The 66778-nt window shown below is 41.7% G+C and overlaps 1 long non-coding RNA gene across 1 annotated transcript; it reads left to right on the top strand.

Moving 5' to 3' along the window:
* The first annotated feature begins 6454 nt into the window (after positions 1 to 6454).
* On the top strand, positions 6455 to 39218 carry LOC132542533 (uncharacterized). The gene is made up of 3 exons (XR_009553533.1): positions 6455 to 6517; positions 27765 to 27851; positions 38196 to 39218. It is a non-coding gene; the product is annotated as an uncharacterized LOC132542533 (long non-coding RNA).
* The last annotated feature ends 27560 nt before the right edge of the window (positions 39219 to 66778 follow it).

Raw genomic sequence — 66778 nt, 5'->3', positions numbered from 1 at the left:
ATCTAGACCCAAGTTCAATTCCCAGAATCACACATGCCGGAGCAATGATTTGAATTTATCCTCTCTATTGATAAATAAATCTTTTTTGTTGCTAGAAATCCAATGCGCCACAGAGCCAACTAAATAAATCTTTTTTATAATGAAATTATACTCACATGTCAATGACTGCACTGTAAAGCATTAACCCCCTCAATTAAAAAAAGGAAAGAAGGGAGTTAGGCGGTAGCACAATGGGTTAAACACACATGGCACAAAGCGCAAGGACCGGAGTAAGGATTCTTTGAGCCCCCCCCCCCCCCCCCCGGCTCCCCACCTGCAGGGAAGTTGCTTCACAGGTAGTGAAGTAGGTCTGCAGGTGTCTATCTTTCTCTCCCCCTCTCTTTCTTCCCCTCCTCTCTCCATTTCTCTTTGTCCTATCTAACAAGGACGACATTAATAGCAACAATAATAACTACAACAACAATAAAACTACAAGGGCAACAAAAGGGAAAATAAATAAATATTAAAAAAAAGAAAAGAGAAATTATCCTTGGGAGACTTAAATAAACCTGCAAGTGCAGATTTTTCTGGCACAGGAATTGTTAAATAATAATGACTCGGCAAATTGACAGGTGTTATGATATGGGAGGGAGGGGTTAGTGACTCAGGAAAGAGACAAGAATTCTATTTGGCTGGGTGGGAAGAAAGTGTGGAAGGCTTCCTGGGAGAAGTGGCATTTTAATTGGGACTCTGAGGACCTGTAGAAGTCTCCTGGGCAGAGGAGGAAGGCAAAGAGGAGTTGTGTGAAGTCTCGGCAGTGTGTGCCTTGGTGTGTCTGGGGAGCATGGTTTGTGAGTTTGTTTAGGGTGAGGGGCAAGGCCTCAGATTGCACAGGGGCACTGGATGCAGATGGGACAGGGCTCAGAATGCCTTGTCCAGAGGGTTTAAACTGTTTCTAGGCGGTGGCAAGCACTTGTCTACATATTAAATCACATAAGGCATTTTAAAAAACACAGGTCTTGGTTACCACCCAGAGATATTCTGAGTTAGTGGGTCTCAAGTGAGACCTGGTAATCTGTACTCTTTAAATTTCCCAAGAGCTCAGGTGGTAGCCAACTAGTTGAGGGAGCATACACAGTACCATGTGAAGGACTCCGGTTTAAGCCCCTGTCTCTACCTGTAGGAGAGGGGGGAGCTTCAGGAGCAGTGAAGCAATGCTGCAGGTGTGTGTGTGTCTCTCTCTCTCTCTTCATCTCCATCTCCTTCTTAATTTCATTTCTCCCTGTGCAATCTAATTAAAAAAAGAATAAATAAATAATTTTTCCTTTTTGTTGCCCTGGCTGTTTTATTGTTGTGGTTATTATTATTGTTGTTATTGACATCATTATTGTTGGATAGGACAGAGAGAAATGGAGAGAGGAGGGGAAGATAGAGAGGAGGAGAGAAAGATAAACACCTGCAGACCTGCTTCACCAATCATGAAGTGACCCCCTTGCAGGTGGGGAGCTGGGGGCTCGAACCGGGATCCTTACTCTGGTTCTTGCACTTTGCACCATGTGCACTTAACTCGCTGTGCTACCACCTGACCCCCACTATATAAATATTTTAAAAAATCCCCAGGAAGTTCTGCTACTCAGCCAGGTAAGGGAAGCCCTGGCATGGAGAGGGTCTCTCTAAATAGGAGTCAGTCCCTTGAGATAGTAAGCCCAGACCTTCAGGATCTGAACTGAGAGCCTGAGAAGATGGGAAGAGGGGTGTAAGAGACTCCTGGTTCTAGCTGCCATTTTCCCACCCCTCATCAAATGAGTCCCACAGTCTGATGACCATATTTGTCACCAGTATTGGCCCCTGGAGATGTTACTCTGACATCACAAAGGACAATCTTCTTTCTGACCATCTACGCATTTATCCAGCCAACAAATAATTTTTGAGTCTCCACTATGTGCTCTGTATGATGTCACGCCCTGAAGGGACAGTGGGGAAATGAAGCAGACATATCTAGCCCCTTACAAATCTCTGTTTCCCTTAGTTGGCTGAGCGTGGAGTGCTCTGTCATCAGGAATGTGGTGAACTACAAAGAGATAGGACAGGACACACACCCAGGAAGCTTAAGCAGCAACAACAGCTAGACTTATCATTCAACCTCTGCACCCCGTGACTTCCTGGTTCCCCTTCCCCACAAGCCCAATTTCTTTGCCTGTCCAACTCCTTGGTTCTCCCTGGGGTGTGTCCCCCTGTTAGAAGGAGACTGGTACCCCAGGTTGGTGTGAGCAGAGCAGCCCCCTCCCTCAAGAACCCCAGCCCACAGATGGGAGCATCTGTGGGTAAGGCCTGAGCAGCACTTCCTAAGGGCAGGGTAAATATCATTTCCTCACAGGAGGAGCAGGAATAACAAACATGAGGAAATGACAGGGATTCCATGGATTTCTGAGCACAGGGCTCTGTACAGGATGGCCTCATGCAGAGAGATGGAGTTAGGATGTTGTTCTGGCGACTTCCTTGTCTCCTTGTACCTTCATACTCTTGTTCTGCTCTTTTGTTTCATCCTGAGCCTTTGTTGGATGAAAACTCACCCACACCCACACCCTCACGAATGTGGGTGCTGCAGATGTCACCGTCTCTCTCACCAACTCACTGCCACTCATTTCTTGAACATATATAGAGACTGTCTGCCAGCTCCTGAGGATGAAGCTATAGGCAGAATGTGGCCTCATGTGGTGCTCCCAGCTGTGTGGGGAAACAAACACAGTCAGACAGCTTTAATACAGTGTGATTATTGCTTTTGTAGAGTTGTGCACAGGGTGTTATAAACCCAGAGGGGAACCAAAGGAAGGCTGGTCCTTGGCAAATGGTTAAGAACTGAGGGGAAATGTGCCAAGTAATAAGGTCAGCAAATGTAAAGGAAGAGTGAGAAAATATGATCTGCCATGGCTAGAACCCAGGGCAAGTTCAAGGGACAGAGGGAGTGGAGGCTGGAGAGGTCAGAGGAGCAATCTATGAAGGACCTTCAATACTGAATTAAGGAACTAGAACAATCTGCTAGAGGCAGTGGGATGTCATTGCAGGACTGAAAGCAGAAGAGAATCAGACTGGTACGTTAGAACATAAAGAAGCTGTTTGGGAGAAAAGACTCTCTCCTAACAGAGAGACCAAGAAGGAGCATCAAAGATGGCCTAGGAAAGAGAAGTTAAAGCTGACCTGGGGCTGGGGCAGGTGGTTCAGCAGGTGTGAACACAACTGAGGTCTAAGAAGCAATTACAGAAGCCAAACCTTCCACCTTCTGCACCCCATAATGATCCTGGGTCCATAATTCCAGAGGGATAAAGAATGGGAAAGCTTTCTGAGCATACATGTTACAGTGCGCAAGGACCCAGGTTAGAGTCCCCAATCCCCACCTGCAGGGGGAAAGCTTCACAATTGGTGAAGCAGTGCTGCAGGTGTCTCTCTGTCTCTCTCCCTCTCTATCACCCCCTTTCCTCTTGATTTATGGCTGTCTCTATCCAATAAATTAATAAAGATTTTTTTTTAAAAAAAAAAGAATGTGATAGCTTTCAAGGAAGGGGATTGGATATGGAGTTTTGTTGGTGAGAATCATACCCCTCTTATCCTATGGCAATATTTACATTTTATAAATAAAAATTTAAAAAAAGAGAGAGAACTAAAGTAGGCCCTGGGCAGGGCAGATGGCCTACAGACCTGGCCTCACTGAGGATGGCTGGGTCTTGCCAGGGTTCAAGGTCAAAGAGAGGATGAGGCAAGCAGGAGCTCTAGTAATTGCTAGGTTTTGATCTTGAGCATGCTAAAGGCCAGTAGAGATAGTTGGGTTTGTGTCTAAAGATTTGGATTGGAGGGCAGGCAGTTATACACCAAACTGAGTGAACCTGGGTTCAAACCCCTGATCCCCACCTGCAAGGGAAAAGCTTCTTCTTTTTTTTGAGCATTACTCTTGTTATTTATTTATTTATTTTAAAAAGGAGACATTAACAAAACCGTAGGGTAGGAGGGGTACAACTCCACACAATTCCCACCACCAGATCTCTATATCCTACCACCTCCCCTGATAGCTTTCCTATTCTTTATCCCTCTGGGTGTATGGACCCAAGGCCATTGTGGGTTGCAGAAGGTGGAAGGTCTGGCTTCTGTAATTGCTTCCCTGATGAACATGGGCATTGGCTGGTTGATCCATACTCCCAGTCTGCCTCTCTTGGGAAAAGCTTCTTAAGCAGTGAAGCAGTGCTGCAGGCCTCTCTCTCTTTCTCTATCCCCCCCCCCCAAATAAAAAAGAAAAAAGAAAGAAAGAAAGAAAGAAAAAAGAAAAAGACTTGGAAGTTCTCAGCAAGATCTCAGCCACACACAAAGATTAGAGAGCAAGGTTCAGACCTGGGGAAGAGTTCCTATATCTTATGAGCCAGGCAAGGGGTCAGATGGATCCCTTGTCCTGAAGGAGAAGTAGCTACAAGGCAAAGAACAGAGGTCACCTGGCTCCAGCACCTTTACATCTCTGATAACCGATAACCTTCTATGGTTACCTGTAAAGATGGGCTATAGGGGAACCTGGCTCTATTTTCTTTACCTTGCCTGGCTGGCCACAACTGAGCCTCCCACCCCCACCCCAGACTCCTCATCTTGGCTCCAGTTATCATCTGTTCTGGACCAGGTTGACCTTTTGTCTGTCCTCTGCTTTGCTCCAAACTCCTGGTAAGGATGAACTCTGGCTTGGCTCCACCTGTGGAGATTCCTGTGGTACTGTGTCCACCTTACTGACCTTCATCAGGAGCCAATCTCATAAAGATGATTTAGGAGTGCAAGGACATCAGAACTCACTCCCTGGAGCCAACATCAATTAGTTACTCACTCATTTAACATTTATTTAAACACCACATCCCTGGACCAAGAGCTGGATTTATGAGGTTGGATAAGATTCAGTCCTTATCTTGGAAGGTTCAAAGCGCATGGATACATACACATTCAACACAATCCCTGTTGCGACATGACACCATGCAACTCAATACATTTCAAAACTCAGGACTCTTTCCCTGATTACTGCAGCTTGAACTGAAGGAAGGAAAGAAGGTAGAAAGAAAGAAAAAAAGAAAGAAAGGAAGGAAGGAAGAAAGGAAGGAAGAAAGAGTGGGATAGATAGCATAATAGCTATGCAAAGAGACTAGCATAAAGAAAGAAGGGAGGAGAGAAAAAGGAGAGAGACTTTGAGAGAGAGAGACTCAGAGAGAGAGAGAGAGACTCACAGGCAAGGGGATTGTGAGGATTTACTGAGTAGGGAGGGAAGATGCTTATAGCAATAACAATAGAGAGCAAGGGTAAAGAGATGCATCATGATTAGTCCTGCCATTGTAATGTTGACTCTGTGCTTCAATTTCTACAACTGCAAAACAGAGAGAATAACATGTATTTCACAGGACTTGAGGATAGAGATAATATCTATAATGTGACTGGTACAGTGTCTGGAATATAGTGATATCAACTGTGATGTTAATTGTTGTCTTAGAATTATGTTCTCTTAGCACTAAACTCACCTTACTGTTAGAACATTAGAGAATCCTGGCTCGAAAATGATTCTAAAGCAGCCCAGGAGGTTGCACAGTGGGTAAGACAGACTCTCAAGCAGGAATTCCCTAGTTTGAGGCCTGGCTTCTCATGTGCTAGAGTGATGCTTTGTTTCTCTGTCTCATAAATAAATAAATAAATAAATATTAAAAATAATTAAAGAGAACCAGATTTCTGATTTAGATTTCATCATTCATATCTAAGTTCTGTTGCTTCCCAAATATTTGGTTTTGAGTAAGTCATTTCACCTCTATATCTCAGCCTCATGGGCATTTTACATTTTCTGCTGAGTGCTAAGTGCATCCAGTAGGCATATGCAGATAATGGAAACAGGGACTTGGCAGTGGCACACCTGGTTAAGCGCACATAGTACTAAGAGCAAGGATCCATGCAAGGATCCAGGTTTGAGCCCCCCACTCCCCACCTATAAGGGGAATGCTTCACAATTGGAGGAAGCAGGCCAGCAGGTGTCTTTCTCTCTCCCTCTTTATCTCCCCTTCCTCTCTCGATTTCTTTCTGTCCTATCTAATAAAATGGAAAAAATGGCCTCTAGGAGCAGTGGATTTGTAGTGCCAGCACTGAGCCCCAGTGATAACCCTGGAGGCAAAAAACAAACAAAAAACAGATAGTGGAAACAGCTGACAAAGGACTCTCATGGGGATTGTGTGAGGGTCTCCAGTGGCAATGAACTCATCAAGTTTTGTCCTTGTAGTTGGTCTTAGTTCCTCACTTCTGTTTCTCCCTCTATTCATGGTTCTGGTAGTGTATTGCAGTCCCATGATCCTTCCATTCGGAGGTGTTTGTTTGTTTGTTTGTTTGTGTCACTGATGGGGCTTCAAAGCTCTGGGATGACTTTTCTTTCAGATGGAGACACAGAGAGGAAAAGATGCTATATCACTGAGGCTTCCTCCAATGTGATGGAGAGTGGGTTTAAACCTGGTTGCACGCATGGCAAAGCAGGTACACTATGCAGGTGGGTTCTCTTGCCAGTCCCCATTTGGAACTTTAACTCAAGTATGTCTAGTTCTTCTACCTGACTAATGTTGAGACAAGTAGTAGCGGATTTCAGAGTCCCAGGATACCCTAAAAGACTATTATTTTCTCAATTGTGGGACCATGTGTTCCCTCAGAACTCGTATGTTGAAGACTTAGCTCCCACCCACTGTGATTGTACTAAAAAAGGTGAGTCTTTAGAAGGTGATTAGAATTAATGAAGTTGGGAATCGGGCAGTAGTGCAGCGGGTTAAGTGCATGTGGCACAAAGCGCAAGGACCAGCATAAGGATCCCGGTTCAAGCCCCTGGAGTCACTTCACAGGCGGTGAAACAAGTCTGCAGGTGTCTATCTTCCGCTCCCCCTCTCTGTCTTCCCCTCCTCTCTCCATTTCTCTCTGTCCTAATCAACAACGATGACATCAATAATAACTACAACAATAAAACAACAAGAGCAACAAAAAGGAATAAATAAATATTTTTAAAAATTAAAAAAAAAAGAATTGATGAAGTTGCTATAGGACTGATGCCCATCTTCCCCCCCTTCCTCTCCTCCTTCTTGCCACCAAGGTAGTCTCTGGGTGTAAGTGATTTCACAACAAATCTATTGCTCCCAGTGGCCTTTTCTCCCCCTTTTCTTTTTGACAGAGACAGAGAGAAATGAAAAGGGAAGGGAAGTAGAGAGGAAAGAGAGAAAGGGAAGGAGGGAGGGAGGGAGAGAGGGAGAGAGGGAGGGAGAGAGAGACAGAGAGAGAGAGAGAGAGAGAGATAAGAGATAACTACAATACTGTTTCACTGCTCATGAAGCTCCTCCCCAAGACTGGGAGCTTGAACCTGGTCCTTGCACATGGTAATATGTACATTTTACCAGGTGCACCACAGCCCAGCCCTGGAATTTATGAGTTAAGAGTTAAGAGATTTTATTTCCTCACCCTCCGCTGTCCACCATGTGAATATACAACATGAAGTTGGCTCTCTGCTGCCTGGAAGAGGGTTCTCATCAGAGCTGGGCCATGCTGGTCCCCTAATCTGATTTTCAACCTCTACAACTGCAGGAGGTTCTGCTGTTTCCAAACCACTTGGCCTTTGGTATTGCCACAACAGCCCAGACTGACAGTGTGGGTTCCTGCACTGTGAGAATCTAAGTGTTAACAACCCTCCTTCCATGTCTCCCAGCTGGTATGGACAGGTCCAAAAATATCACAAATTTACTTTGGCATAAGCATTAGAGACTCAAGGACTTCTTTTTTTATATAATTAAAAATATTTATTTCCTTTGCTGCCCTTGTTGTTTTATTATTGTATTTATTATTGTTATTGATGTCGTCATTGTTGGATAAGACAGAGAGAAATGGAGAGAGGAGGGGAAGACAGAGAGGGGGAGAGAAATACACCTGCAGACCTGCTTCACTGTTTGTGAAGTGACTCCCCTGCAGGTGGAGAGCCAGGGGGTCAACCCGGATCCTTACACCGGTCCTTGTGCTTGGTGCCACGTGCTCAACCTGCTGCACTACCGCCCGACTCCTGACTCAAGGACTTCCTATACCTTCTTCCTGCCCACTGCGTCAGGCCCAGGGATGAGGTATTGTGGCTACTTCCTCCCCATGGATCCTAAGTCTCTGTTGGGCCTTTAGAGAGTGATCTACTGACTAGCAGGTAGGTGGGAGTGGGGTGGGTGCGGGGGGGGGGGAGGGCACCTCTTTTCCCTGCTTCTCAAGAAGTATTTTCCATTTTAGCTTAGCATTATATTATATTAATTATATTAATTATATTATATTATATTAATAAAAGAGACAAAGAGAAGGATCAGGATGAGACAGCTAAGAGTACTGCTCAGCTCTGGTTTATGGTGGTGTTCGGAATTGAACCTAGGACCTCAGAGCCTCAGTCATGAAAATCTTTTGCATAACCATTATTCTATTTCCCCAGGCCCTGATTTAATTATATTTTAGTTCATCTTGAAATACTTCCTTTCACACATATGTTACTTAGAAGTTTATTATTTAATTCCCAAGTATTTTGGGATTTCTCAGTTAACCACTGTGTTCTGAGAGTTCATATCATATGACTTCAATTCTTTTGGTTTGTTAAGCTATATATATTTATTTATTTTTATTATCTTTACTTATTTATTGGCTAGAGACAACCAGAAATTGAGAGGGAAGGGGGGTGAGAGAGGGATACAGACAGAGAAGCACTTGCAGCACTGCTTCACCACTTGCAAAGCTTTCCCCTTGCAGGTGGGGAATAGGGGCTCAGACCCAGATCTTTGAGCATTGTAACATGTGCACTCAACCAGGTGCACCACCACCTGGCCCCTGTAAAGATGTTTTTATGGAGAAGAATATGTTCTCTCTTGGTGAAGATTCCATGTGAGTTTGGGGATTGTGGGCATTTTGCTGTTCTTTTTTTTTTTTTTTTAATTTCTTTGTTGGGGAGTTAATGTTTTACATTTAACAGTAAATACAATAGTTTGTACATGCATAACATTTCCCAGTTTTCCATATAATAATACAACCCCCACTAGGTCCTCTGTCATCCTTCTTGGATCTGTATTCTCCCTACCCACCCACCATAGAGTCTTTTACTTTGGTGCAATACGCCAATTCTAGTTCAGGTTCTACTTGTGTTTTCTTTTCTGATCTTGTTTTTCAACTTCTGCCTGACACTGAGATCATCCCATATTCATCCTTCTGTTTCTGACTTATTTCACTTAACATGATTTCTTCAAGCTCCATCCAAGATGGGCTGAAAACAGTGAAGTCACCATTTTTAATAGCTGAGTAGTATTCCATTGTGTATATATACCACAACTTGCTCAGCCACTCATCTGTTGTTGGACACCTGGGTTGCTTCCAGGTTTTGCCTATTACAAATTGGGCTGGCAAGAACATATGTGTACACAGATCTTTTTGTATGGGTGTGTTGTGTTCCTTAGGATATATCCCCAGGAGAGGAATTGCAGGATCATAGGGTAGGTCCATTTCTAGCCTTCTGAGAGTTCTCCAGACTGTTCTCTACAGAGGTTGGACCAATTGACATTCCCACCAGCAGTGTAGGAGGGTTCCCCACAACCTCTCCAGCATTTGTTGCTGTTACCTTTTCTGATGTATGACATTCTCACAGGAGTGAAGTGGTATCTCATTATTGTCTTTATTTGCTATTTTGCTGTTCTTATATGCTAGTTACAAGAAATGAACTCATAGTGATGCTGAATTCAACTATGTCCTTATTGAGTCTCTCCTGCTAGGTCTGTCTATTTTCCAAGACATTTTTATTAATTATTTAATAATAGCTTTCAAGATGTGATCTGTTAATTAAAAAAAAAATGTTTACTTATCAATGTGTGAGAGAGAAAGAGACTCAGAGTACCATTCTCAAGTATGTAGTGTCAGGGATAGAATCTTGAACCATATGCCTGCAAGTTCTGTTCTTTATGGTTGTAGCTTCTTCCTGGTTACTAGATTTGCCCATTTCTGATAGAGGGTTATCGAATTTCTGATTGTGGAAGTAGATTCATGTATTTCTCTCTACGGCTCTTATAGTTTTGCCTCACACACTTTGGTGCTCTGTTGTTAGACACATATTCATTGAATATTGTTATGTTTTCTTGGAGGACTGACTTCTTTATAATTATGCAATGCCTCTCTTTATCCCTGATAGCTTTTCTTTGTTATGAAATTTACTCAGATTAAAATCATACAGCTGGGGTTCGGGTTAAACGCAAGTGGTGCAACGTGCAAGGACCAGTATAAGGATCTTGGTGAGCCCCAGGCTCCCCACCTGCAGGGGAGTTGCTTCACAAGTGGTGAAGCAGGTCTGCAGGTGTCTGTCTTTCTTTCTTCCCATCCTCTTTCCATTTCTCTGTGTCCTGTCCAACAACAACAACATCATCAATGACAACAACAATAATAATCACAACAATGATTAAACAACAAGGGCAACAAAAGGGAAAAAAATAGCCTCCAGGAGCAGTGGATTCACGGTGCAGGCACCGAGCCCAAGCCATAACCCTGGAGGTGAAAAAAAAAATCATACAGCTACTTCAACTTGCTTTTGACTGTCCCAGGATAACATACCTTAGTCTACCCTATTACTTTTAATTTACATATGTTTTTATATTTAAGGTAGGTCTCTTGTTTCTTATATGTAACACACACACACACACACACACACACACACACACACACAAGTATTTTTCTCCTAGAATACTGCTCAGCTTTGAATTTTGGTGGTACTTGGTTTAGTCTGGGACTTTGGAGCCTCATACATGTGTGAATGGCCAATATGTTTTGTTTTTATTTATTCTGACAAGCTATCTTAAAAAAATTTTTTTTTTAAACCAGAGTACTTCTAAGTTCTTTTTTAAAATTTATTTATTATTATTATTTTAATTATTTATTTAAGAAAGAAGAAATTAACAAAACCATATGATAAGAGGGGTACAGCTCCACACAATTCCCACAACCCAATCTCCATATCCCATCCCCTCCCCTGACAGCTTTCTCATTCTCTATGTCTCTGGGAGTATGGCTGCAGAAGGTGGGAGGTCTGGCTTCTGTAATTGCTTCCCCGCTGAACGTGGGCGTTGACTGTTTGACCCATACTCCCAGCCTGCCTCTCTCTTTCCCTAGTAGGGTGGGTCTCTGGGGAAGTGGAGCTCCAGGACACATTGGTGGGGTCGTCAGTCCCGGGAAGTCTGGTCGGCATCATGCTGGCATCTGGAACCTGGTGGCTGAAAAGAGAGTTAACATACACAGCCAAATTGTTGAACAGTTATGGACCTAAAGGCTGGAATAGTGCAGATGAAATGTTGGGGGGGGGGTACTCCCTGCAGACTCTTGTGTACTTCTGCTTATTATTTATTATTTTTTAAAGTATTTTTTAAATTTTTCTTTTTTTAATATTTATTTATTCCCTTTTGTTGCCCTTGTTGTTTTATTGTTGTGGTTATTTATTATTGTTATTGATGTCATCGTTGGATAGGACAGAGAGAAATGGAGAGAGGAGGGGAAGACAGAGGGGGAGAGAAAGATAGACACCTACAGACCTGCTTCACCATTTGTGAAGTGACTCCTCTGCAGTTGGGGAGCCGGGGGTTTAAATTGGGATCCTTACTCTGGTCCTTGCACTTCGCGCCACATGTGCTTAACCTGCTGTGCTACCACCTGACTCCCCACTTCTCAGTTCTGTCTTACGATTGAACTGGGGATTGAACCTGGGACCTCTGGGACTCATGCATTGTGCTATCAAAGGTAGTTATTTCCTTGGCCCTTGTGTTCTACTTTCTTTTCTATTTTAAAATTTATTTTAAGTTTGTTTTTATATCATCTTTATTTACTGGATACAGTCAGAAATTGAGAGGGAAGGGGGAAATAGAGAGGAAGAGGGACAGAGAGATACCTGCAACACTGCTTCACCACTCGCAAAGTTTCCCCCCTGCAGGTGGAGACTGGGGAGCTTGAACCTGTTTCCTTGTGCACTGTGACACATGCACTCAACCAGGTGTGCCACCACCTGCCCCCCTTTTTCTTTTTAGTATTATTTATTTATTTATTTATTTATTTATTTATTTATTTATTTATTTATTTTTTGTATAAATACAGAGAGGGAAAAGGTAGTTAGAGAGGGAAAGAGAGACAGAGAAACACCTGCAGCACTCTTTCACTGCTTGAGAAACCTTTCCCCTGCAGATAAGAGACCGGGGTCTTGAACTCATGTCCTTGCACATTATAACATGTGTGCTCAATAAGGTGTGTCACCACCTGGCCCCATGTTCTGTTTCTTTAATACAAATATTTGCTTGTTTATTTTACAAGAGAGTGACAGAAAGAAAGAGAAAGGCCAGGGCAATGCTGCAGCATGTCAAGAATCAAACTTGAGGTTCCATGCATGCAAGTACTGTCCTCTTCTGCTAAGTCATCTTCCTTGTTGCCTTTTGTGGTTCTCGTTGGACATTTTATGATTCCACTTTGTTTTTAGAGATTGCTTTAGAATTTTCAATATACATTTACAAATCATCCAAGTCCACTTTCAAATTACACTTTACTTTTTACTTGTAGTGGAAGTAGCATGTAGTATTTCCTAATCCTTCCCTCCTGTGCTCTGTGTCATTGCTGCTATTTTGCTTATACATAAGCTATGATCATCAAATACATTGTCCATAACAATCCTGAGGAGGATGTTATATCATGAAGAAAAAGAGAGCAACTTATTTTACCAATACTTTTTCCTTCTCTGATGTTCTTATTTATATAGGGGTGAGTTTCTGACCTTTGTCATTGTTCTTTTTTCTGAATACCTCTATTTTATTTAGTGTATCTCTTTTTTAAAAATTTACTTTTATATTAGTAACTTAATAGTGGCTTACAAGATTAGAAGATTACAGGGTTATAGTTGCATACCACCCCTACCACCAAAGTTTTGTACTCCTTGAAGTACCATTTTTAACATATTTTTCAAGGCAAGTCTACTGACAACACATTCCCTAAATTTTTGTCTGAGAAAGCATTTTCCCTTCACTTTAAATGTAATTTTACAGGTTGCAAAATTCTAGGTCCGTGACCTTTTACTTTCAGCTAGTTAAGTATTTCACTCTATTTGATTTTTTATTCCATGCTTCTATGGTGTCTGAGGAATCAGATGTAATTCTTTAGTGGTGGTAGATAGCATAATGGCTATGCAAACAGACTCTCATGCCTGAGGCTCTGTCAAGCCCCATGTTCAATCCCCTACAACACAATAAGCCAGAAATGAACAATGCTCTAGAAAAAAATATATAAACATATATATGTATAAATTCTTATTCTTTTTTATTTTTCACCAGAGTATACTGCTTAGCTCAGGCTTATGATAGTGTGAGGATTGAACCTGGGACTTTGGAGCCTTAGGCATGAGAGTTTCCTTGCATAACCATTATGCTATCTTCTCCACCCTAAAAAAAAAAAAACCACCCTTTTTTTAATTAATGAGAAACAGGGGTTATGAAAATCAGAGTATAATTCTAATATATGTGATGCTGGGGGTTGAACTGCAGAACTCAAGGCTCAGAATTCAATACTTTGTACACTTAACACCACCAGGGCTACCTCAAATGTAATTATTTGCTTCTTGGTAGGGAAGGTGTTTTTCTGACTTTTAAAAAAAGTTAAATTTTTTAATTATCTTTATTTATTTGTTGGATAGAGACAGCCAGAAATCGAGAGGGAAGGGAGTGATAGAGATGGAGAGATACAAAGAGACACCTGCTGCACTGCTTCACCACTTGCAAAGCTTTCTCCCTGCAGGTGGTGAATAGGGGCTTGAACCTGGGTCCTTGAGCATTTTAACAAGTGCTCTCAACAAGGTACACCACCACTTGGCCCCCTGACTTTTTTTTCTTTTAAGAAACTTAAAAAAAAGGAACTTTATTTATTTATTTGATAGGACAGAGAGAAATTAAGGGGTGGGGGAATAGAGGGACAGAGAGAGAGACAGATACCTGCAGCCTTGCTCCACCACTCTTGATGCTTCCTCCCTGCAGTTAGAAAGCACGGTCTTAAACTTGGATTCTTGTGCATGGTGTGTACTCAACCGGGTTTGCCTGTTTTCTGACTTCTTAAGACAGTTTTTCATTATACTTGATTTTCTGTAGTTTAAATATGACTTGGTAGTTTTGGAGAGATAATTATCCTGCTCTATGTTCTTTGAGCTTCCTTCATCTATGATTTGGTGTCTGACATTATTAACTTGGATATATTCTCAGTCATTATTATTTTTTAAATATTGTTTTTGTTTCTTTCTCTTCTCCTTCAGACATTATATATTAAAGATTGGACTTGTTCTTGATCCACAATCCTTAGCTATTGTTTGCTTGTTTATTATTTCTTTTCTCTTTGCTTTTCCGTTTTGAAAACTTCTATTGATATATCCTCAAGCTCAGTCTTTCCTCAGCCCTGTCTAGTCAACTAGTGAACCCATCAAAGGCATTCTTCATTACTTGGATAGTATCTTTTATCTCCAGCATTTCTTTTTGATCCTTTCTTAAAAATTCCATTTCTATGCTTATTTTGCTTATCTGTTTGTTTGCGTTGTCTACTTTTTCTACTAAAGCCCTTAGCATGCTGGGGAGGTGATTCAAGGCATTAGAGCATAGAATTTATATACCTGAAAAAAAATTTACATACCTGAGAACCCATATTTAATCCCTGGCACCACCTTAAGACAAAGTTGAGCTGCTCTGGTTTCATGTTCTCATAAACTTAGACAATTTATACTCATGTATGTAACCACAGTCTCATGCATGTGTCGTTTCACCACTCTCAGCTTGGCATGTTTTCCCATTCAGATAGAAAAACAGAAAGAGAGAGAGACAGACAGACAGACAGACAGTGAGAGAAACACCACAGCACTAGAACTCTCCGTGGTACTATGGCACTCCCCTGTGGACCACATACGTGACTAGACACTTGCCCTGATTATTGAGTTACCTCCCCAGCTTCTAAGTCTTTTGGGATAAATAAAGCTCTTATCATGTTAACCACAATCGCTTTACTCTCCCAATCTGATAAGTCAGCATCTCCGCTATGTCTGAATCTGGATCCAATGCTTCCTCTTTCTCTTTAAACTATGGTTTGGCCATTTTGTACACCTTGTAACTTTTTGTTGACAGCTGAATATGACAGAATGCATAAAAAGAACTCCAGTAAGTAGACATTTAGTGATATGGTGTTAAAGGAGTGAGGTATGGGAAGCATTCTATGGTCCTATGATAGGTCTCAGCCAAGTAGTGCTGAATTTGACTTCTCAGTCCTGCTCACAGCCTCCTAGGTAGGACAGTATGTATGGCCAGAGGAGCACACCTTAGGCATGTCCTTTCCTCTAGGTAAGCGAGGTCTGATCAACCCAACAAGTTAAACTCTGGTGAAACTGAAACTGGGGCCAGGCCTTGTTAAGAACAAAGTGCTTTGTGTATTTAGGAATGCTCCCTCCCTTTTCTTGTTCTCTGCTGGAAACATGAGAGGATTTTTTTTTTGCCTCCAGGGTTATTGCTGGGGCTCAGTGCTGGCACCAGAATCCACTGGATGGCTCCTGGAAGCCAGCCCCCTTCTTTTGTTGACCTTGTTGTTTTATCATTGTTGTGGTTATTAGTATTGTTGTTGTTATTGATGTCATTGTTGTTGGATAAGACAGAGAAAAATGGAAAGAGGAAGGGAAAACAGAGAGGAGAAGAGAAAGATAGACACCTGCAAACCTGCTTCACTGCTTGTGAAGCCACCCACTTGCAGGTGGGGACCTGGGGGCTTGAATGGGATCCTTAATGCACTTTGCGCCATGTGTGCTTAACCTGCTGCACTACCACCTGATCCTCCCCCTTTTTTTCAGTCTTTACATGAGAATGTGGTTGCAACTTGGGTCTATAAATTCACAAATATGTATGATCATGTCCCCTAGAGTTGCTGCTGTTGGTTTTTTGTTTGTTTATTTGCTTTGTTTGCAAGCCTGAGGCTATAAAAAATCATTCATGATTTTACCTCCACTGAGCTGCTTTTTCATTCAAATAAAGAAACACACAGAGAGAAAGAGAGAGCTGGAAAGAGAGACAGAGAGGGAGAGGCACGATGGCACCTTGTGGTGTCAGGGCTTGAACCTGAGCAGTGCACACAGCAAAGCACATGCCCTACTCTGTGAGCTGTCTCTCTGGTCCTTAGAACTGATTCTTGAGGTTCAGCAAGAGTAAGTTACTTCTTCAAGGTCACACTTTTAGGAAGATTTCAGTGACTGGGAGGTGGTGCAGTGGATGAAGTACTGGACTTTCATGCATGAGGTCCCAGGTTCTGTGCCAGATGGTGCCCTGGTTCTTTCTCTCTCTCCCTCATTCATGAGTTAATAGATATATAATTAATTAATTAATTTTATTTATTTATTTTAAAATATTTATTTATTCCCTCTTGTTGCCCTTTTTTATTGTTGTAGTTATTATTGTTGTTGCCATTGTTGGATAGTACAGAGAGAAATGAAGAGAAGAGGGTAAGACAGAGAGGGGGAGAGAAAGATAGACACCTGAAGACCTGCTTCACCACCTGTGAAGCAACCCCCCTGCAGGTGGGGAGCTGGGGGCCTGAACTGGGATCCTTATGCTGGTCCTTGCACTTTGTGCCACTTGCGTTGAACCCGCTGAGCTACAGCCCGACTCCCATTAATTAATTCTAGTGAGGGAGATACAGAGAAAATGAGAGAGATACCAGCTCTGATTTATGATGGTGCTGGGGATTGAATCTGGAGCCTCAGAGTCTCAGGCATGAAAGTCTTTTGAATAGCCATTATGCTGTCTCTCTAGGCCACACAAATATCTTTGTAAAAAAGAAAGAAAGAAAGAAAGAAAGAGAGAAAGGAAGAAAGAAAGACAGAAAGAAAGAAAGAAAGAAAGAAAGAAGGATTTGAGCTGATTTTAGAGCCTGCACATATCCTACCCAGTATGTGCTTCCCATAGTGAGGCAGATCCTGGATAGGACTTCAGGCTCAGAGCAGACATAAACTGGAACTAGAGAGAGGAACCCAGGCCAAAGTAGAGGATGAGACCCGGAAGTTATGAAAGCTCCCAGGGTTCATTCCTGCTGGGTCAGACATCAGATCTCTAGTGTACTAAGCACTAAATCCTGATACTGACCTCCTTCAGCTGTGTGACCTTGGGGGAGTCACCTTACCTCCCTTGGCCTAAAACTCTTAGTAAGTAGCCCAGGGCCCAGAATATGAAAACTGCTCAAAAATGGATTTTTGTTTTATTTTGTTTACTGTTGTTGCTAGGCAGTGGTAATAGCTAAGAGGCTGCAGGTACCAATCCCCTCCCAGGCCTGGCCAGGTGAAATGATAAGAAACTCCAGTGGGGATGGCTGGAGGAGGTAGAGACATTAGAGCCTGAGTTAGGAATTGTTCTGTTGACAAAGCAATAGTGAGATGCCCCAGCACCCTGTTCTTGTGACTGGTGACTTTTTCTTCCTGGCTATTGTCCTAGTTGGCACCTAGTGCTTGAGAGCCTGAGAGGGTAGTCAGCTCCGTCCTTCCATGAGGTCAGGAATGCCACTTGGTGTAAGGGAAGAAAAGCCTCCAGAGCCAAACTGACCCTATCTGACAAGCCCCTTGCCTTCCTTTATTTCTTTTTTTAGGTTGATTTATTATTTTGAGAGTGACAAGCACAGAGAGAGGAAAAGAAAGACCAGAGCACTACTAAGCTCTGGGTTAATGTGGTGCTGGGGGTTGAACCTGGAAGCTCTGTGGCCTTATTCATGCAAATCTTGTGTTTTAACACATTGAGCTGTTTTCCTGCCCCATCCTGACAAATTTCTTCAGTTTTTTTTCCAAGTTATTTTTAAAAATTTGTGACTAATATTGATTTACAAGATATATTACAGGGTATAGTTCCGTATCACACACATCACCAAAGTTCTGTTCCTCCCCCCTCCCAAAATTAACCACTATAGTTCTCACAAATTCCTAGAGACATTTTTAAAAAAATTTTTCTTCTTCAAGTTCTGGGGTTTCAATTCTCTAGATTCCACATATAAGTGAAATCAACAGGTAGTTAGTTGTTTTCATCACTTTACTTATTTCATTAAACATAGTCACCTTGAGCTCCATCCATTTTGTCCTGAAGGATGCAATGCCATTTCTTTTGATTGTTGAGTAGTATTCAATGGAAAATATACCCCATAACTTTCTTATCTAGTCATTTGACATCCTGATAAATTTCAGTGGCAACTATGATGACAGGAATTTTTCTGCTTCTAATTCAGAAGGAGTAAGAGAGTTCTTTTTAATAGATTTACCTTCCCATCAGAAACAACAGTAATACTGAAGACATTTTAAATTATGCCATGACAAAAAACTGAGAGATTAAACAAAGTGGGTCCTGTGATTTATTCATCTTACTGCCTGGTGAAAGTTCCCACCCTTGACACAGTGTAGCAAAATGAAACTCTATTTATAGACTTGATTGCCTATCTAGAAGGTACTATGGAATAAACAAACAAAAAAAATTACTAGAATTGATAAGTAAGTTTAGCAAGTACATAGGCTACAAGATCAATGTAGGAAACTCACTTCTGTTTCTACATACTAACAGCAAGTTATAATTGATTTTTATAAAAATATGTACTTCAAGAGCATCAAAAAGTAAAATATTTAGTGGTAACTGAGTAATTATGTATAAAACCTATACACTGAAAATGACAAAATATTGTTGAGATGAACTAACATTATCTATGTACATTTGATAAGTTAGACTATATTAATATTTACATTTACTTGTCTTAGAAAGGTCTTATCAAGAAAAGAGATAACTCACAGATTGGGAGAAGAAAAAATATTACATATCAGTTGTTTGCCAAATAGGTAAAGGACTCTTACAAGTTAGCACTGAGAAAACAACCCAAGTGAGAGATGATTTGAACAGACTTTTCACCAAAGAAAACATATGTGTGCTAATAAAGATATGAAAAGAAACTACAGTGGTTGAGGAGGTGACTCAGTAGGTAGAGCACAGGTCTTTACTATGTGAGCACCATGTTCAATTCCTGGTACTGCATAAACTGGAGCAGAGTGGTGCTTCTGCTCTGATCTCTCTGTCTCAAATAAATCAGTAAACAAATACATTTAAACTTTTCTTTTTTTAATGTTTATTTTATTTATTTATTTATTCCCTTTTGTTGCCCTTGTTGTTTTATTGTTATAGTTATTGATGTCGTTGTTGTTGGATAGGACAGAGAGAAATGGAGAGAGGAGGGGAAGACAGTGAGGGAGAGAGAAAGATAGACACTTGCAGATATGCTTCACTGCCTTTGAAGTGACTCCCCTGCAGGTGGGGAGCCAGGGACTTGAACTGGGATCCTTACTCGGGTCCATTAACGCTTTGCACCATGTGTGCTTAACCCACTGAGCTACCACCAGACTCCCTGCAAATTTAACTTTTAATGTGATTATCACTACACACTGGGTTGTAAGAAAAGTCGTGGTGCATTTTTGCATAGAAAAACATGTCATGACTTTTCTGACAACTTAATACTATCAGAATGTCTAAAATTAAAAAGACTAACAGTACTAAGTGCTAGTAAACATGTGGAGCAACTACAACTCTTCAGTGTTGCTGGGGGAAGGTAGGGTGGGGGAAATATAAAATGGTGAAATCACTTTGGGAAAACAGTTTGACAGTTTATTTTCTTTTTCTTTTTCTTGGCCACCATGGTTATCTGTATAATGCCATTGTTCCTGAAAACCGTTTGTTCCTTTTCTTTTTGATAGTTTGACAGAGAGAGAGAGAGAGAGAGAGAGAGAGAGAGAGAGAGAGAAAGAAGGAAAGAAAGAAAGAAAGAAAGGCCTAGGAAGAAAGAGATAATATAGAGATGGGGTGGCTAGACAGTAGTGCAGCGGGTTAAGTGCACGTGGAACTAAGCTCAAGGACGGGCATAAGGATCCCAGTACCAGCTCCAGGCTCCCTACCTGCAGGGGGGTTGCTTCACAGGTGGTGAAGCTGGTCTGCAGGGTTCTATTTTTCTCTCCCCTTCTCTGTCTTCCCCTCCTCTCAATTTCTCTCTGTCCTATCTGGCAACAACAACAGCAATGACAACAACAAGGGAAACAAAATGGAAAAAATGGCTTCCAGGAGCAGTGGCTTCCTGATGCAGGCACTGAGCTCCAGAGATAACCTGGAGGCCAAAAAAAAGGGGGGGAGGGGAGGAGACACACCTGTAGCACTGTTCCCCAACTTGTGAAGATTTCCCACCCTGCAGATGAGGACCAGGGTTTGGGCTCTGGTCCTCATACATTGTAGTTTGTACACTCTACCAGGTATACTTCCATGAGCTGCTGGCAATTTCTTAAAAAGTTAAACATACACCTACAATATGACCCAGTCAGTCCACATCTAATTATTCACCCAAGAGCTGTGAAAGTATTATGTAAGTTCGACCATGAATATTTATGAAACTTTTATGTAATAGTCCCCGAACTGGAAATGTCCCAGGTCCCAAGGCCAAAGAAAAAGAATAAAGGTTTGACCTGAGGATTATATAGCCAAAAATTTAAACAGAAGTCACATGGTAATGTAGACTCTGGGATAAGAGGCTCCTGAGTGCACACTAGACAATTAGACTTTCTGGTGAAAATGATAACTTGGGGGCAAATGGTTTCTCTGCACCTCAGTTCTCATCTGTGAATGGACCACAGGCTTTCCCTGTAGCACCTTGGCTTTCCCACTTACCAGTGTCACCTGGGGCAAGTGAGTTAGCTTCTCTGGGCCTCAGATTCCTAGTCTGTAAGATGGATTGGGTGATGTAACAGTACCTACCTCACCTAGTTGTGGTGAGAATGTAAGGATCTAGCAGCATATGTAAAAAGCTTAGAACCTTCACTGTATTTGTTTTCACTGAGTCTTTGCTACCACCATCATCATCTAGCTCAAAGGATTCTTAGGAGCTTTAAATAAAGCTGGAGTGCAAGCTATGGCACAGGCATTATTAAATAATGACTAGGCAGATTGACAGGTGCTATGATATGATGGGGTGGGCTAGGAGTGGGTATGCGACTCTGGAAAGAGATAAGAATTCTTTACCTGGCCAGGTGGAAGAAAGGTATAGAAGGCTTCCTGGAAGAGGTGGCATTTAAATGGGTCACTGAGGACCTGTAGAGTTTCCTGAGAAGAGAGAAAGCAGAGGGAGGAGCTGTATAATATCTTGGCAGCATCTGGGAAGCTTGTGAGTGTGTTTTGGGGTGAGGGGTAAGGCTCTAGGCTGCACAGGGCAATGAGTACAGATGGAACAGGGCCCACAATACTTTGTCTTGAGGGTTTAAATGGTTTCTAGCAGGTGATTAGAACCTGTCTACATGGAGAATCACCCAAGGGACTTTCAAAAACACAGATTCTGGGTCCCACCCAGTGATAGTGCAAGATTGTGGGTCTCAGGTGGGACTTGGGAGTCTATATTGTTTAAAATCCCCAGAATGTTTTGCTGCCTGGGAAGGAATGGGAAGTCCTGCCAAGGGGAGGGTACCTCTAAGCATGAGTCAGTCCCTTTGAGATAGAAAGCCCAGACCTCCAGGATCAGAGAGCTTGAGAAGGTGAAGAGGGTGGAAGAGGCTCTGGCCAGCAGTCTCCCACCCTTCTCCAGGCAAATTTCACAATAGAAAAGGTTTTGTATTGCCTGAAAGTTTTTTGTCAAGATACATACTTACAATAGAAAATAGTAATCCTACCTTTAGGTATTTGACCCAAGGTGTAGGAAAGCAGAAGTCCACCCACTCAAAGTCTTGCATGTGAAAGCTCTTACCAACTCTATTTGTAAAAATAAAAAATTGAAAATAATTCACATCTTTATCAACAGATGAATGAATAAAAAACTGTGATACATCCATATAATGGGATACTACATAGCAATGAAAAAAAAAAGGAAGCTTTGATATATACATCAGATGGATCTCAAAACTATTAAACTGAATAAAAGAAGCTATAACTCCAAATAGAAGAATAGCTTTTAGGCAGATAACTTTTTTTTTTTTAATTCAGGCAAAGTCCCAGGAGTAGTCCCATGCATCATTAGGATATTTTTTCTCTCTCTCTCTTTAATATTTATTTATTCCCTTTTTGTTGCCCTTGTTGTTTTATTGTTGTTGTGGCTATTATCATTGTTATTGATGTTGTTGTTGTTGGATAGGACAGAGATAAATTGAGAAAGGAGGGGAAGACAGAGACGGGAAGAGAAAGATACCTTCACTGCTTGTGAAGTGATCCTCTTGCAGGTGGGGAGCTGGCGGCTTGAATCGGGATCCTTAGGTCAGTCCTTGCACTTAATGCCATATGCACTTAACCCGCTGCACTACTGTCCAACCCTCAGATGTTTTCTCTAAAGAAAACTTAACTAGAAAACATGAGGACCAAGCAATGGTGCACCTGGTTAAGTGCACACATTACAGTGTGAAAGGACCCAATTTCAAGCTCCTGGTCCCCAACTGCAGGGGCAAGCTTCATAACTGGTGAAGCAGAGTTACAGGTGTCTCTCTTTCTCAAAAGATTTTATTTCGTTATTCATGAGAAAGATAGGAGGAGAGAGAGAAAGTGTCGGGGTTGCGTCACTGGAGAGAGAGACACCAGGAACTCGTGGCGGAGCAGGAACGCCAATCTTTATTCATGCAGATGCTCCAGAGTCAGATGTGAGCACAGCAGGTTTAGGCCATGTGGAGCTAGCAAAATGGCTGCCTCCCAGCCCTTCTCCAGGTCTTCTCTAGGTCAGGATGTGGAAGAGAAACAAGGCAAAACCAGGAACAGCAGCGGGTTTTATAGGGTAAAAATGGAAGTGGCAAGTCTGGACGGAATTGGCTAGGGAAGAGGGTGGAGAAAAGAAAAAGGCATTCTGAGAACTTCCTTAGTTGAGGTTGCTGTAGGTTAGCTGGTGAGAATTAGCAATATCCTGAGGGGATAACGTGGTGGCAGAGGAGTCATTTTTAAAACAAGACAGAAGATTGATATGTAAATAATAATACTCACATGGAAATATGGTGGTTTGTGGGTCCTGCCTAACTCAACCACATCTGCACAATTTCCCAACAAGAAGAACCAGGTATCACTGTGGTACATATGCTGCTAGGGCTTGAACTCAGGACCTCATGCTTGAAAGTTCAATGCTTTATCTACGGTGACACCTCCCGGACCACTAATTATTTATTTTTAAATTTTTTGTTATATTTATTTTTATTTATTGAATAGAGACAGCCAGAAATTGAGAGGAAGGGGAGGATAGAGAAGGAGAGAGGCAGAGAGATGCCTGTAGTACTGCTTCACCACTTGTGAAACTTTCCCCCTGAAGGTGGGGTCTGGGGGCTTGAACCCGGGCCCTTGGACCTTGTAACACGTGTCCTCAACCAGGTGTGCCACCACCTGGCCCCTGCTCTGTCTCTCTCCATCTCTCCCCCTCAATTTCTCTGTCTCTATCCCATGACAAATAAATAAAAGTAAAAAATAAATATATATTTATATAAAAAAGAAAGAAAACACATGACAATCTGTGTAGTCTAGAGCTGAACCCTCCTGGAACTCTACTCATACCCTAAAAATCCTTGTGACATCTTTTTTTGCCAACTGTCCTCCTAACTTGTATAGGAAGTAGCTCACTCTCCAGCAGGGACAGGTTCTGATTGGCTTTAGCCAGTCCATATATCTATAGTCATTGTCCAAGTTCTGTCTAAACTAAACAACTAAACTAAACTAAACTAAACTAAACTAAACTAAACTAAACTAAACTAAACTAAACTAAACTGATGAAAGGCAGGAAAATGGGGCCAGATGATGTTGCATCTAGTTTGAGCACCCATACTACAGTGTGCAAGGACTGGGGGTTAAGCCCTCAGTCCCCACTTGTGGGAGAGTTGGTAAACTGTAAGGCAGTGAAGCAGGTGTCTCTCTCCTTCTCTATCTTCCTTTCCTTGTCAATGTCTCTCTGTTTCTATCCAAAATAAAGTTAGAGAGAGAAAGAGAAGGAGGAGAAGAAGGGGAAGAAGAAAAGCAAAGCAGGGAAATGTCTTCTGGCATTTTTGAAGAGAAATGAACTTTTTCTTTGGGGTGATACCATGGGTAATTAATTACAGGATAGTTAACTCTCTCAAATGAGCAATTAAGAACACATTTAAAATGTATATATTTGAAACCTAAGGGAGGCCAGGTGGTGGTGCACCCAGTTAGCGCAAGTACTAAGCCCAAGGACTCAAGCAAAGATACAGTTCTAGCCTCCGACTCATCACTTGCAAGTGGGGGACGCCTCACAAGTGGCAAAGCAGGTTCACAGCTATCTATCATTCTCTCTCCCTCTCGACCCCCCCCTCCTCTCTCAATTTCTCTCTGTCCTGTCCAATAAAATGGAAAAAATATCCACCAGGAGCAGTGGATTTGTAGTGCTGGCACCAATCCCCAGCGATAACCCTGTAGGCAAAAAACAAAAACAAAAACAAAAAAAAGCAACACAAACAAACAAAACTAAGCATACTTCCTTCTTCCTGGCTAATCTTCTTATGTCTTGTTTTCCTACCTGAGTGTTTTGAGGCCCATCTTCCTCTGCTGACCAGAAAGAGAAGTTTGAAGGTGGCTTTAGATAATGAAAAAACTCTGGATTTACAAAGACAAAAGCAAAAATCTGTATTTAGGTACAATTGTGGATAAATGTGTATTGTAATATATCTACTGCTCTCCATTGAGATATAGAACATTTCTATTACAGCTGAAATTTCTCAGGGCTCCTCTAGTTCACTCTTCCTCACCCCCACAATTTCCCTTAGCCCTTGGTGAAATGGATCTACTTCCAGTCACTGTAATTTTAACTTTCCTATAACTTCTTATAAAAGATAATTTAAAAATGGTGTGTGTGTGTGTGTGTGTGTGTGTGTGTGTGTGTATGCATGTGCTCTCCTGGCAGAAGACAGGAGCAGAATCTTAAAAATCCATATTGTTATGTATATTGGTAGTTTGCTTCTTTTTATTGTTAATTCTAATATTGTTAATTTTTTATTGTTAATTCTATTATATGAATATAACATTCATTATTAACTCAGATCTCAGTTAATTAGCACTTGGGTTACTTTTTAACTTCTGGCTGTTGGAAATGATCCTGCTATCAATATTCACTTAAAAGTTTTTAAGTACATAACTTTCTTTGTAAGTGTCTCAGATAAATACATAGGAGTGGAATTACTGCATTATAATGTAAGGACATATTTACATTTATAAGAAACTGCCAAACTGTTATTTGAAGTTGTACCATTTTGCTTTCTCATCAGTGTCTGAGTGTTTTAGTTGCTCCACATTCACACCAACACTGGTGTAGAAAGTTTGTCATTGTGATTAAAGTTTATCTTTCTCTAATGACTAATGCTAACGAGTACCTTTTTTGTGTGCTTTTTTTGGCCATTCATATTATCTTTTCTGTGGAAGTATTTGTTTAAATCTTTTGCCCATAAAAAAAAAAAAGGGACTTTAACGATTAGGCCATAAAAAATCAGTGTAGTTTTTGAGGCTGGGTGGTGGTGCATCTGCTTGAGTGCACATGTTACAGTGCACAAAGACCAGGGTTCAAGCCCCTGGCCCCCTATGTGTACCAGAATGATGCAAGGGCATGTTCTCCCTCTCTTCCCTGTGAAATAAATGAACTGTATCTTTTTTTTTTTTTTTTTTACTTCCTGAAATGTATCTTTTAAGGAAAAACTCTAGTGCAGTAATCTTCAATTCCTGTTTGATGAGCTTGCTTCTTTTTTGTTTTCCTGCAGTGTACTTTAATTTTATTTCATTATTTTTATTTGAGGTGTCTATTTTTTTAAAAAATTTTTTATTTAAGAAAGGATTAATGAACAAAAACATAAGGTGGGAGGGGTACAACTCCACACAATTCCCACCACCCAATCTCCATAACCCACCCCCTCCCATGATAGCTTTCCCATTCTCTAGCCCTCTGGGAGCATGGACCCAGGGTCGTTGAGGGTTGCAGAAGGTAGAAGGTCTGGCTTCTGTAATTGCTTCCCCGCTGAACATGGGCGTTGACTGGTCGGTCCATACTCCCAGTCTGCCTCTCTCTTTCCCTAGTAAGGTGTGTCTCTGAGGAAGCTGAGCTCCAGGACACATTGGTGGGGTCTTCAATCCAGGGAAGCCTGGCCAGCATCCTGGTGGCATCTGGAACCTGGTGATTGAAAAGAGAGTTAACATACGAAGCCAAACAATTTGTTGAGCAATCATGGATCCCAAGCTTGGAATAGTGGAGAGGAAGTGTTAGGGAGGTACCCACTGCAAACTTTAGTGTATTTCTGCTTTCAGGTATATATTTTGCAGTAGTTTATGGATACGTGTGCACATAAGCTCTCTCTCTCAGAAACTGGTGTATATCTAGGTTATGGGACTTTGTTAGAAAGTGAACTACCTGAGATGAAATTAGAGTGTACTATAAAAGGAAAGGTCTCACCCGAGTAATGAAGCTGAAGGGTTGTCATTCCACACGTGAAGTCTCTGGACACAGTCTGAGGTGAAGCATGTTGAGGTGGCAATTGTTGCATTGGTTAGGTTGTGATCGGCGGATGCAATATTATTTGGTTTGGATTGGGAGATGCATATGGGAATGTGGGCCCTATCCAAGGGTTCCAGGACTGGGGGAAGTAGGGGCTCTATAGTGGAGATGTGAGGTTCCTGCTGTCTTAGGGTTCAAAAAGACAATCGATAGTTAATGTTATCATCACATTATTTGTTAATTGGATTAACTTTGAAAAGTCCTTTTGTTATGGTTTGCTGTACAGTATCCAGTATGTTGTATATAGCTGTGCTATTGGATGCTTCTAATCTACTTGGTCTAGGCTTTTGAGAGAGTCCGCATATCAAATACACAGCCTATATATTAAAAGGATTCAGTTTGTGTTTTGAGAAACTTTGAGACAAACAATTGATTTTCCCCCTCTCATATTAATTAACTACTGATTTATATGTCTACATTTTGCTAGGAGTGTACATAAACACCATTCCCACCACCAAAGGACTGTGACCCATCCCTCCCGCCCACTCCCACCCCCCACTGGCCCAGGAAGCTGCATGTCTACCCCTCACCACTGGGTTTTTACTTTGGTGCCCTACTTGAGGTGTCAATTGTTTTTAAGACTGCATGTTTTAGGTGTTATGTTTCACACATGTTCTAAGTATGTGTTACCACAACACACCTACCAACATGGTGCAAACATCCTTCCATCACAGTCCACTGGACTCCCTCCACCCTTTAACCACTTCCTCCCTCCTCCTCAGTTAGTAGCCTTGGTTCTTCAGTCAGAATCTAGGGTTTTTTTTTTTCCTTTGCCTTATTTTTTTATATTTCACACATGAGTGCCTATATTTCCTTTTCTCTAACTTATTTAACTTAGAGGCTCCCCTCCTGTTCCATCCATGTTATAGTAGCAGACAAAATTCCATTTTTTTCAGCAGAAGAAGATCTGGGGTAGTGGGTTAGATTGTTATGTGGAAAACTGAGAATTGTTACACATGTACAAACTACTGTATTTTACTATTGACTGTAAACCATCAATCTTCCAATAAAGAAAAAAAGCCATTTTTTTTTACAGTTGAGTAGTATTTCATCCTGGGTGTTAATGGGTTCTATAGAAGTTGCCATTAGGTTTGTATCTAGATTCTAAGCTTACAGCTTGTTTTATTTTTAATTTTTTATATTTTATTTTATTTATTGGGTAGAAGCAGAGAGAGATGAAGAAGGAAGAAGAAGATGGGGAGGGAGAGCTGAAGACTTGCTAAACTGCTCATGAAGCTTCCTCCCTGTAGGTAAGGACCAAGGGCTGGAACCCAGGTTCTCGCACACTGTAATATGTATACTCAACCAGGAGCACTACCGTCTGGTCCCTACAGATTATTTTAAAGCAGGTAAATTTCAAGTTCTAAATACTCATCATTATGCTCCTTTTATACATTTTATATTTCTTAGGGGTTTTGCTACTTCCAAATGGAGTTTCTACTCCTTTTACAGAAACCCTTTTAGTGGGAGTTGGGCGGTAGTGCAGCGGGTTAAGTGCAAGTGGCACAAAGTGCAAGGACTGGCATAAGGATCCTGAATTGAGCCCCCAACTCCCCACCTTCACCTTCTGGTGGTGAAACAGGTCTGCAAGTGTCTATCTTTCTCTCCCCCTCTCTGTCTTCCCCTCCTCTCTCCATTTCTGTCTGTCCTATCTAACAATGGTGACATCAATAACAACAACAGTAGTAACTGCAACAACAATAAAAACAACAAGGGCAACGAAAGGGAAAATAAATAAAATTATTTTTAAAAAGAAACCCTTTTAGTATTACTTACAGGGTTAATTTAATAGTGATGAATTCTTCTAGCTATTGTTTATCTGAGAAGTTCATTATCACTCCCTCAAATCTGACTGATAAACTAGCAGGGTAAATTAGTTTTGGTTAAAGGTCTTTTTTCATTCAAAGTTTAATCATATTTTACTGGTTTGTACTGGATTTTTGTTGGAAAATACATTATCTTATGGGTAAGGTGTCCGTTATATTTGACTCTTTACTTTTTTTCTTATTGCTTTCAGGATTCTCTCCTTATCTTTGATTTTTGTTATTTTGATTACAAGGTATCTTGGTATGCATGTTTGGATTTATTTTGTTTGAAATGCTTTGATCTTCTTGTTTCAGGGTGTTTATCTCTCTCTTCAGTTCTTGATTATTATCTCTTCAAATAAGAATTCTATTCTCCTCTCTCCCATCTCCCTTTTCTGGAGCTGCTATGATGTGAATATTGTTCCTCTTAAAGCTGTCTCATACTTATTTTAAATGTTATCTTCATTATTTTTATTCTTTTTTGTTTGTTTGTTTTCTCTAACCTATCCTCAAATTCTCAAACTCACTGATTTAACATTCAACTTCTATCATTTTGCCATTTAATCCCTCTATTTTGTTTAAGTTCTTTTTTCCTTTTTTTTTTTTGTCACCTGAGTTACTATTGGGGATTTGGTGCCTATACAACTACACTGCTCCTGGCAGCTGCTTCTTTTCCCCCTTATTCTCCTCTTCTTTTGCTATAGGGTGAGAGACAAAGAGAGAAGAGAGAGAAGAGAAGTAGAGATACTGCAGCACTGCTTCACTATTCATGAAGCTTCCCCCCACCCCCACAGGCATATGTGGTGGCCAGGGGCTCCAACCTAGGTCCCCAGGCATAGTAATGAGTGTGCTGTATTGGGTAAGCCACCACGCAGTTCCCAACTCTGTTATTTAGCTCTATGCTTTCTATTTGGACTTTTCTCACACATTTCTGCTCCTGTTTAAGTTCTCTTCTCTTAATCTTAACAGTTCAGTGACCATTGTTAGGACTGTTGCTTTGAAGTCTTCTTTAGGAAGCTCCCATATCTCTATTGTATTTAGGGTTTTCCATAGACTTTTGTGTTTTTCAAAACAGATTTACTTATTAATGATAGAGCAGGGAGACACAACCAGAACATCACTCTGGCATATGTGATGCTGGGGATTGAACGCATGACCTCACACTTCAGAGCCTTATTCACTACACTTCCTGAGCCACCAAAAGAGCTTTTGAAAGATTTATTTTATTTACATTAAGTGAGTGGAGCTGGGTGAGGCAGGAGTAGTAGTAGTAAATGGAGGAAGAGGAGGAGGAGGGCAGGGTATTGCTTAGGTACAGGTGCTATAAAGAATTGAGCCTTATTACGACGTCAGTAACAACAACAATAATAACTACAACAATAAAACAACAAGGGAAACAAAAGGGAGTAAATAAATAAGTATTAAACCCTGAGCCACCTCCCCCAGTCTATGTTTTTGCCTTGACCAATCAGTGCAGGTAATTTCTCCTGTCTCATTATATCTGATACCCCTTGAGTGTCTGGACTAGAAGGTCTGTGTCTGAGTGGGTTTAGGTGGGGCCTGAGTTTCCCAGCAATGAGGACCAGCCACATCAGTGGCAGTAGTAGCAGTGGCTGCTCAGTGGGGTTATGCAAGACCTCAAAGATCCTCAGGGATTTGCCTCAAGAGTCTGTTACTACAGAAACTGAATTGCAGTACAGCATTCATCAGCACTGTTCTTAAAAAGGTGATGGGAGTTTACCAAAATGGCACCTGCCAATGACTCTGATCCTGATTTATAGTTTCTGTTCTTCTTCTTCTTCTTTTTTTTTTTTTTAAATGTATTTACTAATAAGAAAAGGGGGGCAGGGAGAAGAAAGCCAGAGCATCACTCTGGCACACACTTTGCCAGGTTAAACCAAGGACCTTATGCTTGAGAGTTCAACACTACCCACTCCCAATCCATACATTATAGTTTTGTGTTTTTTTTTTTACCTCCGGTTTCAGTATTTTAAAGGTAGGATCACACTATTGAGGTACTGGGCAGTAGGGAAACTCCCTGTTTCCAGAGCAAAAGTCTGGATATTAGCAACAGTTTTTTTTATGTGCATCTTGCTACTTCATGCATCAGGGCTTCTTCCTTGTTGGGGTCTTTTCTCTGTCTCCTCTTCACTTACATCCCTTTTTAAAAAAATTTATTTATTTATTCCCTTTTGTTGCCCTTATTGTTTTATTATTGTAGTTATTATTGTTGTTGTCGTCATTGTTGGATAGGACAGAGAGAAACGGAGAGAGGAGGGGAAGACAGAGAGGGGGAGAGAAAGATAGACACCTGCAGACCTGCTTCACCACCTGTGAAGCGACTCCTCTGCAGGTGGGGAGCCGGGGTTTGAACCGGGATCCTTATGCCGGTCCTTGTGCTTTGCGCCACCTGCGCTTAACCCGCTGCGCTACAGCCCGACTCCCTTACATCCTTTTTTATATCCCTCCCTATGAGAGTTCTTTTCATCAGGTGGTAGTGTGCTTTATTAATCCAAGTTTTGATGTAGATTTACTGTGCTCCCTGGAGGAAGTAAACATGGGTTCTTTCTACTTGGTCATCTTCATGCAATGAATATTTATTTATTAATTTATTCACTCAGTCATTTATTTATTACCAAAGCACTGTTCAACTCTGGCTCATGGTGGTGCTGGGGACTGAACCAAGGATCTTTGGTACCTCAGGCAAAAGGCTCATTGTATAACCTTTGTGCTGTCTCCTCAGACCTATGCTGTGCACTTTTAAAAACCAAGTTCTTGGGTCTGAGAGATGGCTCAGCAATAAAGAAGATGACATAGATGAAGAAAGTTCAAGGTTTGATCCCTGGCACTGCATATGCTGGAGTTGAGCAGGGTTGTGATCTCTCAAATCTATAAATATATAAATAAATAAACAAATCTTAAGAAAAATCAAGTTCCTACTAATTTTAAGTCTTCAGTCTCTCCCCACCAATGTTAGGGACTTTTAGGATTACCTGCAACAGGAGGACATGAGCTTCTACTTCCACGATTCTACATCAGTACTAACAGACTGGCTTCCCTTCACTCTGCCATCAACTAGTTCACCTCATTCAATTAATCAGTTTTGATTCACTGACTTGAAGAGGTTCAGATTTCTGGACTTTCCACATGGTAACTTCTTTCCTTTCTCCCTTTCTTTCTCTCTCTCTCTCTCTCCCTCTCCCTCTCTTTTCAGAGCACTGCTCAACTCTGGTTTATGGTGGTATAGGGGATTGAAGCTGGGACTTTAGAACCTCAGGTATGAGAATCTGCTTGCATAACCCTTATGCTATCTCCCCACCCGACATTGTAACTTCTTGCCTCCATCTCCTGCCATGTTTCCCTATGATTCCCAGTTCAAGTTCCCTAGTGTGAGAATCTGGTTTGACTTAGCTAGTCATTTCCTGTGTCACTGGTTGCTAGATAGCTCTCTGGTCAGATTCTCTTTTTGTCTGGTCAGTTCTGTCCACAGAGAATAGGATCTCATGGTTCAGATGTGCCCATGTGGGCTGCAGGGTTGGGAGTAAAGTCATTACCTTTGAAAGGAGTGTGAGCGGGTGGGTCCCATGATAGACACACTTCAGGCACTGTATACTTCCTGTGTAGAGAGCCTAATCCCTGACTTACACTGTGACCATAACACTACTCCTCATCCAACCCATGATCAAAGTCCAAGCTCCCTTACAGAACTGGTCATTTTATCTCCTGCTTTCCTTTTCACCCCTTTCTCTGCCCATTCAGTCAGAACTAAAAGGGTTCAGAAAAGTCATATATTCAGATTTAAAAATCTGGCAGGTGAGAAAACTATTGTCCAGAGGACTTAGTTATTTGTTCAAGTTCATTCAGAGGTAAATTTTTTATTAGTGGCTTACAAAATATGAGATTACAGGGGTATAATGTCACACCCATTCATGGCATGGATAAGTCACCACCAAAGTACTGTGTGCCACCCCCCACCACCACCCATAACCACCATAGTTCTCATGAGGTCTAAGACAGTGTCATTGTTTTTATTTGCAAGTTAATTTACATTAGTTATCTATAGTCCACATAGGATCTAGACCATCTGGTAGTTGTCTTTCACCTCTTATTTCACTTAGCATAATCACTTCCAGTTCCATTTATTTTGCTAGAAGCAAAATTTTATTTAATTAATTTTTGTGGGGGGATACAATGACATACTGAGGCAGAATTTAAATATAAGCCTCCTGATATCCTATCCCTAAATTAATGCTTGTTTTCCCCACTAACTTGTACCTGGCTCTTCCATGCATGACTAGTCCTTACTACCACTGGGGTTTGTTGGGGTCAAGAAACTGTTACTAGGATAGTGGAGGCAGGCAGGGTCAAGAGATGGGTAGACACTATTATCCAGCTTAAACTATGAGGAGCAGGTGTACCATCTCATCCAGAACTGGGCTTTAGGACTTAGTGAGTAGGTTCCAGGAGGAGGGATTCTATAAGATGAGAGGTACAGAAACAGTGGATATATTTCACTAGAGTCAGAAGCAATGGGTCTATATGAATTTCCTGTGGCTGCTATAACAAATGACCACAAACTGGGTGGTTTAAATCAGCAGAAATAGATCCTCTCCTGGTCTGGAAAGCCAGAAGTCTGGTATCAGCAGGATTCCACTCTGTCCTGAGACTTCAGGAAAGATCTGTTCCTGGTCTCAGTGACTAGTTGTTCCTTGGCTTGGGTCACATTGCTCTAACCTCTACCTCTGTCTTCACCTCTCCTCCTCTGGTTATATATGTTTCTCTGCATCTCTCTCTCTCTCTCTCTCCTTATAAACTTAGCAACTTTTAAATTATTTTAATGAGAGAGAGATAGAAAGAGAGAGAGAGAGAGAGAGTAAGAGAGAGAAAGAGAGAGAGAGGTAGAAAGGAAGATACGGGGAGAAAGACCAGAGCACTGCTCAGGTCTGGCTTAAGGTGATACTGGAGACTGAATTTGGGACCTTGAAGCACCAGGCATGCAAGTCTTTTGCATAACCATTATGGTATTTCTCCAACTCTCTCTCTCTCTCTCTCTCTTTCAGTGGATCTGGGGCCTTAAGCATTTGGGATTGCTCTATTCTTGAGCCAACTCCTCCCCCTCCCCCAAAAAGGGAGTGAGAGAGGTGGGAAGAGAGAGAAAGGGGGGGGGGGAGGGAGAGAGAAGGCGCTCATAGCATTGGAGCTTCCCCTAGTGTCAGGGCTCAAACCTGGGCTGCACATGTTGAAAGGTATCTGCTCTATCCAGTGAGACATTTCTTTGGTCCCCTCCTATTTCTCTTTTATAAAGATTTGGGGGAGTCGGCGGTAGCGCAGTGGGTTAAGCGCAGGTGGCACAAAGTGCAAGGACTGGTGTAAGGATCCCGACGACATCAATAACAACAACAATAATAAAAAAACAACATGGGCAACAAAAGGGAATAAATAAGTAAATATTAAAAAAGATTTGGACAATTCAGGATATGGTTTTCTTCATAAGTCCTCAGGTTTTTAAAAATTATTTTTTAATATTTCTTTCTTTCTTTCTTTTTTCCTTTTGTTTTCCTTTTTTCCCAGCAGTGATAATTCTTAAGAAGTCCTGGTCTGGGCATGCCAAGGGTTTTTGATCCAAATTAATGAATGACTCTGGGCATTTGTTCATTCATTCATTCATCCACTCATTTGTTTGTTTAGTCACCAGGCAGTATTAAGAATCATCATCTTGGGGGTGGGTAAATAACATAATGGTTATGCAAAGAGATGCCCATGCCTGGGGCTCCATAATCTTAGGTTCAATCCTCTGTGCCACCATAAGCCATAGCTGAGCAGTAAGAATCATCTGTGGGGCTGGGGACACAGCATAATGGTGATGCAAAAGAATTTCATGCCTGAGACTCCAAGGCTACAGCTTCAATCCCCAGGACTACTGGAAGTCAGAGCTGAGCAGTGCTCTAGTTTCTTTCTTTCTTTCTTTCTTTCTTTCTTTCTTTCTTTCTTTCTTTCTTTCTTTCAGAATAAATAAAGGGCAGGGGAGATAGCTTAATGGTTATACAAACATACTCTCATGCCTGAGAGTCCCAGGTTCAATCCCTGTACCACCATAAGCCAGAGCTGAGTAGTGCACCGGTTAAAAACAAACAAGAACCCCTCCCCAAAACATCTGTGTCTCTTTGGGGAGTATTCCTTCTATCTCTGAACACCAGTTCTAAGTACTTGTCACCTGGACTGCTGCCCTTTGACTGCATACATGTAACTGATGCTCACTGGTTAGGGCAGAGGCCTGGCCTCACTTTTCTCCAGCTGAACTAGGTGATTTGCTGCCTGTGAGGTCTCTTTGCTTCCAGGTGTCTCTGCTCCAGGAACAGAGGCTCCAGGCCAGATTGAAGTGTGTGTGTGTGTGTGTGTGTGTGTGTGCGTGTGCGCGCGCGCACGCGCACGTGTGTGTGTGTGTGTGTGTGTGTGTGTGTTCCTGCGCGCACACACACACAGAATGGCCCCACTCTAACTCCACAGGTCTGCTGATCAACTCCAGAGCAGGACAGAACTGGAGGATCCTAGATCACAGGCTGTCAGCCTTGTTTGCCACTGTTCTGATGAAGAAACAGGGAGCCACAGAGTCCTGTCCCCTTGTAACTGATGGGGGTCCAGCATCTTTGCTTCCTGGACTTTGGAGGCCTGCAAACTTATCCTGAGTGGTCCTCTGGCCAGGAATCTGGCTGCTGCGAAGGGGGCTGGAAGGCCTTTCTGCACTAGGCATGGCCATGGGCGTGGCAGTGGGGGTAGGGAGCAGCTGCCTGCCCAGAGAACATTGTCTTTAAGTAATTTTGATCTCTTTTGAGTCAGGCTCTATTCTCCTCCTCCATCTAGGGGGGATTACCCTGCGGGGTGGGGGGTGGGGGGTGGGGAGTGGGGGGTGGGGGGTGGGCAGGGAGGATGGAGAGGGAAGAGAAGAGACAATCCCAAAGGCTCGTTTTAGGGTCTCATTTTCCAACCTTCCTTGGCAGTCGGGGTCTCAGGAGTGGCCTGGGTGGTGTGTGTGTGTGTGTGTGTGTGTGTGTGTGTGTGTGTGTAACGCTCATCCTAACTCATGAAATCCGTGCATTTGCGGGACTCTAGGCGCCCAAGAGCACATCCCCTGGGTTTGGGTTCAAGGAGAGGTGGAGGCGCAGATGGCTAGAAATAGTTTGGTCCCTCCCCTCACCTCCCTGGCGCCACCTTGCCCCCTTGCTTTGATGCGCACCAGACTGTTTCCAATCTTGCGTAAAGAGTAGCTTACAAACAATCCATCTAGGTTGACTCTGAGATAAGACATTCCGCAGAGCAGACTTGCGTACCTGGATCTTCTGGCTGATAAATTCTGTTTAGAGGCCTGGGGCAGTTATGGTCATTACATGGGGCAGGAGAGTACGGTGTGGGGGGGCAACCCTCCTATCTCTCCTGCAAAACACTGTGCTGTGCACTTCATGACACCACGCCCCCCCTCCATCGAGGTGGTAAAGCTCCCAGAGTCACATCCCCCCCCCTTTTTTTTGTCTTGGGCTTTTTCCCATCAGCCGAATAGGGACTCCCCGCCGCCTTTCAGAAGTCGTGGGGCCTAGAAAGGGAAGGTGCGGGATGGGCGACACAGCGGTGCTCTGCAGGCTCCTGCCCCCCCCCCCCCCCCGCCAGCTCTTGAGTCTGCGGGGCCCACAGCCGGGCAGGTGGTGGTGCAGGCGTGCAGCTGGGCAGGTAGCTGGCGGGCGCCACCCTCGTCGCGGGTAGACACCGGCTTTTTGTTACCTGCCCGAGCGTGCACTGGCTACGAGTGCTACGTGCTGCGGGCCAGCCGCGGGGGGAGGGGGGGTAGGCAGGCAGGCGGTGGTCTGGGCTAGGGGCGAGCTCTGCCCCTCCTCCTCCATCACCAGCTGGGCCTGGGGCCTTTCAGAGCGGGCCCTGGTGCCCCTCGTTCACCCAGCCCTTTCCCTGCGCGCTATTTCCATGCACTCCTCTACTACCTAGCTCCTCCAGAAGCCGGTCGGAGTTCAGGTGATGCCTTTGTATTCTGTGCACCCCAAAGCCCAACTCAGAGCTGCTTCTGGGAAATCTCCTTTGATTCCAGGTTTTAGTCACTGTCCCCCAGGCACCCTTTTTGCTCTGATGAGCCCATGGAGACTTGGCAGATGGGGGGTGGGGACCAACTCACAGCCTGGATCAGGTGGGATCCCCTCATACAAATGATTTCCATGGTTGGAGGGTGGGGTGGGTAGGTGGGTAGGGAGATGAAGTGGAAAAAGGCGTGCAGGACCTCCTTGGGTACATTTGTATTAAGTAAAATGGTTCATTTTCAAGATATGAAAGGTTAGAGAAAGACACGTGTTATCTTAGTTTTTCATCCTCCCTCATGACCGTGCTTGGCCAGAACCTCTGCATCTGGGGTTTCTCTGTTTCTTTGCTTGAACTGTTCCTTCTGGGTACACAAACATAAACCTGACCCACCCATGCTTCAGTTCTCTGGGAGAAGACATGTCTGATGCTTAGGGCCTGCAGTTGCAGGCTTCTGACTTTTCTGCCTGGTGCTTTGAAGAAGGTCTTGCAAGACAGTGAAATGCTAGTCTTCTCAGGAATGGTTCCTGGTTTGAACTCAGTTCTAGGAAGACATCAAACATCAAAATACAACAACAGAACAACAAAGCTCTTTCTTCTATGCAACCCCCCCCCCCCCAGCTGCTCTCCATTTCTGTACTGTCCCCCTTTGGGCCAGGGCAGGGTGGGACTGGGATTCCTGCTCTGGGGCTGGGTTAGCCACTAGGTCCCCAGTGGCTTTGGGCCTCCTTGATGAATTTTGCAGGGAGAATGTACAGGGTGTGGCAGTGGGTGAGGTAGGAGCCAAAGGAATGTGGGACGATGGGAGGGGAAGCTCACCGAAGGTGGAAAGGGTCGTGAGACTACGCTTTCCCAGGGTTCATCATCTCCAGGGCTAGTTTGAATGACAAAGGTTCCCTGGGGAGCAAAAGAAAGCTGCAGAGGATGGGAATGGGAGAGGAAAGGGTCAGAAGGGCGGGGAGGAAACTCCCCCCCCCCCACTCCCATCTGCAGCGGCCCTTTCAAGTCCTCCTAAACCCGTTAACAATAAGAGGAACTGACTTCTGGACATCACCGGGAAAGGACGATTAACGTAATTCTCGAGGAAATACAAAAACTTTGTGAAAAACCTTAGAAACCCCAAAGCACAAATAAAAAGGAGATTCCGGCTTTTCTTACACATAGATAGGTGGTGATAAAAACAATACAAACACCAGCTGTTGGTAAGGGGAAGGGGGTGGCCCAGAACCTCTTCGTGGCAGGCAGAAGAGACCAGTTGTAGGAACTTTCAGCAGGGTCATTTTACAGTGTATACCAGAGCTTTTCAAAGACTTATACTTTGATTTAGCAATTTAACTTTCAAGATGCATCTTAAAATCAAATATTCCCCCACCCACTCAGTCCAGCCTTATTTAAACTGGAGAAAAATGAGGATCCGATAAATGTTCAATGACAGGGAATTTAGTTAGGTTATGGTGAGATTATAGGTGGATGACTATGACCATGCAGAAATTAAATATCATGCTTTTAATGAATTCTAGATTTTTTTTTTAAACCACCCCTCCTCCAAGCATTGCTCAGCTCTGGTTTATGGTGATGAGGCGAGGGGTGGGGATGGGGGGATATTGAACCTAGGATTTTGGAGCCTCAGACATGAGAGACCCTTTGCATAACCATTATACTATTTTCCCCACCAATTCTAACTTTTTGTTTGTTTGTTTGTTTGTTTTCTAGGGATTGAACCTGGGACCTTTGGTGCCTCAGGCATGAAAGTCTTTTTACATAGCCATTATGCTACCTCACCAACCCACTCCAGAATTTTAAAGATATGGCAACACTGAGGTCCAGGAGGTGGCTTAGTGGATGGAACATTGGATTCTAAGGCATGAGGTCCATAGTGTGATCTATAACATCACAGTGCCAGAGTGATGATCTAGTTCTCTCACTCATTAAATAATAAATAATTCTTAAAAACAAAATAAGGGAACACACTCCAGATATACTGGTAAGTGAAAAGAGGAAGTTATAAAACAGCAGGACTCCTATTTTATACAATGTCTATATAAATATGCATAATAGCTACCATTTATAGTGTTGGACTGGGTACTTCAATGTTTGCCAAGAACTTTACCCATTCTGTCACTGAAGTATCACAGCACTTTGCAAGGGAGACTTTTCTAACTGTCAGAGGTGGGAGTGGGTGACTGAAAGAAAATTCATCACAATGTTCACAAATGAAAAAAGATTATAGCCCCTGTCTCTGCGACTCCCTGTTCCCAAGAATCTACTTCCAAATGGGGGATATATTTTTAACTTTTCTGCTTTTTACTTTCCATTCTTTTCCAAATTTTTAAAATTAAATTAATAAAATCATTGGAACATGTCTAGTCCAAATATTATTTGTTCAAAAGTATCTTCAGGATCTCCACTATTTGGGGTGGGTGGCAAATTTCTCTTTGTATCAATTTACTTCTATAGCAAACCACAAACTAGGGAGCTTTAATTAAACAAAAAATTACTGTTATATAGACTGGGAATATGAAAGCAAGGAGTTGGCAGGTTAGCTTCTTCAGGAAGTTGTGACCTTTCTTTCAGTCCAGACCTTTCTCTTAGTTTCTGCTAACCTCTGATATTCTTTGTCTAGTTTCTCCCTGTGTTTCTTCACATCATCTTCTGCATATTTGTGTCCAAATTTCCTCTTTATAGAAGGATAACAGTTATGTTGGATCAGGGCTTACCCAAATAACCCCATTTTGATTTCACTACTTTTTAAAAAATTTCTTTATTGGGGAATTAATGTTTTACATTCAACAGTAAATACAGTAGTTTGTGCATGCATAACATTTCCCAGTTTCCCATATAACAATACAACCCCCACTAGGTCCTCTGTCATTCTTCTTGGACCTATATTCTCCCCACCCACCTACCCCAGACTCTTTTACTTTGTTGCGATACACCAATTCCATTTCAGGTTCTACTTGTGTTTTTTTTTTTTTCTGATCTTGTTTTTCAACTTCTGCATGAGAGTGAGATCATCCCATATTCATCCTTCCATTTCTGACTTATTTCACTTAACACAAATTTTTCAAGGTCCATCCAAGATTGGCTGAAAACAGTGAAGTCATCATTTTTTACAGCTGAGTAGTATTCCATTGTGTATATATACCACAACTTGCTCAGCCACTCATCTGTTGTTGGACGCCTGGGTTGCTTCCAGGTTTTGGCTATTACAAATTGTGCTGGCAAGAACATATGTGTACACAGATCTTTTTGGATGGATGTTTTGGGTTCCTTAGGATATATCCCCAGGAGAGGAATTGCAGGATCATAGGGTAGGTCCATTTCTAGCCTTCTGAGAGTTCTCCAGACTGTTCTCCATAGAGGTTGGACCCATTTACATTCCCACCAGCAGTGTAGGAGGGTTCCTTTGACCCCACACCCTCTCCAGCATTTGCTGCTATTACCTTTTCTGATGTATGATATTCTCACAAAAGTAAAATCTCATTGTTGTTTTTATTTGCATTTCTCTGACAATCAGAGACTTGGAGAATTTTTTCATGTGTTTCTCAGCCTTTTGGATCTCTTCTGTGGTGAATATTCTGTCCATGTCCTCCCCTCATTTTTGGATGGGGTTATTTGTTGTCTTGTTGTTGAGTTTGGCAAGCTCTTTATATATGTTGGTTATTAAACTCTTGTCTGATGTATGGCATGTAAAGATCTTTTCCCATTCTGTGAGGGGTCTCTTGGTTTGGTTAGTGGTTTCTTTTTCTGTGAAGAAGCTTTTTAATTTGATGTAGTCCCATAGGTTTATACTTGCCTTAGTCTTCTTTGTAATTGGATTTGTTTCATTGAAGATGTCTTTAAAATTTATGTGGAAAAGAGTTCTGCCAATATTTTCCTCTAAGTATCTGATAGTTTCTGGTCTAACATCCAAGTCCTTGATCCATTTGGAATTTACTTTTGTATTTGGTGAAATACAGTGATTCAGTTTCATTCTTCTGCATGTTTCAACCCATTGTTTCCAACACCATTTGTTGAAGAGACTCTGCTTTCCCCATTTAATATTCTGGGCCCCTTTGTCAAAGATTAGATGTCCATAGGTGTGGGGGATTTCACTACTTTTTTTTTAAAAGTTGTGTCTTTTTAAGTATTTATTTTTTAACTTGATAGGAAAGAAGAGAAACTGAGGGGGGAAGGGGAGATAGAGAGGGAGAGAAAGAGAGAGATACCTACAGCAATGCTTCACCATTTGCAAAGCTTTTTCCCTGCAGGTGGAGACTGGGAGCTTGAACCTGGGTCCTTGTGCATAGTAATGTGTATGCTTAATCAGTTAAAACACTGCCCAGACCCTTTAAAAATACATATTTTTACTTTATTTATTTGTTTTAGAGGGAAATTAAGAGGGAATGGAGAGATAGGGAGGAAGGGAGGGGGGAAGAAGAAAGGGAAAGAGAGAGGGAAAGAGAGAGAGAGACAGACAGAGAGAGAGAGAGAGAGAGAGACCTCTAGCACTGCTTCACTACTTGTGAAGCTTCCCTCCTACAGGTAGGGACTGTGCACACTGTAACATGTGCTTGCTAATGGATCTGCTACTACCTGGCTCCTAACTTGATTACTTCTGTAAAGATCCTATTTCCATATAAGGTCTCCTATGCTAGCCTCTCTAGGACTAAAAGAAACTCCCAAGTCTGAATGAAAATAGTAAAACTCAGTGCTGTCTCTGTCACAGGGAACCATGCACACACATAATAATAATTCACATCAGCTCAGTTTTTCTAGAGAACTGCTTGGCAATGCCTAATACAAGCCACACACCCAAGTGTAACCTTCAGGAAAATGAAGCCATTTTGGAGTATATATTTAAAAAAATAATAATGGTAAGGGGGCAATACTTTTTCTGCATAAAGATTTTTTTTAATTGCCATCAGGGTTATAGCTGGGGCTTGGTGCCAGCACTATGAATCCACCACTCCTGGCAGCCATTTTATCCTTTTCTTTTCTTTTTTTTTTTTTTTAATTGGATAATGTAAAGAGAAACTAAAAGGAAGGGGTGATAGGGAGAGAAAGATAGATACCTACAGACCTTCACCACTCATGAAGTGTTCCCCCTGCAGGTGTGGGGGCTTGAATCTGATTCCTTGTGCTTGGTAATTGGGTGCACCACTGTCCAGCCCCCTCTATAAAGATGTTTTGAGCCATAAAGAAGAGTAGAAATAAAAGGACAATTGATCAGTAAGTATAAACATGGCGGTGTGGCACATGTTTATAATCTAGCACAATTCAGCAAGTGTTAGAGCACATGTCTGCATCTGAACTCTACCTTGGGAAAATGAGGCTCTCTGGTTTTTTTTTTTAATTTAAATATTTTATTTATTTTTAGTGAAAGAAGGATACAGAGAGAAAAATACACAGAGAGAGCTACCAGGGCACTGCTCAGCTCTGGCTTATGGTGGTGCTGGGGACTGAACCTGGGGCTTTGGAGCCTCAGGCTTGAAAGTATTTTGCATCACCATTATGCTGTCTCCCCAGCCCTGTTTGTTTGTTTTTTACAGAGCACTGTTCAATTCTGGTTTATGGTGATGCTAGGGACTGAATCTGGGACTTTTGGTTTCTTAGGCATAAAAGTCTTTTTGCACAAGCATTATGCTACCTCCCAAGACTAAAAATAAAGTATGTAGACAGGCAAGTGAAGAATCATCACATAGTGTGTGGGGGTTGTGTGTGATGAGAAGAATGGGGAAAGGTGCACATGGAGGGGTTAACTCCATGTGAAGTAGGATCAAATCTTACTGTAGGAGCAGATACCTGATTTGGCTGTAGGTAGATGTTGAGAAGAAAAAGAGATTTTCTATTTAGTAAGAACTATCTAGATAGGTTTTGAGTGCTTACAAAAACCAAACCAAACCAAACAAATTCCAAGTGTGACTGGAGGTTGGGCTGATAAGTGAAGTCAATAAAAGTAGAATCCAAAAGGGGATCCGATTATCAAGGACTTTGTAGTTTGTGTTTCTGCCAGCAAAGGTGGGAAAGCAACAAAAATCATTAAACCAGTGAGCTAAAGCATCTTCTTAATGATTTAAGAATCTCATAAGGCCACTGGAGAAATGGCTTAACTGGTATAGCATTGGACTTTTGGGCCTGAGGTTTCCGGTTCTGTCCTTGGTGCTTCGTGTGCTAGAGGGAGCGTTATTAACTCTCTTTCTCATATATATAAAAAAATAGGGAGTTGAGCGGTAGTGCAGTGGGTTAAGCGCACATGGTGTAAAGCACAAGGACAGCTGTAAGGATCCCAGTTCGAGCCCCCGGCTCCCTGCCTGCAGGGGAGTCGCTTCACAGGCAGTGAAGCAGGTCTGCAGGTGTAAAAAAAATAAAATAAATATTTTATACATTAATATATATGTAATATAGCAGTGCGGAGAATGAGGTGGAGAGGCTAAGTAAAAGAGAGACCTAGACAGTGATGTCTGGGATGGAGAGAATGGCCAATCACTAAGTACTTAGGAGTTAAAAGGGACAGCATTTGGTGGTGGATAGGTTGTCAAAGAGAGGCAGGTTTGTGGCTGGTAGTGCCAGCTATTGTCTAAGGAACACCAAAGGATAAGAACCCAAATGATAGGTGAGGGATTAGGTGAATAGGATTTTGGATCTGAAAAGGGTTGGAGGAAGAAGAGGAGGTGTACCAGGCTAAGCGTATATAATGTGAAGCTCAAGAATCCTGCTTTGAGACCCTGGTTCCCCAGCTGCAGGGTGGTTGCTTCAGGAGTGGTGAAGCAGATCTGCAGGTGTCTATCTTTCTCTCTTCTGTCTTCCTCTCTTTCTACCCACCCCTTCTCAATTTATCTCTGTCCTATCCAGTCAAATGGAAAAAAATGACCACTAGGAGCAGTAGATTCATAGTGCTGGCTCTAATTCCAGCAGTAACCCTGGAGGCAAATTAATTAATTAATTAATAAAATAAATATTAAAAATTAAAAAAAAGTAAAGTCTCATTGGGGTAGAAAAATCAGGGAAAGATCCATCTTATAGAAGCTCGAGACAGTGAGAGCAGAAAGGGAATTATGAGCAACAGTATAAGAGTGCCTGATTCTAGATGGGGCTTCAAAGGGACTTCTTCCTGTTGGAGGTAGAGGCTCCTCCAGGTCCTCTTGGCGCTTTGCCTCTTTATTTGAAGCTTTGTGTAACCCTGATACCTTTCTGGTTCTGGTTTTTTTCCTCTACTCAAGGGGCATCATAATTTGATCTGCCCTCCAGCAATGTTTGAGCTTTTCATTAGAAACTAGAGAAAGTGTTTTATGAGCTGCCCCAAGGATGATCTCTGATTCAGTTCTGTAAAGTCTTGGGCTCTTTTAGAAGTTAGGTTGGTTATGTTTTCTCTTGTCTTTGATAGCTTCTTGACTTACTCTTCACTCTTCCAATTATACCTTTGTTCCAACTTGTTTCAACAGTCTTGTTTCACAGTCAGGCCATGACGGGGCCCTTTCTGGGATTTACTGAGTCATCCTTACAGCACTGATTTATTGAAGGCAACTTTTTTTTTGCATCTTCTAGATCCTTCCTCTTCCCTACCTTCTTCATAAAGAGACTCTGATATTTACTTTATTTATTTCCTTATGGCTCTCATTTCACAGCTCCTGGACTGACTTTTCATTCTGTTTACTTCAGAGAAAGAGAGACCACATCACTGGAGCTTCTCCTAGTGCTGAGGAATTCACATGAGGTGAATTCAGAATTTGAACCTGGGTTTAGTACATGGCAATGCATGCACCCAATCTGGTGAGCTATCCCTCTACCTTCCATCATATTTTACAAAAATTCCTTTTTTCCAGCAGGTCTCTCTCTAGGGACTCCATCCATCTTCATTTATTATTTAAAAATATATTCTATTTGTTTTGTTTTAATGAGAAAGAGAGATACAGAGAAGAGAAAGAAAGAGACTGAGACCAGAGTACTGGCTTATGGTAGTGTAGGGGATTTAACCTGACACCTTGGGGCCTCAGGCATGGACATCTTTTTGCAGAACCATTATGCTACCCCCCACTTGCATTTATTCTTAATCAAATATCTCAGATAACTAGCTATGTTTCTTTACCTCACTTTGGTTATCTAACTCTTTGAAGTCTGGCTTTCACTCCCACCTCTCTGCTGAAACTCTTTGTAATGGTCACGGTATAGGGTTGAATGTGGATCCCTCAAGTAATATGTCCATGCCTTAATTCTTGGAACCTGTGAATGTGAACCTATTAAAAAAAATTTTTTTTGCAGGTAGAATAAAATTAAAAGAAATGGGAATGAGATCATCGTGAATGTAGGGTGGGTTCTAAATACAATGACAGGTATCTTCTTAAGAGAAAGGCAGGTGGAAATTTGGGGCTGAGACAAGACAGGAAGGCCCTGAGAATACAAAGGCAGAGCTTAGAGTTACATAGCTATAAATCAGGAAGCACAAAGAAGCTGAGAAAAGTATGAAACAGTTTTCCCTGGAGGCTCAGCAGGAGGTAACCCTGACAACACCTTAATTTCAGATTTCTGGCCCCCAGAACTCTGAGACAATTACTTTTCTGTTGTTTTAAGTCAACCAATTTGCAGTAATTTGTTATGGCAGCCCAGGAAACAAATTCAGTGATAGTAACAGCAGCCAACCTTTATGGAGGGCCTCCCTTTTGCCTAGCATATGAACAATGTCATTTAATTTCCTCCATCAACCCATGAAGTGGACATGCAGTATTAAAGAAAATGTAAACACAATCCATTATTGAGAATTTTGCCATGCCTTTGGCATTTAAAATTGAACTTTCCACTCAAATAGTTTGTTTTATTATGTTTTTTCTCTCTCTCACTCTCTTTTTAAATAGATGAGTGACCTACAGAACAAACATATAGATACTCTGCCTAAAGTTTCACAATGACTCTATAGTGAAACAAGGATTCTAACTCTAGTGGTTACTGTGAGTTTCCTTAACAATTTTGCATTTCTTCTCAGGTCACTGGTGTAAATGGAGCCAGAAGATTGATGGGAGACCTGAGCCAGATGTGAATTTTTCAGTTGAAGTGACAAAAGTATCAAGGGCCTTGTGAATTTGGCTGGAAAAGCTTTGGAGTTGGTAGAGTAGGTCTGGTCTGAGAAGCAGGGAGGACGATATTGGAGATCTTGATAATCTCATAAAGCAGATGCTTCTGCATGCCACAAGAGAGAGATGTCCTTGGCCAGTCAGGGGACAAAGGATCCCAGGACTGGAATAGATCTGGGTGGGGGTAAGATTTAGTTGTGGTCACGAGAGGCAAATAACAGGCTGCTCTAAGAGTTCAAAGGGTTGAAAGATCTCTCTGTGCTGGTTATAAAGTAAATGGAATCTAAAATGGCTCTTGAAAAACAGATAAGTGATAACAGATATGAAAGCAAGAATGGTTCCATAGCAAGTACAGAAAGGGCAAAGACACAGAAGGATAAAATCATGAGGCTATTTAGCTTATTAATTATTTCACTATAGGGCATAGGAAAGGAATGATGAGGCTTGAGTTCTGAAAGTATCGGGCCAGGGGTGCTTGGCTTATTCTTTATTCCTCAAGCCATTTCTCTGTTTCAACTTGTTCCAGCAGTCTTATTCCACTGTCAATTTGTGATGGATCTATCCTGGGATTTATAGTGTCATCCTTACAACAATGATATCTGTGCTCATTAGTGATTTACCCAATAGTGTATATACATCACCACATGCAAGGACCTGGGTTTGAGTCTAGAACCACCACATGGGAGCATCTTTGGGGAGAAGTACCACAAGTGGTGTAGAGGTACTGTAGTGTCTCTCCTTCTATCTTTATCACTTTATTAGAGGGACAATAACAATGGAGTATTTGTCCACCAAGTCTGGTCATTCTTAAAATCTTGCTTAGGGAGTTGAACCAGTTCTTCCTACTATAGCCCAGAGAACTAGGACACCCTCAATGTGTAGAGGATTTTGCCACCCTATGTGTAGGCAATTTACAGAATAGATTAAAGGAATATGGGTAGGGTCATAGCACCTGACACAGAAAGAATGCTGAGAAGAGCTCAGGAGAGAACCACAATTCCTACTCTAGGCTTGCTATTTGCATACAATGGGAATCTATGGAAATGTTCTTAGCTCAAAGAAGTGCTCCTGGCAGTCCCAAAATGTGTGACAGAGGTGTGAGGGTGAGATGAGGGATGAAAAGCAGGAGACTGTGCAGTAGAGTAGGGGGATTGGAAGGACACAAAGGAGATGACCCGATGAAAGAATGTGGCAGAGTTTGAATGTACAGGATTTGACAACTGAATCTGCAGGAGAGAAGGGTAAAGTGAGGAGAATAGTGAAAAGACTGCATTTCTTGGGTGAGAACTAACACCTTCAGGATGTGTCTTATTCAGGATGTGTCCTCAGAAAAGGGACAGTGTGTACTACACAGGTCATAAAACCTTTTCTGGATATTTGTCATCTGGGGTTCTCTATCTCTGGCTTCCTTAAAAACTGTGCTTATCTACATTGGCATGACTCTCACCCCATATTGGCAGGTAGGAACAATTATTATTCATATTTAGAAATGGAAAAACAAAAACTCAGAGAAGCTGAACTGTGGGCCAAGTGTCACACAGCTAATTAGTGGAGATTGAATCTTTTTAACAAAGCACTTTTTCTGAGTTCTATTTACTTGCACGTGCCACATGATCTCCCTGAAGTCAATAAATGCTTGCAACAGTTCTGGGTACATGCCCAGGACTATAAGCTTCTGAATAATGTTTGCACATGACTGTGTGGTCCTTGAGAGCACTTTGAGAGTCAGAGACAGATAGTACAACCATTTGACAGATGATTAGACTAAGATCTAGGATTTGAAGTGGCTTATGCAGTCACTTAGCTGGTTTCTGCCACTTGCCTTGAAATTGCTTTCTCTGGTCTTAGCCACCTTGCATGCTGTTGTCAGCAGAGAGACCAGAGACAAGGTTAGAGCTGATGGAGTCTGAAGAGGAATAGTGACTAGGAGAAGAAAAGAGGATGATGAAAGCTCTAACCTTGGTTCCTGGCTGGCACGTCCTCTCTAATCCTGTGTTCTGACAGTGCTTGTTCCTTTTTCTTTCTTCCTTCCTTCTTTTCCTTCCTTTCTTTCTCTTTTAACAATGTTTTTATGTATTTATTATTGGATAGAGACAGAGAGGAATTGAGAGAGGAGAAGGAAACAGAGAGGGCAAGAGACAGAGAAACACATCTTGCTCCACCACATTCTTCTTCTAGCGTTTGCCCTTCTTCCATAGCCAGTCAACAGCGTCAGGTTGAGCCTGATGTAAAGTTTCGAGACCTCCTTTGAATCTGGAGAGGTGGCAGTCATTGACTATGTGGGTCATAGTCTGTCTGTAGCTGCAGGGGCAGTTCGGGTCGTCTCTGACTCCCCAGCGATGGAACATAGCGGCGCACCAACCATGGCCTGTTCGATAGTGATTGAGGAGGGCCCAATCATAACGTGCTAGGTCAAAGCCGGGTTGACGCTTGCAGGGGTCTGTGATGAGGTGTTTGTTCTTGACCTCAGCTGACTGCCAACTCTGTTTCCAAGAGTCTGGAACAGAGAAGTTCAGTGTAGGCGTAGGGGACCAGATTGGGTGACGAGACGTCAAGCGTTGGACAGGGTGGGCGAAGATATCCGCGTATATTGGCAGGTCCGGTTGAGCGTAGACGCGGGAAATGAACTTAGATGATGCCGCATCCCGACGAATATCTGGCGGGGCGATGTTGCTAAGAACTGGCAGCCATGGAACTGGGGTGGAACGGATGGTTCCAGAAATTATCCTCATGGAGGAATATAATTTGGAATCGACCAAGTGGACATGGGGGCTACGGAACCATACTGGGGCACAGTATTCTGCAGTGGAATAGCATAATGCCAGAGATGATGATCGTAGTGTGGAAGCGCTCGCGCCCCATGAGGAGCTGGCCAGTCTTGCAATGATGTTATTCCTCGCGCCCACCTTTGCTGCAGTTTTTATGAGATGTTTGTGAAATGACAGAGTGCAATCGAGAGTAACACCAAGATAGACTGGCTGGGCTTCATGCCGGATTCTTGTATCGTCAAGCTGCACATTAAGCTCACGCGAGGCCGAGGCATGGTGTAGATGGAAAACAGATGATACCGTTTTTGCAGTGCTAGGGATTAGTCGCCATTTTTTACAGTAATCAGATATCAGAGACATGTCTTTCGTGAGTGTTTCCTCGAGGATGTCGAACTTTGATGCCTGAGTTGCACAGCAGATGTCATCGGCGTAGATGAACTTCCTTGAAGAAGTTTCTGGGAGGTCATTGATGTAAATATTAAATAACGTAAGAGCCAGAACAGAGCCCTGGGGGAGGCCACTTGAGACAAGTCTCCATCTGCTAGACTTGTCACCCAGATGCTCCCAGAATCTTCTGTTTTGGAGAAGAAACGATATAGTGTTGGCCACCCATGGAGGCAGGCATCTTGAGACCTTGACTAGGAGAGCACGGTGCCAGACCGTGTCATAGGCTGCTGTGAGATCAACAAAGACAGCACCCGTCTTTAAATTCTTCTGGAATCCATTTTCAATGTAAGTTGAGAGGGCCAGGGCTTGTTCGCAGGTAGATCTTCCTGGGCGGAAACCAGCTTGGGCGGGTGATAGGAATTTCTCTGTAAGATGAGAAATACATGACAGAAGCAGCCTCTCAAGGAGTTTGTAACACACGGAGAGGAGAGAAATTGGTCTATAGCTGGCGGCCAGTGTTGGGTCTTTCTTTGGTTTCAAAACCGCTATAATCTTCGCACGACGCCAAACTTTGGGCATAGACTCAGATTCCAAGGTGCATTGGATCGACCTTCCCGTGGTGCATCTCGTGAGTACCCATCCATTGGGGAAACTGATGATCCTTCCTAGCCGACTGAATCCACATGGATCCCAGTCACTTTCAAAGCCAGCAACAAGCAGCTCCTGACAGCTTTCAAGCTGTTGGTCCTGCTCTTCGAGTCCTCCAACTTAATGTTGAGGGGCTGTCCTTTGCCAAACGCGTTCTTATTGGTCAATTGGCGATACAGCATCAGGCAGATGTTATCTGCCTACAAGAAACACATATAGCAGTCGATGAAGCTGCTCGATTCACCATCAGTGGATTCGATTTAATATGCTATAATCTCCATCCTAAACACGGCCGAGCCATCTATGCCAAATCGTGTCTTGCGGACGTTTACCACACGGCCTCTTCGACCTTCTATGACTCCATTACTATTGGAACTATTCAGCTCGTCAATGTATATAAGCCTCCCAGTGCCTCATGGGATAATGAGGTCCTGCCTAGTCCGAATCACCCAGCCATTTACGCTGGTGACTTTAATAGTCATCACCAAGACTGGGGATATTCCTCCACTCGTGCTGACGGCTCTATCTTAGCTGACTGGGCTTCAGCGAATGACCTCTCCCTATTATACGATCCCAAACAGCCAGGCTCTTTTCACAGTGCTAGATGGAATAAAGACTCGTCACCCAACCTGTGCTGGATTAGCACAGTCAACGGCCAAGCCTTTCCCGCTACGAGACGTGTTCTCAAGATCTTCCCGCACAGTCATCACCGCCCAGCTATCATCCACATTGGTCTCCAGCTCCCACTGATTCTGTGCTCGGAGAAACTAAGATGGAACTTTCGGAAAGCAAACTGGCGTCTGTTCAGTGATCTTACCAACAAATCTATTCCTGCAATTCCAATTAACTCTATCCCCTCTGAAGATTCCTACAGGCGCTTCCGCCAAGCCATCTTCAAAGCAGCTTCCCAAGCCATTCCTTGTGGGAGACATCCTAACTATACGCCTTGTCTTGATGCTGAATGCGAGCAACTACTAAAGCAGTATGATGAGTCGAGCGACCCAGATGTGGCTGACCATCTCATTGCCTCCCTGGATGCAGCACGCCAAGCCCGCTGGCAACAACTCACAGAAAGTCTGAACTTCACCCACTCAAGTAGGAAGGCCTGGAAGCTTCTTCACAGACTGGGTGCCGGTAGCCAACCCCCTCCCGTCTCCCATCCTCCTGTATCTCCAAACTCAGTGGCCAGTCACCTAACTCAAGTTGGACGTGCTAAGATCGATCCAGTCTGGAAAAGAGAAATTTCTCCCGTGAGTGGTCATCCCACTTCCGTTTATCTTGTCCACCTCCAAAACTCTCTCCCTTTACACTGTCTGAACTGGAAGATGCTTTGAAGAGGGTTAAACCGGGAACAGCTGCTGGCTATGATAACATCACCCCAGAACTCATTCTTAACCTGGGTCCCGCGGCAAAGAAGTGGCTTGCTTCATTCCTGTCCACCACATTTAATTTGATGTAGTCCCATTGGTTTATTTTGATTTTAGTCTTCTTTGTAACTGAATTTGTATCATTGAAGATACCTTTAAAATTTATACGGAAAAGAGTTCTGCCAACATTTTCCTCTAAGTATTTGATCGTTTCTGGTCTAGCCTCCAAGTCCTTGATCCATTTGGAATTTACTTTTGCATTTGGTACGATATAGTGGTTCAGTTTCATTCTTCTGCATGCTTCAACCCAATTTTTCCAACACCATTTAAAAATTTTTTTAATTGGAGATTAATGTTTTACATTTGACAGTAAATACAACAGTTTGTACATGCATAACATCTTTCGGTTTTCCACATAACAATACAACCCCCACTAGCTCCTCTATCATCCTTTTTGGACCTGTCCAACACCATTTGTTGAAGAGACTCATCTTTCCCCATTTAATAGTCTTGGCACCCCTGTCAAAGATTAGATGTCCATAGTTGTGGGGGCTTACTCTGGACTTTCAATTCTATTCCACTGGTCAGTGTGTCTATTTATGTTCCAGTACCAAGCAGTTCTGATTATAATGGCTCTATAATATGCTTTGAGACCTGGGAGTGTGATGCCTCCACTTCTGTTCTTTCTTCTCAAGATTATTTTGACAATTCTAGGTATCTCTCTTTCATTCTTTCTCTCTTTCTTTCTTCTTTTTACTTTTTTTATTGGACCATTTATGTTTTACATTCGATAGTAAATACAATAGTTTGTAATGCATAACATTTCTCAGTTTTCCACATAATAACCCCCGCTAGATCCTCTATCATCCTATTCTAGGACCTGTACTCCACCTCACACCCACCAAAGTCTTTTACTTTGGTGCAATACATCAAATCCAGTCCAGATTCTGCTTAGTGTTTTCTCTTCTGGTCTTATTTTTCAACTTCTGCCTGTGAATGAGATCATCCCATATTCATCTTTCTGTTTCTGACTTATTTCACTTAACATGATTTCTTCAAGCTCCATCCAAGATGGGCTGAAAACAGTGAAGTTACCATTTTTAATAGCTGAGTAGTATTCCATTGTGTATATATACCACAACTTGCTCAGCCACTCATCTGTTGTTAAGACACCTGGGCTGCTTCCAGGTTTTGGATATTAAGAATTTTGCTGTTGTGAACATAGATATACACAAAAATTTTTGGATAGGTGTGTTGGGTTCCTTAGGATATATTCCCAGGAGAGGAATTGCAGGATCATAGAGTAGGTCCATTTCTAGCCTTGAGAATTCTCCAGACTGCTCTCCATAGAGGTTGGACCCATTGACATTCCCACCAGCAGTGCAGGAGGGTTCCTTTGACCCCACAACCTCTCCAGCATTTGTTTCTGCTACCTTTTCTGATGTATGACATTCTCACAAAAGTAAAATCTCATTGTTGTCTTTATTTGCATTTCTCTGACAATCAGAGACTTGGAGCATTTTTAAATGTTTCTCGGCCTTTTGGATCTCTTCTGTGGTGAATATTGTGTCCATGTCCTCTCCCCATTTTTGGATTGGGCCATTTGTTATCTTGTTGTTGAGTATGGCAAGCACTTTATATATTTTGGTTACTAAACTCTTGTCTGATGTATGGTATGTAAAGATCTTCTCCCATTCTGTGAGGGATCTCTTTGTTTGTATAGTGGTTTCTTTTGCTGTGTAGAAGATTTTTAATTTGATGTAGTCCCATTGGTGTATTCTTGCCTTAGTCTTCTTTGTAATTGGACTTATTTCATTGAAGATGTCTTTAAAATTTATGCAAAAAAGAGTCCTGCCAATATTTTGATAGTTTCTGGTCTGATCCAAGTCCTTAATCTACTTGGAATTTACTTTTGTGTTTCATGAAATATAGTGGTTCAATTTCATTCCTCTGCATGGTTCAACTGATTTTTTTCCAACACCATTCATAGAAGAGACTCTCCTTTCTCCATTTAATAGTCTGGGCAACTTTGTCCATTGTGCTACTTCTCAGGCCTTTGTCAAAGATTAGATGTTCATAGGTGTGGGGGCTTACTTCTGGGCTCTCAATTCTATTCCACTGGTCTGTTCATGTCCCAGTACCAAGCAGTTTTGATTACAATGGCCCTATAATGTGCTTTGAGATCTGGGAGTATGATGCCTCTGGTTCTGTTCTTTCTTCTCAATATTGTTTTGGCAATTCTAGACATTTTCTGGCTCCAGATGAAGCAATTGTAGCTTTTGTACTATTCTTCTAAAAAAAAAAATGTGGTTGGGATCTTGATGGGGATAGCATTAAATTTGTATATGGCTCTGGGTAGTATATTCATTTTGATGATGTTAATTCTTCCAACCCACAAATATGGAATATGTTTCCACTTCTTTGTGTCTTTTTCTATTTTCTTAAACAGTGACTCATAATTTTCAGTATATAAGTCATTCACTTCTTTGGTTAGGTTTATTCCTAGATATTTTATTGTTTTTGTTGACAAGAGTAAAAGGAATTGATTTCTGGATTTCATCTTCTGCTACCTTAATGTTTGCATAGAAGAATACCACTGACTTTTGTATGTTAATTTTTTAGCCTGACACCTTACTATATTGCCTGATAATTTCTAATAGTGTCCTGCTGGATTTCTTAAGTTTTTCAATATACTATTATATCATCTGCAAATAGTGAAGATTTAACTTCTTCTGTTCCAAATTGTATCCCTTTAATTTCTTGCTCCTGCCTGATTGTTATGGCAAGAACTTCGAACATGTGGTCCAGGAGGTGGCGCAGTGGATAAGGCTTTGGACTCTCAAGCATGAGTTCCCAAGTTCAATCCCTGGCAGCACATGTACCAGAGTGATGTATGGTTCTTTCTCTCTCTCCTATCATTTCTCATGAAAAAGTAAATAAAACTTAAAAAAAAACCTTTATTAAAAAAAATAACTTCCAATACTATGTTGAATAGTAATGGTGATAGTGGGCAACCCTGTCTAGGACCTGATCTGAGGGGAAATGCTTCCAGTTTTTCACCATTGAGTATGATGTTGGCTGTAGGTTTGCTATATGGACTCCACTATCATCAGGAATTTTCCATTTATTCTCATGTTTTGTAGTGTTTTGATCATAAAGGGACGTTAGATTTTGTCAAAGGCTTTCTCTGCATCTATTGATATGACCATGTGGCTTTTGGTCTTGCTTTTATTGATGTGGTGGATCACGTTGATTGATTTACTTATATTAAACCAATCTTGCATCCCTAGGATAAACTGCACTTGGTCATGATGAACCATCTTTTTAATATACTGCTGTATCTGGTTGACTAAAATTTTGATCAATATTTTATAATCTAAGTTCATCAGAGATATTGGTCTGTAGTTTTCTTTTTTGGTTGTGTCCCTGTCTGCTTTTGGTATTAGAATGATGCTGGCTTCATAGAAGGTAGAACAGAGTATTCCTGTGTCTTCAATCTTTTGGAAGAGTTTTAAAAGTAGAGGTATCAACTCTTCCTTGAAGTTTTTGTAGAATTCATTTGTAAAACCATCTCTTCCAGGACTCAGAAAGATTTTTAATAACTGTTTCAATTTTTTTTGGCTGTGATTGGCCTGTTCATATTTTCTAGTACCTCTTTGTTTAAGTTTGGAAGTTTGTAGGTATCTAGGAAATCATCCATTTCTTCCAGGTTCTCTAGTTTGGTAGCATATACTTCTTCATGAATCCTTACTTGATATATTGGGTATCTGTGGTGTCTTTTGTGAAATCTCCTCTTTCATTTACAATCCTATTTATTTGAGTCTTCTTCCTTTTTCATTTTGTGAGTCTAGCTAATGGTTTGTCAATTTTTTAAATTCTTTTTAAGAACTAACATTTTGCTTCATTGATCTTTTGTATGTTTCTCTTATTTTCAATGTTATTTATTTCTGCCCCAACTTTTGTTATTTCAGTCCTTCTGGTTGCTTTAGGGTACCTTTGTTTCATTTCTTGTAAATATTAAAAAAAATTTATTTATCAATGAGAGGGATAGGAGGAGAGAGAGAAAGAACCAGACATCACTCTGGTACATGTGCTACCAGGGATTGAACTCAGAACCTCATGCTTGAGTGTCCAACACTGTATCCACTGCACCACTTCCCAGATCTCTTTTCTTCTAAGACGTTAAGGTTGTAGTCACGTTGTTTATTTGGGCTTTTTCTTGTTTCCTAATGTGCACTTTTATGACTATGAACTTTCCTCTCAGTACTGCCTTAGCTCTGTCCCAAATATTTTGATAGCTCGTGTCTTCATTTTCATTGAATTCTTGAAACATTTTGATTTTTTCCTTAATTTCTTCTTTGACCCAGTAGTTGTTAAGTAGTATATTGTTGAGTTTCCATATTGTTGGACTTTTACTAATTTTTTGTTTGTTGTTAAATGTTAATTTAATTCTACTGTGGTCTGAGAAGATAGTTGGGGTGACTTCTATGCTCTTGAATTTTTTAACACTGTCTTTGTGGCCTAACAGATGGTCTATCCTTGATAATGATCCATGTGGACTTGAATAGAATATGTATTCTAGTTTTTTGGAGTGAATGACCCTGAAAATGTCCAATAGTTTGAGTTTATCTATCTCCTCATTTAATTCTCTGAGCACTAAGTAACGTGCATCCCTATCTTCTTTAATTTCATTTATTTTAAGGTCTATCATGTCAGATATGAGAATAGCTGTTCTTGCCCTTTTTTGTGGTCCCTTAGCTTGTATGATAGTTTTCCATCCTTTCACTTTGAGTCTATGTTTGTCTTGTTGAGTTAGGAGAGAACCCTGCAGACAACATATGGTTGGGTTGTGTTTTCTGATTCATCTTTCTACTCTGTGCCTTTGAATGGATGAAATTCAGGCCATTGAAATTTATTCATATTATAGATTTAAGATATTTTAATGCTATTCTAAATTTAATCAATCCATTTTTTATTTGTGATTAATAGTGCTTTGCAAGAGTGTAAGATTATAGGATATAGTCCCACACTGCACTTACCACCAAAGTTCATGATTTTCTTAACCACTCATGTGATGTTGGATATTTGTTGATTCCAAATTTGAGTTATTATACTATTCTAAATTTTTAGAATATTCTGATATATAACATGTTTATGGTGATTTTGTGATTGTTTATAGAAGACCTTTCAGAACTTCTTGCAGGGCAGGCCTGTTGATAGTTGATTCCTTCAGCTGTTGCTTGTCTGAGAAGGTTTTTATGCTTCCATCTAGTCTGAATGACAATCTAGCAGGATATAGTAGTCTTGCTGACAGCCTGTCTCATTGAGCACTTGATATATATCTTGCCATTCCCTTCTGTTCTTTAGAGTTTGTGTGGAGAAATCTGCTGCTAATCTTATGGGTTTTCCTCTGTAAGTGACTCTTCATTTTTCTCTTGTAGCCTTCAGGATTCTTCATCCTTACTCCTTTTCATTACAAATATGATGTGTATTGGTGTCTTTAAGGGTGTAGGTTAATTCTATTTGCGATTCTCTGGGATTCTTGAACCTTTATATCCTTTTTGTTGTTTATAGTAAGGAAGTTCTCAACTATTACGTCTTGTAGAATGCTTTCTTCCCTTTCGTCTCTATCTTCCTCTGGTAATCCAATAATGCATATATTACTTCGTTTTTAAAAATACAGATTCTTTTTATATATTTTTTATTATCTTTATTTATTTGATAGAGACAGCCAGAAATCGAGAGGGAAGGGTAGGATAGAAAGACAGACAGTTACCTGCAGCACTACTTCAACACTTGTCAAGCTTTCCCCCTGCAGGTGGGGACTGGGGACTCAAACCTGGGTCCTTGAATATTGTAACATGTGCACTCAACCAGGTGTGCCACCACCTAGCCCCCACATATATTACTTCTTTTGAAGTCATCCCATTTGTCTCTGCTGTTGTTTTCGGTATCTCTTAATCTCTTTTTGAGATCTGTTACTTCTTAGTTTTCCCTAATTCATACTCGATCTTGCTAATTCTGTTTTCTGCCTCAGTTATTCTGCTCTCTCTCCCCTGTGCTGTTTTCTGTAACAACTATTTTGTTACCTTGTTCAGATATTTTATTAGATTGTTCAGCTAGTTGTGCTCTTAGCTCAGCTATTTCAGCTTTCAGGTCTCTAATTATCTTGAGATAATTAGTGTTTTCTTTCAGAGGCTTATTTGTTATTCTTCATTTCTGATGATACTACTTTCAAAAGCTTTCCTTACTCCTGTAACTATTGCATCAATTAGTGTTTGGATATTGTCCTCATTCCTATGTGCTTCTATCTTTTGGGGGCCTTTATCTGAGCTTTTGTCCTCATTCATTTCTGCCTTGTTTCTTCTGGGTTTAACCATGATATTTGGTGTGTTATGAGGTACCTTTCTTACTACTTTTCAGTCCACTAATCACACTTGTCTGGATTGACTTGTGTCTAAGTAAGGTACTTAAGAGTTCACTGTGAAAAAGTAACAGTTGTTTTAATGTTATTTCAATTCCAGAGGTGAAGCACAGTGGCTGTTGAACCTTCTTATGTTATTTATCTTTACTACAGACTATGGGAGCCTGAAGGATTTTTAACTGGAAGTATATTTTTTAACCTAATTACTCACTCATCACCAAGAGATAAAACAGGGTGGGGGATAGATAGCACAGTGGTTATGCAAAGAGACTCACACTCACAATACCACTCCACTCCACCCTCTGTCAGAGCCAAGCCAAGCAGCTTTCAGTGCTTCTGAATAAATCCTGATTTCTGAGGAAATTATTCATCCTTTCCCCTAATTTATCAGGTGAATGATGTGCAAAGACTCCTACTATATGACTACACCACCAGGTCAACAGGAGTGTAGATTTTCTCCTGAGTTACCTAGCTAGTTCTTTGCCGAATTCCACCACATGTTCATATCAGGCTTCCCTGCTGTTGTTCCAGCCCCCTGAAGGGCAACAACAATAGAGATACACAGTTGTAAATTGGTGAGATTTAAGTGACCTTCTCTTCCCATTCAGTAGTCTTTTTGTTCATAAAACTCAGACTGGAGATGGTGTGTCAACTGGCAAACTGACAGACTGGTACCAGCTACTCCCAAGTAGGTATGGGCTTTTAGTCCCAGGAACCTCTCCTTAAGGCCCTCTCAGTCCATGAGCCACACATATTTGCACTCACCCCTGGCTTGGAGGGTTCCTGAAGTTATCCTAGTCCTGTTTTGTGTTTTCAGGTGATCCTCTTTGCTCCCAAATTTCAGATGAGTTGATCTTTTAGTAAAAAATGTCAGCTCTTATGTGAAGCAGAAGGGAAAGAGAAGAGTCTGGGTGTGATGGTGTGTGAATGTGTGTGTGTGTGTGTGTGTGTGTGTGTACACGTGTGGCTCTGAGAAGAGAGAAATTATGGATGCTTTCCTCTTTCTCTATCATGGAGAAGGTGGATTAATCTCAGAGAATGAGGGCGGAGGAAAGAGTTATGAGAAATAGTGAAGGTGTTAAGTGACTACTGGAGAGTTCTTGATTATTGGTCAATGTCCAAGGCCATTTGGAGTTGAGACTTATGAGAAATCCCTCTGTCATGTAGTGTGCTGGTCTCAACTAGTATTTGCTCACTGGGCACAGACTTAGCATAAACAAATAGGGAGGGGTTTGCTCTACCAGAGGAGCAAGATAATTTAAGGCACTGGCAAGACTACAATTGAAATGCTGAACTTTGACTCTGAGTGGTAGTAAAGGGCATGAATCATACCCTTTAAAATAGTTGTCATCAAAAAGACAAGTTTTGACAAGGTTGTGAAAAGAAGATGACCCTCCTGCAGAACTGGTAGGAATGTGGATTGTAAAGCCACTATGGAATAAAAATAGAACTGCCTCTTGACCCAGAAATTCCACTTCTAGGTACACAGTATATTCAAAGGTGATAAAATCAGCTTCTCAGAGAGATATCTGCAGTCTCATGATCATTGCAGCAGCATCTAATTATGGAAACAACCTAAGTGCTTCTCTATACTTTTAAAAACAAAAATCTTTAATTAATTAAGACATTAACTTTTGGATATAGACAGAGAATATGAGAGGGGAGGGGTAGATAGAGAGGGAAAGAGACAGAGAGACACCTTCAGCCCTGCTTCACCACTTATGAAATTTTTCCCCTGCAGGTGGGTACCAAGGGCTTGAACCTACATCTTTGCACACTGTAATGTGAGTGCTTTACCAGGGTGCATCACCACCTGCCCTGCCCCCCAAATTTACACTTAATAGATAAAGTAGACATAGTAGATAGCTGTGTGTTGTTTAACAATGTGGATGCATTCATAGGAACATCTTGCTAGAAGACTTTGTAGTAGTAGTAATGATACTAATAATAATACATTGTAGTTATGTAAACTTTATAGGGTATAATCACCCAAACCTGGATGGTACAGCCTACTAAACCCAAGACTATATGGTATAGCTAATGGGATCACAGTCATATATGACCTATCTTACACCAAGACTTTGTTAAGCAATCCACAAAGGAAGGAAGCCACAGTGCCCTTTGTGATAATATGCGCACACCCTGGGGACATAGTATTAGGTGACATAAGTCAGAGAAAAACAAATCTATATTATCTCAGTTATATGTTAAATCTGTAAATAAGACAAACAAGACAGGCTCATAGAGACAGAGTGGTTCCTAGGGGCTTGAGGAAAGAGTAAAGGAGGCCATGAAGAAGATGAGGGTGATAGATTGTAACTAAACAGAAGACTGGGAACTGGAGAGACTTGTGTGATGAACTGGGGAAGAAGACTTGTGTGGCCCATAAGGCTGAAGGTGGAAACTGTGATCAGAAGGTAGAATGTTTGAATTATGACTTTAGAGCTGGAGTCATTATGTGGCTCTGGGAGGTGGTGAATGACCAAGTAGGGTAATGAATGAATATGTTTATGCTGTAACCCAAGACATTTTCTGTTTTCAATTAGCCTAAGAGTCTGTGTTTTCCCCAACCTTTGGTTTATAGCAATCTTGCCTACAAACCCTTGACTTCTTCAACATTCTTTATGTTTCAGCTCAAAATGTTCCTTCCATTAATAAGGAGTCCCTGACTCCTATTCCAATAGGCATTATGGTGAGAATTAAATATCCTCTGAAGTAGAGACTCCTACATGATAAATAGAAACCACTGTCTTTTTTTTTTTTAACCCCATTTTCTCCTTGTCTGTGTTATGATATGTCTTATACCTGACTGATACTCCTGGTAGGTACTTTCTATAATTATTTTTTTATTATTTATTGAATATAGACAGAAAGAGATTGAGAGTGAAGAGGGAGAGAGAGAGAGAGAGAGAGAGAGAGAGAGAGAGAGGGAGGGAGAGGGAGAGGGAGACCTGCAGCCTGCTTCACAGCTTGTGAAGCTTTCCACCTGCATGTGGGGACCAGAGTCTTGAATCTGGATCTTTGCACATTGTAATATTTACACTCAATCAGGCGCACCAACACCCAGCCCCAGGCCCTTATTATAATTATCATTAGTTACCATACATAGCTGTTCACATGCATCGAGTGTATAGAGCTTCAGTATACATTTCTTCATCTTGTTCCATTTTGCAATAAATTTATGAGTGGGTGGGTGTTAACATCATACTCTCAGATGAATAAGTTAAAATTATATACAAAAGAGTAAGTGACTTGCCCAGCATTATATAACTATATCAAGATTTTGCTCATCTTTGTATCAGAAGAGAGAGAACTGGGTGGTTTGTCTAAGAATTATGTCTGCTTCCCAACTCCTCACCATGCACAGGTTCAGTTTCCTGAGTCTCACTTTAGCTCAGCACAAGGTCCACAGTGTCCTCAACTGCACAGAAGCTATGAATTCAGTGCAGAAGGGCCCTCTTAGATGAGTTATTTCAGCTACCATATTTATCTTGGAAGACCCCTATTATGAATTGACTGTCTTCACTAAATCCATATGCTGAAACCCAACCATCACCATGGTAGTAATTAGGAAGCATTTGGTAATATTAGGGGGTCTTTGAGGGGTAATTTGGGTCAGTTGAGGCCATGAGAGTAAGGATTAGAGACACCAGACCGTTCTTTCTCCCCAGCATATGCACCAAGAAAAGACCAAATGAGAACACATTGAGAAGGTGACCATCTTCAAACTAGGAAGAGAGCTCTTACCCTAAACCAAATTGACTGACATCTAGTTCTTAAATTTCTCAGCCTCCAGAACTATGATAAATGACTGCCCACTGTAATCTAGCTATGGAAACCCAAACTAATGAGCACAGTCCCTCTTCCATGTTGTCTTATATGTTCACATCTCCTTTTAGGGAGCTCATTAACTTCTGAGGAAGCCCACTGATACTGGAATTCCTGTGCCTGTTGGTTAGTTCTTCCTCTTTGAGAAGGAAAGCTACTACCAAATCCTCCATACAACCATCCAATTCTGTCTTCTAGACCCGTAATGACAAGGCCATTCCTTTCTTCAGTGGGAAAGGAGAAACTATGACCAAAGACCATGATCATCCCACCACTATAGGCTCCATAGCAACAGAAGCCATAGCATCCTGTTTATTTTTGAGTCCCTAGCACCTTGCACAATGCTTGCCCTGGAGGAGAAGATGTACACATATTTCTTAGTTGTGTGAGCAAAATATTTTCCTCAAGGTCAAGCACTTCCAGGTCCTTTAAAAATGCCTTATACATATATATTTTTTCTGTTTTTCTTTTTTTCCTTATTTTTATTTTTTTAATTTAAGAAAGGAGACATTAACAAAACCTTAGGATAGGAGGGGTACAACTCCACACAATTCCCGCTACCCGATCTCCATATCCCCCCCCCCCCCCATAGCTTTCCCATTCTCTATCCCTCTGGGAGTATGGACCCAGGGTTGTTGTGTGTTGCAGAAGGTGGAAGGTCTGGCTTTTGTGATTGCTTCCCCGCTGAACATGGATATTGACTGGTCAATGCATACTCCCAGTCTGCCTCTCTCTTTCCTTAGTAGGGTGGGTCTCTGGGGAAGCAGAGCTCCAGGACACATTGGTGGGGTCTTCAGTCCAGGGAAGCCTGGTCGGCATCATGATGGCATCTGGAACCTGGTGGCTGAAAAAGAGAGTTAACATACAAAGCCAAACAAATTGTTGAGCAATCATGGACCCAAAGGTTGGAATAGTGGAGATGAAGTGTTGCAGGGTACTCACTGCAGACTCTAGTGTACTTCTGCTTTCAGGTATATATTTTGCACTAGTTTATGGATAAGTGTGAATATATGCTCTATCTCACAGAACCTGGTATATATCTAGGTTTTGGGACTTTGTTAGGAAGTGAACTACCTGAGATGGAATTAGAGAATACTATGAAAGGAAAGGTCTCACCTGAGTGATGAAGCTGAAGGGTTGTCATTCCACACCTGAAGTCTCTGGACAGTCTGAGGTGAAGCATGTTGAGGTGGCACTTGTTGCATTGATTAGGTTGCAATCAGCAGATGCAATATTATTTGATATGAATTGGGAAAAGCATACGGGAAAGTGGGCCCCACCCTAAGGTTTCAGGACTGGGGGAAATATAGGCTCTATAGTGGAAATGTGAGTTTCCTGCTGTCTTAGGGTTCAAGAAGACAATGGATAGTTATTGTTATTATCACGTTATTTAGTAGTTGGGTTAACTTTGAAAAGTCCCTTTGTTGGGGTTTGCTGTATAATACCCAGTATATTTTTTTGAGCCCTTTCTCCCTTCTCTTCCTTGTTGTGTTTCTAGGCTCATTAGTCAGAAGTAGAATTCTTGTTTATATAAGAGAATGAGATGTTGTCTCTGACAGCTTGACAAGCTGTTAAACATTCCTCCCACACTTCCCATTTTCCTAAGCCTCCTATCGTCTGTCTTTTTCTTTTTTTTAAATATATATATTTTTATTTATTTATCAGAAATATAGGAGGAGAGAATGAACCAGACATCACTGTGGTACATGTGCTACTGGGAATTGAACTCGGGATCTCATGGTTGAGAATCTAATGCTTTATCCACTGTACCACCTCCCAGACCACATCTTCTGTCTCTTTCTACACTACAGCAAATGTTAAAAAACAAGAAAAGCTTTTAATACTAAACTTCTTTAGCATACATTTAAAATTATTTTATTTATATAGTAGAGACAGAGAAATTGAGAGGGAAGGGGAAGCTAAAGAGAAGAGAGAAAGAGAACCTATGGCACTGCTTCATCACTTATGATGATGATTTCCCCTTGTAGGTGTGGGCTGGAGACTTGAAGCTGGGTCCTTGTGTATTGTAATATGTATACTCAACCAGATGCACCACCTCCTGGCCTCACATCCTTTAATGTTAAAACTTCTAAATGTTCATTAATGCTACCCCACACAAAGGAGCTCCATGTTTTGCAGAGGAGTCTGAGGACAGGAGAGGCAGGGCTTTGCAACTGGTAAGGTCCAGAACTCTGGAACCTAGTAAAATAGACAGTAAATCTCAGCTCTACCACTTCAGGGGGATGTGAGTTGAGACAGGCTGTAATATCTCTGAACCTCAGTTATTTACATTGGCAAATAACACTTGTCTCTTACTTCCATTGCAAGTGAACAGTCAGTACCTGAAATGATTCTCTGAAGTGGGTGCTCAGCACATAGTGTTCCAGAATGTTGTTGATAGTGAAGAAGATGGAGGGAAGCAGTGGGTTCTACTGTAGCCAGGGGCTGGCATTTCAGTTGGAAGAATTGAAGGTGCCAGTTAAAATCCAGCTCACTTCCTGACTAGCTGGGTCAGCTTAGACAAGCAACTTTACTTTGTCTGCAAAAACAGAAAAAATAACACTCTCTTCACAAGGTGTTAGAGGATGCACTGGATGGGTGACATGAAAGCTGGCAGCACAGTGACACATTTCAACAGATGCTTATTCTCTGTACTTCTATACATGGTATGAGCTCTGGTATCTCCCTCTCAGTGAGTCACCCAAACTGACTCTCTTTGGTAGACACATTGTTGAGGGAAATTGCAGGCCCACTGAAGTGTCAGAAAGATGTATGCCCCTTAAAGCACAAGGTCAGTCTCCAAGTGTGCTCTGACCCATGTCCTAAGTGTTCTCCTCTTCTTCGTAGTGACATTTCTCTGGCCCCACTGAATTTGCTATTGAACAGAACTTAGAATGGTCCTTGGTATCTGAATCCATAGATGCTTACTGAATGGACAAATGTATGTTATAAAATAAAGCCCATCTTTAAAAAAAACAAACAAACAAAACTGGGGGGCCATGTAGTGGCACACCTTGGTAAGTACACATATTATAGTCCACAAGGACCTGGGTTCAAGCCCTTGGTCCCCACCTTCAAGGGGAGAGCTTCATGAGTAGTAAAGCAGGGCTGCAGGTGTCTCTTTTTCTCTTGCCCTCTTTCTCACCCTCTCCCCCTCGCAATATCTGTCTCTATCCAATTAAAAACAACAACAACAACCGTAGATCAGGGAGGTAGCACAATGGAGAGTGTTGGACTCTCAAACATGAAGTCCTGAGTTCTGTCCCTGATGTCACATGTTTCAGAATGATACTCTGGCTCTCTTTCTCTTTTCTCTCTCATAAGTAAATAAATAAATCTTAAGGATCAACAACGGTAGAGAATGTTCCATTCTCCGAAGGGAGGATGGACAACATATTCTATGCTACACCTGAGGAAGATGGGTCGATATTGGGGCAGCTTGGAATGTTCCTACTCATGACCACAGAATGTGAGCTCAGATCTACAGGGATACCTTAGGATCTATAGGCTCCTAAGCTGAATATGGGCCCCAGATCACATCAAGGGTTTACAGTCAACAATATTTATACCCCTTTCCCATATTAGGGACCTACTCTCTTCCCTGATCCAGCTTTCTGGTCCTTTTTCCAGCCATGATATCATGTCCCCAGACAATAACTTGGATCCACCTGCATATCAGATTTCAGGTTCAGGGGAAAAAAAACAAACAGTATAGCTACAGACCCTTTGGAATTTAACTAAAATATGACTACTATCTATCTACAAAATGGAAACCCCCTAATTCTTCACCTGCACTATTCCAGCCTTTAGGTCCATGATTGGTAAACAATTTGTTTGGCTTTGTATGGTAACTCTCTTTTCAGCCACCAGGTTCTGGATGCCAGCATGATGCCAACCAGACTTCCCTGGACAGACAACCACACCAGTATGTTCTGGAGCTCTGCTTCCCCAGAACCTTTTCCCACTAGCGAAAGAGAGAGGCAGGCTGGAAGTATGGATCGACCTGTCAATGCCCATGTTCAGCGGGGAAGCAATTACAGAAGCCAGACCTTCAACCTTCTGCATCCCACAATGACCTTGGGTCCATGCTCCTAGAAGGTTAAAGAATAGGAAAACTATCAGGGAAGGAAATGGGATATGGAGTTCTGGTGGTGGGAATTGTGTGGAGTTGTACCCCTCTTATCCTATGGTTTTGTCAGTGTTTCCTTTTTATAAAAAAGAAAATCTTAAAAAAGCACCGCCTTAAAAAAAACTTGTGGAGATTTATGAATATTATGAAATGTCAAAAGTACACACTGACTCTAGAAAAATAATTAGAAAATACAGTTGAGCTTATAGTACACTCTAATTTCATCTCAGGTAATTCACTTTCTAACAAAGTCCCGAAACCTAGATATACACCAGTTTTGGTGAGAGAGAGCTTATGTTCACACGTATCCATAAACTACTGCAAAATATATACCTGAAAGCAGAAGTACACTAGAGTCTGCAGTGAGTACCTCCCTAACACTTCCTCTCCACTATTCCAAGCTTTGGGTCCATGATTGCTCAACAATTTGTTTGGCTTTGTATGTTAACTCTCTTTTCAATCACCAGGTTCCAGATGCCATCAGGATGCTAGCCAGGCTTCCCTGGATTGAAGACCCCACCAATGTGTCCTGGAGCTCAGCTTCCCCAGAGACACACCCTACTAGGGAAAGAGAGAGGCAGACTGGGAGCATGGACCGACCAGTCAACGCCCATGTTCAGCAGGGAAGCAATTACAGAAGCCAGACCTTCTACCTTCTGCAACCCTCAATGACCCTGGGTCCATGCTCCCAGAGGGATAGAGAATGGGAAAGCTATCGGGGGAGGGTGTGGGATATGGAGATTGGGTGGTAGGAATTGTGTGGAGTTGTACCCCTCCTACCCTATGGTTTTGTTAATTAATCCTTTCTTAAATAAAAAAAATTTAAAAAAAATTAAAAAAAAAAAAGAAAATACAGTTGAGCTTAAATCCTCTTGTTCAGCCATAATCACTGGTGCTAATAATTTCTCAATTAGATCCTTTCAGACATTCCTCTACATAAACATAGTTAAATATTTCAAGGCATATTGTTAGGGAACTGACTTTATTTTTTCCCTTCACTTAATTATATTGTGAATGTCTATGCACTGAAAATTCTTCTAAGACACTTTTAGATTTTGTTTCTTGTGGGATAGTCCATTGTATAAATGTTTACAAGCAAACCTATTATAATCTAAAGAGCAAATATTTGAAATTCCCTTTTGGTAATTGTCTCTGCTACTTTGTTCTCCAGTATTTGATCTGGTTGCTAGCAAGACTGGACGGTCACTAGCATTATCTGCAAGTTGCTGTCTGACCCCACACTAAGGGTGTTGAGTGGTAGGCAGGCAGTGTGCTTGGTGATGAAAAGTGAGCTCTCACACCAGGCTGTATTATTAATATTCTAAGGAGGATTTTCATGTATGTATTTTTATAGAGACAGAGAGAAATTAAGAAGGGAAGAGTGAGGGGGGGGGAGAGAGAAATGCCTACTGTACTGTTTCACCACTTGTAAAGCTTCCCTTGCAGGTGGGGATTGGTGGCTTGAACCTATGTCCTTGTGCACAGTAATATGTGTACTTATCCAGAAGTGCCACCACCTAGCCCTTATAAGGAAAATTTTCAAAGCCCTGCTCATGGATGAGGAATCATGTAAGACACGCCTAAAGTGAATTGCTAATGGACACACTGAGTCCTAGTGGAGCTAGAATGTGTTGGCAATGTATATGTATAATATACCATATATGTGTAATAATGCAGAAGGTATTTTTCCAAATATTG

This window comes from Erinaceus europaeus, chromosome 13, assembly GCF_950295315.1.
Source record: "Erinaceus europaeus chromosome 13, mEriEur2.1, whole genome shotgun sequence".
NCBI lineage: Eukaryota > Metazoa > Chordata > Mammalia > Eulipotyphla > Erinaceidae > Erinaceus > Erinaceus europaeus.
Note: the sequence above shows the minus strand (reverse complement) of the source record. Positions and strands in the feature narration are given on the sequence as shown.